This window comes from Lagenorhynchus albirostris, chromosome 2 (assembly GCF_949774975.1).
Source record: "Lagenorhynchus albirostris chromosome 2, mLagAlb1.1, whole genome shotgun sequence".
NCBI lineage: Eukaryota > Metazoa > Chordata > Mammalia > Artiodactyla > Delphinidae > Lagenorhynchus > Lagenorhynchus albirostris.
The window spans coordinates 177,057,178-177,108,250 of NC_083096.1; the positions used below are offsets into that span (position 1 = coordinate 177,057,178).

The 51,073-nt window shown below is 53.1% G+C and overlaps 2 protein-coding genes and 1 non-coding gene across 3 annotated transcripts; 1 reads left to right on the forward strand and 2 right to left on the reverse strand.

Annotated features, from left to right (window-relative positions):
- Positions 1-662: 662 nt before the first annotated feature.
- Positions 663-27,941, reverse strand: PLOD1 (procollagen-lysine,2-oxoglutarate 5-dioxygenase 1). Its single transcript, XM_060141409.1, has 19 exons — positions 27,719-27,941; positions 20,852-20,943; positions 19,303-19,436; positions 18,677-18,840; positions 17,411-17,523; positions 15,555-15,618; positions 14,141-14,238; positions 13,176-13,277; positions 12,471-12,602; positions 10,867-10,988; positions 8,827-8,931; positions 8,274-8,399; positions 7,845-7,986; positions 7,106-7,219; positions 6,382-6,447; positions 5,642-5,746; positions 4,267-4,413; positions 3,381-3,506; positions 663-1,951 (listed from the first exon to the last, which is right to left on the reverse strand). The coding sequence occupies exons 1-19, from the start codon at positions 27,792-27,794 to the stop codon at positions 1,796-1,798; spliced, it is 2,184 nt and encodes a 727-aa protein (XP_059997392.1). The 5' UTR covers positions 27,795-27,941; the 3' UTR covers positions 663-1,795.
- A 4,758-nt stretch (positions 27,942-32,699) lies between these two features.
- Positions 32,700-37,685, forward strand: KIAA2013 (KIAA2013 ortholog). The gene is made up of 3 exons (XM_060141410.1): positions 32,700-33,779; positions 36,118-36,971; positions 37,432-37,685. Exons 1-3 carry the CDS (start codon positions 32,747-32,749, stop codon positions 37,447-37,449), a joined length of 1,905 nt encoding a protein of 634 aa, XP_059997393.1. The 5' UTR covers positions 32,700-32,746; the 3' UTR covers positions 37,450-37,685.
- A 6,983-nt stretch (positions 37,686-44,668) lies between these two features.
- LOC132516637 (U5 spliceosomal RNA) lies at positions 44,669-44,785 on the reverse strand. The gene has a single exon (XR_009539444.1). It is a non-coding gene; the product is annotated as a U5 spliceosomal RNA (small nuclear RNA).
- Between the last annotated feature and the right edge of the window lie 6,288 nt (positions 44,786-51,073).

The window sequence follows — 51,073 nt, forward strand, 5'->3', positions numbered from 1 at the left end:
CTGTGCCTTCCCGGCTCTAGCCCTTGACCTAAAGAGCGTCTCTGCCTATTGGATACCTCCTTCCCCTCCAAGGCCCAGCTTCAATGGCATCTGCTAGCAGGCTTCTCAGCCTCAGCACTACTGATATTTGGGGCTGGGTAATTCTTTGTTGGGGGGCAGGGATGCCTTGCAGGATGTTTAGGAGCGTCCCCGGCCCCTACTCACTAGTGCCAGCAGCATTCCACCCCCCTTCCCAGGGTGTGACAACCCCAAATCCCTCCAGACATTGCCAAATGCCCTTGGGGGCAAAATCACCTCAGGTGAGAAGCATTATTACACACGCTGCTGGTCCCTCCTGTTCCCCACAGCAGTTCTTACAACCATTGTGGCACTTATCACACCCGTCCACACTGGGTCCACAGTGAACTGCATTTGGTTTTTTGTCCTCACCACTGATTACAGGATGCCTGGGGCGGAGGGGGGCGGGGACAGGGACCAGATTTCTGCTGAAATCATATTCAAATCCCTGTCCTTAGCACTTGTGTGACTTTAGGCCAATCACTTGGCTTCTCCAAGCCTACATTTCCTCATCTATAAAAAGGTGATGCTAGCCCCTACCCCAGAGGACCGCGCGCTGAGCCGGCCTGACATGCACGATGCCCAGCCCAGAGCAGGGACGGATAGAGGTTACTGCTTATTATTAATAAATGCCCTGAAGTGTTATTGGTGCTACAAATCTGCCCAGGGTATGGTGGGGCAGAAGTTCACCGTTCCCTGACATTCATGTTTGCAAGAAGGGTGGTCAGCGAAGGCTTCGGAGGAGGGTACCACCAGATTCAGATCTTAAGAGATGACACAGTGTGCCCCAGGTAGCAGTGCCTGGCTTATACGGAGGATTTATGGAATATACAAAGGACATGGAGATCACATGTGACTGAGTGTGGGAAACACAAGTCACCCAATCTGCCTGACCCAATATGCCTAGTCACCCACGGCCGGCCTTCCTTGCCAATCGTGAGCTGTTAAAGTTTCTCCCTGCAGACACCCACCCACCCCAGCATCTCCCACTCAGTGGTTTGAATGACCTTTAGTAGAAACTCTCCTGTTTCTGTCTGTCCCTCTCTCTGGAGGCATTCAGGACAGGGTGACGCAGTGCAGTGTCTGGACATACCATTCCCTGCTCTGCGCCCCCAGAAAAGGTCAAGTAGAGGATGGAGCTGTGGCATCCGTGCATTTCCTGTCTCCCGGGAGGTTTTCTGAGTCACCGTCTCCAAGGGACAGAGTTTTGCTCTCATGATAGGAGCCAGGGAGGATGGGGCTTCAGCAGTCCCACGGTCAGGGTGGGGACTTGAGTCTGATCCAGGTCTCGGGTGTCAACCCTGAAGCTTGAAGCAGAAGTCCTCGGGGCTGCGGCTCTGCCGGGGAGAAGCTCTGGGGCGTGGCTTCTCACCCCGAGAGTCTCTCTGGGCAGCTGGGTCAGCCCCTCTTCTGCTCAAGTGTTGCCCCTTGGAAGAAGCAGAGGAAGTGGGACTGGGTTTTTCAGGAAGAGGGATGGGAAAGGACGAGTTGCTACAAAGCAGTGAAAGTGAACAGTTTCTCCCGGGGCTGTGTCCAGAGCACCAGGAAAGTCCCAGCCAAGGAGGTGTGCTCTGCCTCTAGCCTGTGGCCCAGTCTCTCGGATGGCGGCTCCAAGAGCAATGAGAGGTCAGGAGCCTGGAGGCTGGATCTGGTTCCCTGGGACCCCGAGGTCCCAGAGGCTGCTGGGCAGCGGTTGTTGACAAAGAGGAAAAGGTCTGTGGTGGCCGGGCCGGGCCAATTAGGGATCGACGAAGGAGACTGCGATGTAGCGGGTGCCTTTGGTGGTGGGGAGCCCCTCGTGGTAGTGCGTGAGTCGCCCGGGGTGCATGAGAGTCCAGCCCTTCCGTGGGGCTCGGACGGAGCAGTTGTAGCGCAGGAACCGACAGCCTCCGCCCTGGGAGACAGGAGGTGTCAGTTCCCCAACAGGAAGCACCAGTTCCCCAATGGGACGCTGGGCCCTTCCCCTACTACCCCCATTCTCCCATCTGAGCCATCACAGCCAAGGGGTTCTCAGCACAGCCTGCCTGGGGATGCCTTGCAGAGCGATGGCCACGAGCTGCCTAAGGAAGACACTCAGCAAAGAGCAAGGGACCCAGAGCGCTGGCCTTGCAGGGAGGCAGCACTGGGCAGTGCCAACTAACTCTGTGACCAACCTGAACCTCAGTTTCCCCTTCTGGAAAATGGGCATCAAACTGTACAGGGTGGTAAGAATTAAATGAGATGATACAAGTAAGAGCTTAGGGCTCAGTTTCTCAACCTCAGCACTACGGACATTTTGGGCCAGATAATTCTCCCCCCCGTTTTGTTTTTTTTTTAATTGGGATAAATACACGTAACATAAACTTTACCATCGTAGTCATTTTTAAGTGTACAGTGGTATTAAGTACTTTCACACTGCTGTACAGCTATCACCACCATGGGCCAGATCATTCTTTCTTACGGGGGGCGTCCTGGGCATTCCTGGCCTCTACCCACTAGATGCCAGTAGCACCCCCAGCGTTGTGACAACTTCAGGTATTACCAATGTCCCCCCCAGGGAGGGGGGCAACATCATCCCCTATGAGAACCTTGATACATTGTAAACTCTCAAAAAAATGATAGGTGTTTTTATGGGTGTCCTTCACAGTGCCTGCTCAGGACCGAGTCCCAAAAAGCTCTTAGAAAATAGTAGCTTAAGGAGTCAATGAATGAATGAATGGCTGGCTCCCTAGTTGATCACACCTAGAGGCCTTCCCTGGGGCCCTGAGGCCCTCAACTGCTCCTTCGAAACCCTCACGTCTTCCTGGTTTCCTCAGCCCTCCCCTCTGGCCTCTAGCTTGTGCCCCGCACCTGCACTAACTCTGTCCTGTCATTCCCAAAGCTGCATCTTACTTTCAAGAATGATGAAAACCCTAAGCTTTTGATTACTAATAGCTATCATTCCTTGAGTACTCATTATGGGTCCATGTAAGCAATTACCTGGATGAACTCATTTAATTCTCACCATTCTATGGGGGCCCCTCTAGGTTTTCCCATCTAAGACGTGAGGAAACTGAGATGCTAAGAAACGTGCCTGGTTATATGTTACAGAGAGCTGGTGAGGGGAGAGGCAGGACCCAGGTCCAGGCAGCCTGGTCCTGGTCCTCCTGTGCTGCTGCTCTATTATGTCCAAAGCCTTCTTCCTCCCACCAAATTGTGCTCTGAACCCACCCCTTCCAAGAAGCCGTCCCCATGGACCTGGAATCCTGTCTCTCGGGTTCCCTGGCACCGGCATACCCTGGGCCCCTCTGCCCGACCACGCTGTGAGTACTCCCCAGCCAGCCCTCCCCCCGGCCCGCCCTCACCTCGTAATCCACCCCAGCCCGGTTCAGGGCAATGTTAATGGTGAAGGTGGAGGCGTCATGGTGTGGCATCAGGGAGGGCTGCTCGTCAGGCTTGTAGCGGACAACAAAGGCCAGGTCGAACTGGGCCTGCGTCGAGGAAGCGGGACAAGAGAAGTGGAGTTAGAGAGAGGCCCCCGAAGGCCGGGAAAGGCAAGGGTGCATAGAAGGGACCCCTCATCCAATCGCTGGAACGTTAGCCGGGAGAGCAGTCTGTTTATGCTGTGTTCTCCAGTGCGTGGCACAGAAAAGGTTCTCAGTTAAAATGTGGGGAGGAAGGGAAGGAAAAGAAGGAAAGGGAAGGAAGGGGAGGACATGGAGGGAAGAGAGGGAGAAAGAGAGGATGGAGAGGACAGGAGGGGAGAAAAAGAAGGGAGGAAATGAACTTAATCCTCACGACCCGTCCTGGCTGGTGATTCCTTGAGGGTAAGGCCCAGGCACACTCAAAGCAGGTATTTGGAGAAAACCATTTAAAGAGGAGGTGACTGAGAGAAGGCGTGCAAAAGCCAAAGAGACAGTCAAAAGACACACGACGGAGGAGCTGAAGGAATGGGCACGCTGGCCAGCTAACTGGGGGCTTGTTTGGTGGGCTAGCATAGGAGTCACTGAGGCAGGATTTAAGTACACAGGGAAAGATGCAAAGGAGTGAGTCAGAGGCTAGAGGCCCAGGGGCCTTCCATTACCCTAGATGCCTCCCAGGGCCCCGCCTCACACCTGATGGGAGGAGACTTCACTCCTGGAGACCAAATATTCCATCACTTCTCCCCCGAGCCAGGAACACCCTCCTCCCCACAAGCCCCAGCCACTCCACCCCAAGCCCTCATCCTGGCTGCACCCCAGGCACGCCCACCCTGGTGTAGTAGCCCGGGTAGAGTTTCTCCGTCATGGGGGCGATGTACTCCACCAGGAACTTGTGCCACTCCCGCTCAAAGTTGATCTGGTTCATGTGGATGTCTATGGTCGGCACGTTTTCGTAGCCACCCTGGATGCGGTTGTCCTGGAAGTGACCAAGGAGAGTGTGGTAAGCAGAACTCTAAGATGGGCCCCCTGCCACCCCGCTGGAATTCCAGCCCCCTGGTGTACAGGCTCTGCCTAATCCCCTCCCTTTGACCTGTGAACCTGATGGGATAAGGTTAGGTTACAGGACAAAAGTGAAGGGGATGAGCAGATGTAATGAATGTAAGCAGTCTATTGACTTTGGGTTAATCAAAAAGGAACTCATCCTGGGTGGGCCCTTCAAGGAGGATCTTGAAGAGGGAGACTCTGTGTCCTACGGGCCTGGAAGGAGCAAGCTGCCTGAAATTCTACAGCTGCAAAGAAATGAGTTCTGCCACATGAGCTCGGAAAAGGACCCCAGGCCTCAGATGAGACCCCAATCCCAGCTGATACCATGACTGCAGCCTTGTGAGGCCCTGAGCCGGACTCCCGACACACAGAAACTGGGAGATAATAAATGGGTGTTGTTTTAAGCTGATAAACTTTGTGGTGATTTGTTACACAGCACAGGAAACCGATGCAGAAGGCCACAGGTTAGCTGGGGCACTAGCATCCCAGGGCTGGCCCGGTCAGTGGAGCACAAGGGTTCACCAGACCTCACACTCGGGCTACGTGAGTTACTGGGTTCTGCAGATGAGCTCTGCCACCAAGCATGTAGATTAGGCAGTAACCAGAACCACTGCTTAGTCAAGCTGCCAGCCCAAAGGTTAGCTGGTCTCTGAGGCACACAGGCCCAGGGGCTCATGTGCCTTTAAAAATGGTTCCTGAACTTTCCAAGATGGGTGCAGGTATGAATCCCTCCTTCAGGGAGTGCACAGCCTGTCACATCCACCATGCCCCTTGCTTCTGCTGTCTGGTGAACTTGGCACTGCTGTCGCTTCCTAATTCTTCTGCGTCCCACACTTGCTCATTCCTCCCCCATCTCCATCCACGCCTCATCTGGGGAAGGAAGCTACATCATTCTAATGAGAAACCAGGAACTGGATAACCTGCCATTGAAGCTTCAGGTAGCTCAAAGTCACCCAGCGGCAGTGGCAGCTTGAGGACCAACACCCCATCCCATTTCTCAATCCCTCTACTCCTCAGTACCTGCAGGCCCCCCTGCCGGTGCCCCCATCTCCAAGAGTCCCAGAGAGCTTGGCTGGCTTGCCAGGAAAAGAGCCCAGAGGGCAGGCATGGCGGGAGGGGCGGCCCCCATCAGCCGCGGTCCAGGCGCCTGGGACCCCTACCTTGTTATCTCCCAGAGACCACTGGCCATAGTGCTCCATTTCTCCCACCAGCTCATCACAGGCCGTCTCCGTGAAGATGGGGAACCAGTAGACGTCTGGGCAAGGCTGGGGAGGGCGGGGACTCGGTCACAGGGTCCAGAGTGGCATCACCGCATTCTCCCCCTGCCCCCATGGCCCTCTGCAGAACCCACCGCAGGCAAGGCCCATCATGTGGTCTATGCCCGGTCCCACACACTCCAGTCTGTGGGCCCTCCACGTCCCCACCAGCGGCCCCAGGGAGCAGGGGCTCAGTGAGCTGCTGAAGGGAGAAGGAAGCAGAGCTCAGAGCTGGCCCTTCTCAGCCAAAAGCAGCCCAGGCCAGGAAAGGGACGTGCGTATCCCCAGTGCCCCCAGGGAACAGAGGCCCGCAGGCTCCGGGAGAAGCAGAGAAGCATTTGTTTCTCATCCTAGGCCCACGGTCCACAGTTGAGACCACATTTGGGGATATTTTCTTCTTTCTTGTTCAGGCCAGGGAGGAAGCGTCAGGCACCCCCAGGCCCCTGCAGACTCCAGTTGGAAAGTGCCCGCAGGAGGAGGGGGCCCATCCCACTGTCCATTCCCTCTCCCCACGCAGTCCAGAGCATAGCAAGGTGCCTTCTCCCCGCCCGGGCCAGCCGGCTTGTTCCTCTGCTGTCTGTCCCCCTCCCTGCAGCAGGTGCCGGATCCAGCAGCTTTGTCCCCAAACGGCCTCCAGTCCTTACCATCTCCACCATCTTCCCTGCCAGGGCCTTGGTGTAGTTCTCGTGGATGTACTTCTCCTTCCAGTCCTGTGGGGAGTGGGAGAGGTGGGGTTCTCGGGCCTGCCTGGGCCAGCTCGGGCTCACCCCTTGTTCTACCGCATGCGCTGCTCCAAGATGGAGTTCTGCCCCGCAAGCCCCCTGGGGGGTGGGGCGGGGGGGGCCGGTATGTGCCTGTGCCACTGGGTCATGTGAGCTGATGGGCCCACAAGTGTGCCTGCAGGAGGGGGTGTCTGCATGTGCGTGTACGTGTGTGTGTGTGTGTGTGCACAGGTCTGCCTGCAGGTATGTACATGTGCCCACATCAGCCACAAGCTTGCAACGTCTAGGGATGCTGTCATCACAACACCCTCAGAGGTGAGACAGGCTGGGACAGTACACCCATTTTAGAGCTAAGATAACCGAGGCCCCAAAGGTGGAGAGGCTCAACTAAGTCACAGCTGATGGACCACAAACCTCGGCCTCTGACTCCTGGTCCCTCCTCCACCAGACGGCGCTGCCTCTGGAGATATTCTCCTCTCCCCACTGAAATCCTGCCCAACAAGCCCCTGGGGCAGAGGGAGGCGGCGGGGGTGGGGGTGGCTTGGGGTCCCAGCCAAGGTCAGGCTGTGAGAGGGAGGCTCCTCAGGCCACAGGATCACTGGGGTCTCCTCTGCTCCCACCCCTGCCCACCCACGAAGGGCCTCACCTCGGGGTTGCTGAACACCTCCCAGAGGTCGTTATGGAGGTGGGTGGTTTGGTAGCTGTCCAGGGACAGCAGGTGGCCGAAGGCATGCCGGTTGGTCAGGAACAGGAACACATCCTGGGGAGAACGGGCCGGATGGAAGAGACCCTCCCTCTCCCCTGCACGCCCCCAGGGGTGGGGTGGGGGGCACGACTGCAGCCTCCTCTGCCCACCGAATTTGAGTTCACCTCATCTCCCCAGTGCCTGGATGAGGCCTGACACTGGGGATGCAATCAAGGAAGACTTCCTGGAGGACTGAACAGGAATGAAAGAATGAATGTGCAAAAGAAAAGGATGGTGTTCTGATCCTGGAGTTAGTTGTGTGCACAGGGGAAACATTACCCTGCCGTTATAGTCTTTAAAATAACCACAAAATAATATTGGGTGGGGCACGGGGATAGGGTAAGGGCATCTCGGGCACATTACTTGGAGTAAAGGTGGCAAGTTTTAGGTAGAAAGTTTTCTTTAGGCTCTGTCGAAAATGTAAATAAAAGAGGTGGTGTGAAAACAGGTGGTGTGAAAAAAATGATCCTGCAGATCCCGAGGACCAGCCCTCATGCCCGGGGCCCCAAGTGCCCCCACCAGGGCCTGGCAGCCTTGAAGCAGCCCTGCTGGGATCTCAGAAACTGCAGGGCCTATGGTGACAAGGTGGCCCATCTTCCCTGTCAACAGGGCCTCTTCTGACTGCCCAGCCCAGGCTAACCTGCTGCCGGATATTGGCACAGAAGGCCATGTCTGGGTCCAGCTTGCTGTGGTGGAATAGGTCCATCTCCTGCAGCTCAGCCCGCAGGGCACTGCCCTTGATCAGGTAGATGTTTGAGATGTAGGGCACGTTCCAGACGCCGCTAAAGGAAAGAAAGGAAGATGGAGGGGGCCACAGGCGATGGCGAGGGGTCATAGTCTGGGGGTCAGGGGGAGGAGGAAAGGGGCAGTCACAGGCTGGGAGGGCACGATGGTGGTGATTTGATTCCCCTACCCTGGGCACATGGGCCCAGGATAACAATCAGAAAGTCCTTCTGTGTGTCTGACTGCAGTCGTCCTTTCTTCAGTTAAACAGGAATTTGAGAGCAACAGGACAGGAATACTGGGGAGGGAAACAGATGAGGGTGCCCCCCGTCCTGCAGGTACTCACACACGCCGCCCCTGCACAATGTCCACGTAGTCCTCGGAGCGGGCGTAGTAGCCATCTGCACTCAGTGCCCCCCAGAAGTTCGACCACAGCCTCCCGTGGCGGGTCATCAACGGGGCGATGACATTCCTGGGGAAGGAAGCACCTCAGAGGGAGTCCCTCTGCCACGGGGAGGTTGGGGCAGACCCAGGTATGGGGAAGGGGAGGGAGAGTGCCTTCACCCTGCAAGCACCTCCCTAGGGTAGGGCCTGGAGCTGGGTCTGGCCCATCTGGTGCCAGCTCCCTCCCACAGGGCAGCCGGGAAAGGCTGGGGGGAGTTGGGGGGATGGGAGCGGGGGGGTGAGGCTGGGGCTTGTGGCCGGGAGGTGGGGAACGTCCTAGACCAAGGTAGCCAGGCTGGGAAAAGCCTGGGGTCATAGGTGAGGCCAAGGCGGGGGAGGAGGAGAAAGACAGGGGAGGGGCTCCCACCCCAGGCCCAGGCCCAGGCCCAGGGACATCGTGAGCCCGGGCTCCGAGGGCCTGCTGTTCCAGCAGGCACAGCCCACCCAAGCCTCACTTGTTCTGTTCGATTAGCAGCTGCAGGGTTTTGGGCTCGGTCAGGGCCACATCGGCATCTACGCTGAAGTAGTAGGTGCAGCCACGGTCCTGCCGGCACAAGTCCCTGCAGGGAGGGGGACACAGGGTCAGCGGGGACGGGGTTCTGGCGCCAGCCTCCCCACCCAGGATCCCAGAGCTACCCCCAGGCTGCAGTCCCCAACCATTGCCCATATATACGATCACCAGGTACCAGCCAAGGGTCTTTAGGGAGCTCAGGCCGGCCCTGCTGCAGGTTGGGACCAGCCACCTCCAGGTCCCTCCCAACTCTGAGACCCAACCCCTGGGCTACGGAGCTGTCAAGACAAGGCCCAGAGCCTGGCAAGTGGTGTCTAGTGCCCCGAAAACCTTGATACTGGCGAGAGCAGGCCCACAGACAGGTGCCTACACTGCCCGGGGCTGTGGGTAAACTATTTCTGCCTTTCTGGAGAAGAGTTTGACAACTTGCACCCAAAGCCTTAAAAATCTCATACTAAGTAAAGTAAGTCAGACAGAGAAAGACAAATGTGATATCACTTATGCATGGATTCTAAAAAAGTAATACAAACCAACTTATTTACAAAACAGAAATAGACTCACAGACATAGAAAACAAACTTATGGTTACCAAAGGGGAAAGGGGAGGGGGAGAGATAGATTAGGAGTATGGGATTAACAGATACAAACCACTACATATAAAATAAAAAATAAGGATTTACTCTCCAGCACAGAGAACGATATTCGATATCTTATAATAACCTATAATGGAAAGGAATCTGAAGCTGTACACCTGAAATTAACACAATATTGTAAGTCAACAATAGTTACATTAAAAAAAAACAAATGTATGTTTTTTTTGTTTATCTGGTGCCGGGCTCAGCAAACTTCGGGCCACAGTCCAAATCTAGCCCACTGCCTGGTTAGCTCATGAGCTAAGAACGGTTTGTTGTGTTTTTTTAATTTATTTTATTGAAGTATAGTTGATTTACAATGTTGTGTTAATTTCTGCTGTATGGCAAAGTGATTCAGTTATACATATATATATATATATATACACACACACACACACATTCTTTTTCATATTCTTTTCCATTATGGTTTATTGCAGGATATTGAATATAGTTCCCTGTGCTATACAGTAGGACCTTGTTGTTTTTGTTTGTTTGTTTTGCGGTAGGCGGGCCTCTCACTGTTGTGGCCTTTCCCATTGCGGAGCACAGGCTCCGGACGTGCAGGCTCAGCGGGCAAGGCTCACAGGCCCAGCCGCTCCGCAGCATGTGGGATCTTCCCGGACCGGGGCACGAACCCGTGTCCCCTGCATCGGCAGGCGGACTCTCAACCACTGAGCCACCAGGGAAGCCGCAGGACCTTGTTGTTTATCCATCTTATAGATAATAGCTTGCATCTGCTAATCCCAAACTCCCAATCCATCCCTCCCCACCCCATCCCACAACTCTGTAAGAACAATTTTACATTTTTAAATGGTTGGGGAAAACAAAAATCAAAAGAAGTCATGTGAAAATCCTATGAAATTCAAATTTCAGTGTTGATAAATAAAATGTTATTGGAGCGCTGCCACGCTCATTCATGCTCCAATAGCCGGGCTGAGTGGTCACGGCTGAGCCCACAAAGCCAATTTACACAGATTTACTAGCTAGTCCTTTATAAAACGTTTGCCAGTCTCGGATCTAGACTTTCTAATTCTTTTATAGTCAACACAAATTACTTGTTTGTTTTAATGATAAAGGAAAAAAAATCAGAGATTATTTCTCTATTGTCAGCATTTATCTACTCTGGGCCTCCAGTCCTTCCTCTTTCTCTCATTTGCTTCCTGAATCCAATTGACAGTGCTCAGCCCCTCCCAGGAGCAACGAGGTTGGCTCAACTATTTCCCCATTTGAGAGATGGGAACACTGAGGCCCAGAGAGGGGCAGGACTTGCTGGAGACCACACAGCCTTCTGAACCTGTCTCCCCGCCTGGTGCTCCTGATACTGCAGCCCCTCTGCCGCGACCCCCAACTCACACGCCCATGTTCCTGGCGTCCGCGTTCGCCACCCGCACCTCGGGGCCCAGCAGTTTCACAGACAGGTACTCGCTGCCGTGCTCTGCCAGGAACTGCTCCACCTGAGTCTTATGTTGCTGCTCCTGGGGGTGAGGGGATGGAGGGTGAGGATGAGGCTTCACCCCAGGGACCACAGCACCTTCTGCTACTGCAAGCTGCTCTCCATCATTCCTGGAGCATCCCTGGCCATCTGCTTTCCTATACCCAGAACTCTGCCCACACCAGACCTTCTGCCTGGAGTGCCCTTCCTGGCCATCCTTGGACCATCCTCCTCTGACCAGGCCAGGCCCACAGGCCTCTTAAGAGCCTCTGTCACCAGGACAGTGCCCCTCACCCCACAAGCCACACACCCATAGTCGCTGATTCTGCTGGGCCAGGGTGTGGCCCAGGGGGGTCTGCTTTGCTATAAAATGCTCCAGGCGATCTTCAAAGTGCACTCTGAAAAACAGTTTATACCTGGAGCCCCTGCATCGGGAAGCGGAAGGAGCAGGGTGTTTAGAAACAAACCCAGGGTTCAGAGAGAAACCCAGCTCTGCTCTGATTCGCTGCATGAACTTGGACAAGTCACTTCACCCGTCTCAGCTTCAGTTTCCTCCTCTGTAAAATGGGAGGGTGATCATGCCTCCCTCACAGGGTCACTGCAAGGACTCAACAAGGCAGAGCACAAAGCAGGTCCTCAAAGACTGCCTGGAACAGTTCTCTTTTTCTATACAAAGTCACAGTTCATGCATGTGAGGTTTGATGTCTCCAGGGAAGCTGGGAGCCTCCCAAGGGCAGGGCCTACACCCTCGTCCTGTTTCCAGGTGGCACAGTTGAATGAATGTCTGTGACCCACGCAGAGCTGAGCTGAGTGGGGGATCACAGGTCCCTGGGGGTGGGGTGCAGGCAGTCAGGGCCGAGAGGTCTCGGAAAGGGGTGGCCCTAGACGGGGCAGCTGAGAAGACTCTAGGGAAGGCAAGGAGCCTAAACAGCAGGTAGAATTTGGAGAGCGTATCTGGCTTCTCTCAGCAAAAGCTGAGAGGTGGGACTTTATCTGGCTGGGAAGGAGAGGCAGGCAAGGGAGGGAGCTAGCCCTGCGAGCCACAAAGTAGCAGCCCTCCAGGCCCTCCCCGATTCCTCAGAAGGTACTCAAAGAATGAAAACCAATTTGACCATCACCAGGTCAAATCAGGAAAGACAGCCTGGACCAGGAAGGGAAACAATGACAATGACATCAGCTGAGAGCACCTACTATGCAACTTGTTTAACCCTTGCAGCAATTCTACGTGGCCTGCTCTAACATTATCCCTATCTAATAGACCTAAGAGATGAGAAAACTGAAGCCCAGAGAGGTTGAATAACATGCCCAAGGTCACACAGCTAATATAAGCAGTGATGTTGGGGTTCAAACCCGGCCAGTCTGACTCCAGAGTGAACCCAGCGACTGGGGATACAGCCCACTGCCCACTTCCGTTTGGCCCAGACAACCCTCGTTCAGTCACTTCCTCAGAGGTCTCAGGGCGTCTTGTGAGGCTGAGCCCTTGACCCAAGCCACACGGCGACCCCACCAAGTGCCTGCTACTCACATGGCTGTGAATGAAAAGCCGCAGCCGTTTCCGGGGGTAGTGGAGGCGCAGGAGACGCTGGAAGAACAGGGACAGGAACGGCGTGGGCTGTTCGATGAACACGCCAACCAGGACCATGGGCAGAGCTTCATCCTGCATGGGGAGAGGGCGGCACAAGAGTCCGTTGATGTCCAGCCACTGCGCCACCGCTGAGCCCCGAGGATGGCCTGAGGGATCTGGACCACAGGCAGACGCTTGCGGACTTAGCAGGAAAGGGGCCTGGGACGGGGCGCTCCGAGCAGGATGTGCAGATGGCAGAGGCAGGGACTGGCAGGGAAGCAGCAGGAGGCGGTCCCTGCCGGGGACGAGAGCAGCGTGAGCCCAGACTTGGAGCGAGGACAGGTTGACGGCGCGCCGTCGGGAGGGCTTGGCTGGCATGGGGTCTGAGGTGGGCCTTAAATGAGGAGTAAGTTTCGTGGGATGGGGAGAAGGCTGCAGGAGTACCCGAAGGACCAGGCAGAAGAAACCGGAACGTAGGCATCTGGGGGAAGCTGGAGCGTGTAGTTTGAGAAGGTTTCCAGGAGGAGGTGCATAGGTGAGGCGGAGGAGGATGGAACCCCAGACAGGGAGGTGACCCCTTTACCTCCCACCAAAGACAACAGAGTCTCCAGAATCCACCATCCTCCCCTCCCCGAGGGACGGAACCCCGGGGTCCAGCAGCCTCACCCCGATGCCCTTGAGGCTGCGCAGGCCCTCATCACACACAGCACATCCCGTCTCAAAGGTCCAGAAGCGTGGGATGTAGTTGCCCAGGTAGTTCAGCTGCAGCTGTGGGGAGACGAGGGGTCTGAGAGGAAACAGGCTCAGCCCCCCCCGCCCCCTCCAACCAACAACGCACATCTCCCTGGGCCCCTTGTGGGTCTGCACCCCAGCCTCCCCTAAGGGGACAGAAATGTGGCTTATTTGGGGTGGGACTTGGAGAGCATGTCCGTCCCCCTGGAGATCACCAAAGCTGCTCTAAGGGAGGGCCGAGGGAGGACTCAGCGCTCTGGTGCTTCTCCATCTTTGGATCTCCTGGGAGCTTGTAAAATGCAGATTCCTGAGCCCCACCCCTGCAGACATTCCAAATGAGCGGCTCTTGGGTGACATCAGGAAATCTGCATTTGAACACCCTCTCCTTCCCCTCCGTCCACGTGATTCCGACGAGGGTGGTCAAGGACCACACTCCAAGAAATGTGCTGTGATCCAGGGGCCCGTTCCCCAGGGGCCAGTTGGGTCTGGCCTGCTCCCCCGCCCCTTCTGTAGCTCTGGGAGCACAGGGAACAGTCTGTCCTGTTCAGCGCTGGCGAGTCCTCAGGCCCTGCTACAAACATTCAATCGATGTTTGTTGAATGTAGAAACAAGCCTGCCCGGGAGTGGCAGAGTACAGATGACTCAGGGCAGCCCAGTCTGGGTCTGGATACGGACAGGAGCCTCCTTTGTGGTCCAGCAGAGACGGACAGGGCATCACCAACCACCACAGTAAGGAGAGAAGGCACCATACTGAACTCAGATGTGAGGTCAGAGGCGACGAGTGGGTCCCAGGTGGGTGGCCCTGGCCCCAAGGAGAAGCTGTGGTGTCACAGCGGGAGCACAATTGGGTTTCTGGACCCCCATCCCACTCTCCCCCGGGAGCTGGGGCCCCTCCCTACCTTGGTAGGCCCATTGCCATGAATCAGGACTGGGAGGGTGTCGTAAGCCAGGTTCCTTGCTCTCACTTGGCCCATTTCAAACTTGAGCACCACCTCATCTGTGGGGGCAGAAAGCAGAGACGTGTCCAGCATCAGGCCCACAGGCCAAGCTCCAGGGCTCACAGGATGGGCTGGAATCCGAAGCCTCCCCCAGTGAGGCCCTGGGCTAGTCACCTCACCTCTCTGAGCCTCAGTTTCCTCATCTGTAAAATGGGGGTTAGAGTGGGAGGATTCCGTGTCCTGCGAGTACTTAGCACCACGCCTGGCACGTGGTAGGCATGGAATCCATGGCAACCCCTACTGTTTGTGGTGATTACTTATTAGAGCCAGAAGCAGAGGATGGGAGCAAGCAAAGACCTGAAACATCCCAGCTCCAGGTGCAGTTCAACCAGCAGGGAGGCCTGGGTCGGGCAGGGACAGATCCTGTCCCGGTGGAGAAAGCCCCTGCAGTAGGGTCCCAATACCCTAGCTCTGACCTGGTCAGTCTGCACGTAAGACAGCGGGTAGGACGCTGCCTTGCCTGACAGTTATAAAAGGCAGAAGGGCCTTTTCCCAGAGGCCTGAGAAGATGCCGGGCTGGGAGGCCTTTTGTGGTAGGTGATCATGTGATGGGAGCCCCTCTGTGCAAGCTCCCGATCCACCTAAGAGGTGGTCTGGGCCCAGCTTCTTAACATAGGTTCACAAACTCCCAGAACCCACAGGCCAAAGCGTGCCATGCTTCTGCACCTCCCTGGGAGGGGAGCCGGAGCTCTCCTCAGATTCTCAAAGGGGTCCATTTACCCCGTTAAATCACCAATCAATGATCTGGTCCAAATTCTCTTTTCTAAGCATGGGAAAACTGAGGCCTGAGGGGTGTGTGTGCGTGTCTTGCCTGAGGTCACCCAGCAAGACAGTGGCAAAGCAATGTCATCGCCAGCCACCGACAGGACCAGGCCAAGAGCATTTGTGGTTTCAAGGGCCAAGGGGCCTCTCTGCTCCCGAAGTCATCCATCAACTCCCTGCCCCCAGCCCAGGAAGTCTTCACCTGGGAGGTGGGAGGGCAGGGGAAGGAGGTGAAGCAGGCTCACCTCTAAAGACCAGTTATGCAGGGCAGGGATCCGGTACCCGCTGAGCACATCACCCAGCTCCTCCCAGGCTGAGCCCTGGTGGCCAGCAGGCTCTCTGGAATGACCTCTTAGCCCTCCTCTCTCCACCCCTAGAGAGACACAGCTCTGCCCCCAGAGGACATCCAGGTGGTCTCTGGGGACCTGGGCATGAGGTGGGTGACATCCCAGCACAACAACCCGAGAGGAACCTCCTCGGCTCAGGCCCTGCCTGGAATCCTCATCTCCTTACCACTCCTCTCAGGATCCCCCTCCCTGTCAGGGCTACTCACCCAAGGCTCCATCCAGATTCTGGAAGATACGGCAACGGTGGTCCAGGGTGATGTTGATCCCCTCCTGCAGGAAAGAGGGCACCAGGCTGCAGCAGGGACAGGCCCTGGCAGAGGACAAGGCTCCATCACCCAGTGTGGGGAATCTGTCCTCCCACTTCTGCCACTTCCTTTCCCCACACCCACTTCGCCCTGTCACATCAGGGCAGCTGGGAGCCTTGGGAAGGCCAGCCAGTGGCCAAGCCCCTGGGATCTACTAGTCTAGTGGCTCTATTCATAGAGAACCAGGGACTCTCAGAACTGGAAGGAATCCAAGGAAACAGCTGGTTCAACTACTACAACCACCATAGTAACAACAAATGCTTGTTTAGCACTTTACTATGTGCCAATCACATCCTAAGTATTATATGTACATTAATTTAATCCACACAACACCCTTGAAGATCCCACATGCCGCAGAGCAACTAAGCCCGTGCGCCACAACTACTGAGCCTGCGCTCTAGAGCCCACAAGCCACAACTACTGAGCCCGCGTGCCACAACTACTGGAGCCCACGTGCCTAGAGCCCGTGCTCCACAATAAGAGAAGCCACAGCAATGAGAAGCCCGCGCACCGCGCACCGCAACGAAGGGTAGCCCCCGCTCGCCGCAACTAGAGAAAGCCCGTGTGCAGCAGTGAAGACCCAACGCAGCCAAATAAGTAAGTAAATAAATAAATAAAAATTTAAAAAAACAAACAAGGCACAGAGAGGTTGGATAACTTGCTCAAGGTCACACACTTAGTAATTGGCTAAGCTGGCATCTGAGCCTGGCAGCCTGGCCCTGAGGTCTACGTTCACTGCATAATGCTGCCTCTTCGAGATCTGACTGTGTCTCATGGAGCCCTAGGCCAGGCCAAGTGACACTCTAGGCTCAGCCTTCATCCCACAGAGAACAGCTCCACTGTTTTGTTTTAGACCATGGGCTTCTGCTAGCAATGTCACTGGAGGCAAAGGGGAAGGAGGAGCAAGGACTGAGCTAACTAAAGATCAAGTTCATAGTTTCCACTGCACAAGTCCAATTGCTTCATTTCATTATTTCATGGATAACCAAAATCGAGGCCCAAAGAGGGAAAGTGAGTTACCCTACATCACGCAGCACAGAATAAACAGGGGTTGTGCGGGTAAGCAGGGAAGAATCCAGGAATACTGACGCCCCTCAAGGGCTCCCTAAATTTCCTGCCTGCCCAGAGGACACCGGCTGGCTTTGGGGCTACACTGGCCCAGTTCTCCTGCCTCCATTCCCCTCAATGATCTCTGCTTTTCTTTTTTTGGCCTTGCCACGTGGCTTGAGGGATCTTAGTTCCCCAACCAGGGATTGAACCCGCATGCTTGGCAATGAAAGTTCAGAGTCCTATCCCCGGGACCACCAGGGAATTCCCCAATGATCCCTGCCTTGAGACAGGCTGAGAGGCCTAGCTTCTGGGGCCCAGGTCCAGCCAAGATCACATCAGCCCCCTAGAAACCCTCCAGGTAGGGTTGGGCAGGGGCGGCTCAGCCTGTCAGTTCCTTTCATGACCATCCTCACCACCTGACATGAGGCTGTAAATTCCCTGTGTCCCCAGCTTGAAGGTCCATGAGGGCAGAGACCCCAACTGTCTTGTTCATTGCCATATCCCTGCCCTACACCTGACAGTGTCTCACACACCACAGGCACTCAATAAATACCTGCTGAAAAAATGAGTGAATCGAAGAATAGATAAATGGAGTGTCAATGCCCAACCGAGGGGGTCAGGCCTGGGGGGCAGGGGCTGCTCCCAGTGCCGCCTGGTCTGGGGGAATCCAGCGTCAAGATCCCACAGTCCCACCCACTGCCTCTTACCCTCTTCTCCGGGTCCAAGAAGATCTTGGTGTAAAAGAGCTGGTCACTGTCACTGTCCTGACCCTCCCACTCGGCCACCAGTTTGCTGAGGTTGGGGGCATAACCGATGAAGCCTGGGGGTGGGGGACACACAGAGACAGACACTTAGCTTCCGGCCTCTAAGCCAGGGGCCTCTTCCCAGCCTCCCCTCTCATCCACCTCCCTCTTCCTTACCCATAAGCCCCGCCTCCTCTCAGAAGCCCTCCTGGATTGAGAAGAGGTGCTGTCTACAGGTTGGAAACAGCCTGCCAGTTAATGCCACTTGGTGACAAGTTCCCACTGAGCCCAGAGAGAAAAATCAGTGCTGTCCATTAAGCTGCACCAGCTCAGGTCCTGGGCACCACACAGGTGGTGAATAAATGAATTAGGCCAGAAGCCCCGGAGAGCAGGGCTGGTGGGGCATAGGCTTGGAGTCCCTTTTCTACAGTTATCTGAGAAACTTGACCCAGAGAAGGGCAGAGGCTGAGCCAAGGTCACACAGTACAGGAGGGCTTAGAGGGTGAGGCCCACACAGACCCCAGGCTACAGTGCAGACTGGTGAGAAGGGAAGAGAAAAAGGAGAAGGTGGGCAGCCAGGGAGGCCCCTGCCCTAGGGGACACCTCTACCCCTGGGCCAGGGCCAGGCCATCTGGACTGTGCTAACTCTCTTGGCCAATGGGGAAACGTGGTCCCTGGGGGCGGATCCCCCTTCCGTGGCTAGACAGAGGAATCCAAAATAAAATATGGATTTTATTCTCCTTGCAGTAGGAAGTCACTGAGTGATGTGTGCAGACTCGCATCCGGCTGCTGGGTGGAGGATGGACTGGAAGGGGCGAGGGTGGAGGCTGGCAGATCAGTTAGGAGACTACTGCCTATGCCAGGGGCCCCATGAGGCAGCGGCAAGGGCCGTGGACATGAGAGGGCAGATTCCAGGGATCTTTTGAACTGGAAGTGGTGTGACCTGCTGATGGACTAAGGTGCGGGAAGGCAAGGGAGGAATCAGGAGTGACTCCCGACTCCCTGTTTTGCCCTGTGCAGATGGGGGGCTATTGAATGAGACAAGGAAGATTGCAGAGAAGCTGATTTAAGGGTTAAAAAATCAGGAGTTCTACTGAGGTCATTCTGCATTCAGGACCCGTGAGCCATCCACATGGGATGTCAAGCCGGGGGGGATCCGCACCCGGGCAGCAGACGGACCCCTCTGGAGCCTGCCCAGCCTGCCACACACTCTGCACCCGGGCCCCTCACCTCCAGAGCCCAGGAACCTCTTGCCGTCAGATACCACCGGGTACTTGGCCTCCAGCCTGCGGTCTGGGTAGATGAGCTCCTCGGCAGAGAAGACCACTTGGCTCCTGGCCTGCCGGAACTTCTTCAGGAGCTCTCGGGGCCCCGAGGCAAACACCACGTCGTAGCTATGGCCAGAGCCGGGAGAAGACAGGGCAGGGCAGAGGTGAACAGGGAGGAGAAGGGGCGTGGGAGAGCGGGGCGGGGGAGAGGGAGGCAGGGGCTCAGGAGGGTACAGGCAGGAGGAGACCAGGGATCAAGGCTCCCCCCCTCCTCCCACGCCAGCCCCAGGCCACGTCTGGGAAATAGATCTGCTCTGTTGCCTTTGCCCCTGCCCACCATGTTTCCACCCCCTTCCTGGGCAGAGACGTGGTCCCCATAATCTGTGCCCATCTCACACTCAAAGCATAGCTCACCATACCTGGGCAGGTCCCCCCAACCATCTTTTCACCAAGAGTGGACATGGGTCTTTTCTGGGGTTCACAGACCCCTTAAAACTGCAGGCAACCTTAGCTAGAGTAACCCCCCTCATCCCTGATGTCCTGGCAGGACCTCATTCTAGAATATTCCTCTACCTCTCAGCTGCCTACCTGTCTGTGAAGAGAATGACCAGGTTCTCCTTGTCTGAGTGCTTCTCCAGGGCTTTCTTCAGTAGTCGAACCTTCAGCCCTCCACCTGCCGACATCTCCTTCTCCCCATGCCAGTCCTCCCCCAGCCCCAGTGCCTGCAGAGAAAGGCCCCTTAACATGAGCTTTTGGTAAAGAAAAGATCTGGCCAGCTCAATTTCCAACCCCACCTGGGCAGTGCACATCTGTGCTTCTGTCTGTGTCCAGCACCTCCTCCCCTCCCCGTGGGAAACCATTCTAAGACATATGTGGGGCTGAGCAGGCTCCTGGTGTGGTCATGTGACCATGGCTGGCCAATCAGAGTCTCCCATCTCTCCCAGAGCCATGAGTTTGAGCATGTAACCCAAGTAGGGCCTATCAGAGTCTTCCCTGGGACTGTTCTGTTAAAAGTAAGGAAAGGTTGTCTTGTTCTGCTGAGGTTGTGAAGCTGGGGCATGTGGGTCTATGGCTGGTGGTCATCCTGCTACCATGTAGAGAGAGCATGTCTGCAAATGAAAACAAACAGGGCCTAGAGATGGAAAGACAAGGCCCTTACCATGCTGCTTGAACTCCTAGATCCAGCTATGCCTGAAGCAATCCGCTGCCTCAAGCCCCATTTATGTAAACTAATACACTTTCTTATAATGAATTTTTTTTAATTTATTTATTTTATTTATTTATTTTTGGCTGCATTGGGTCTTTGTTCCTGCACACGGGCTTTCTCTAGTTGTGGTGAGCGGGGGCTACTCTTCATTGTGGTACGCGGGCTTCTCATTGCAGTGGCTTCTCTTGTTGCGAAGCATGGGCTCTAGGTGCGCAGGCTCCAGTAGTTGTGGCGCACGGGCTTAGTTGCTCCTCGGCATGTGGGATCTTCCTGGACTAGGGCTCGAACCCCTGTCCCCTCCATTGGCAGGCAAATTCTTAACCACTGCGCCACCAGGGAAGCCACAAACTAATACACTTTCTTTCTGGCTTAAAGCCACTACACTGCAAGCTGTGTAGGCAGTGCCCTGGTCTGTCTCGTCCATCATTCTGTCCCCAGTGCCAACCACGGCACCTGACACAAGGAGGCACTCAGCACACTCAGTGAAATGGAGGAATCTCTCCCTGCAGGGCTCAGCCCCACAGACTGCACGCACAGGACATGAAATCCATGCCACCAATGGACATGGCGTTAGCTTGTGTTTCTTTACAGCAGTGTTTATACAGGTAAGATATCCAGACAAGGGCATCCCCAAATCACCTGGGAGGCCTTGTGGAAATGCTGATCCCCAGGCCCTACCCTCTAAACTAGCCATAGGTCCCCAGGTGAGTCTTATGCACTAACATGAGTACGCCCACATACCTCTCGAGTCTCACCTTCCACACACCCTCTATCTCCAGCACCTCCTAGACTTTGCTTATGTTCTTCCCATCTTACTTTTCCAGAAGATTTCCCTTTGGGCCCAAGTCAGTTTGGGAAAGGCAGACATCCAGCTCCTGGACTCTCCCACCACCCCTCGGCTATCTCTGCCCCACCTGGGGAGCCCCTTACCTGGATCTTGTAGTTGAAGAACTGAGCTGAGCGCTTGAAGCGTCGGAACCCCTCGGTCTCCTTTGTGGCCACCGTGAGGACCAAAAGGTTGTCTAGGGACAGAGAAGGGAATGAAGGATGAAGAGAGGTGACAGCAGGAATGGATGACCGTGCCCAGCGGGATGTGTCAAATCCCACAGGACGTATCTTCATGTCAACCCATTATAGACAAGGGCCCAGGGCCCAGATAGGAAGAGACACACCTAAGATTACTCAGCTGGTTAATGACAGAGCTGGGACATAACCTGGGTCTCCCAATTCTCCTTCAGGGCTCCATTCATCTGGTAACTGACCAATGTGGCAGGAAGTACCCAGAGCAGAGGTGTCTGCACCTTGCATTGTGAGACTGGGTCTCTCTGGATTTAGGAGCAGAGGAAAGGATTCGCTCTGAATGCTGAACAACAGGAGGACCTCTCTGGCCAATATCAGACATTAGCCTGGCAACAATCACAGCTTTCCATGCCCGCACTCAGGGCAGACATTACTAATCAATCCCAACAGACTTTCTTGCTGAGCCTCACTTGGCCTTGGATTCTCCCAACACTGTGAGAACCAATAAGAGCTGGCCTGCAGTGGAAACTGACTTGAAATCCTGGCCTTTGGCCAGAGCGGCTATGCTACCTTTTTAACAAGGGACCTCTCTGGGCTCTGTAGTGTGGCTTCACCTCTGCAACAGAACCTGCTGAAAACACTCCCAGATGCCATTTCTGGGAGCCGTGAAGAAGCACCTCCCAGACCATACTTTGAGGCTGTGTTCTACGAGAAGTGAAGGCTCTGGGAGTCCCCTGGTGGCCTAGTGGTTAGGATTTCGGGCTTTCACTGCTGAGGCCCTGGTTCAATCCCTGGTCGGGGACCTGAGATCCCACATGCCGCGCTGCACAGGAGAAACAAAAAAAAAAATTCCCTGTAGCTGGCCTGGTTAGGCTCCTAGCTCTGCTCCTTACCAACTGTGTGACCTTGGGAAAGTCCTTGACCCTTCTGAGCTGGTTTCCCCCTTGTAAAATAGGGATAGTAGTAGTACCTACCTCCCAGGGCTGCTGGACTAATTAAATGAGATCAGGCCTGTAAAATCCTTGTTGGGATACTGGTACACACTAAGCTATTATTGGTGCTTATTACTGAGAGGCAAACGCCTTGCTCTGGCATTCAAGGCCCCCGTTGATTGGCCTGGTGACACACTCATTCCCTCCATTGAGTGGGCCCTCCTCCTGGCTGGGCTCCTCCCTCCTGCTAGGGCTTCCTCTCTCTGCTCTTTCTCTAACCTTCCTCCAGGTCCCAGGGCCAGTGATACTTCTTCCCTGCCACCACCTCTATGAAGCCTTCTTGGATTTCTCCTGACCTCTCTCTGGGCAGAGGGCAGGACCCCACTTTGCAGCGCCCATCATTGTTTCACTAGGTGAGCCTTACTTCCCTGGGGTCCAGGTCTTAACACTTTTCTGGGTGAACAGACTCACCAAGTGGCCAGGCCAGCACAGGCAGGTAAGGCCCTCCCACCTCGACCTCCCCAGGAAGTCAGGAGGAGCCTGGGCTAAAAGAACAAAGGAGTCCAGCCTGACAGAGCTGGCTGAGCCGAGGGGCAGGCTGCTGGTCCCAGAGCAAGGGGTTGGTGCCAGGTGGCCCAGCCAGGATTGGCAAGAATCTGCTGCGGGTGGGTCCAGAGACCTGGGGCAGAAGCGGGTGGATTCATTAGGCAGATACGGAGAGGGGAGACCTCACCATCTGACCCTGGGGTCCAGGAAAGAGGGGTGCTGCTCACACTTGGGGAAGGGCTCCCCCCAGCTCCTGCCAGGATGGTTAAGTCTGCCCTCAGGCAAGGAGAGCCAGAGCCCCAGCTCTGAGGCCCTCTTGTCGACAACAGGGGCTGCTGGGGACAGGAAGGGTGTCACATTTCATGGATGGAAAAAGCCAGCGTGTGTATCTATGTGAGATTCTGGATTCTCCATTGGACCAGGGCTCCTGAAGTCAGGAAGTGGGGGAGGAGAAGTGAGGAACCCAAGACTCAGACACGGTAACCTGCCCAAGGGAGCCACGAAGTGGCAGCACCATGATTTGGACCCAGATACCCGGACCCAGAATCCCCTCTCTTCACCTCTGCATGCACCGCTCAGGCCTGGGACGTGGCCAGGCGTCCATCTCCATCTGTCTAATGAGAGTGTCCAGCTCAGGCCATGCTGGACCCTCCCCACATGCCCCCTTCCTCCTGCCCAGCCTGTCTCCGCTCAGTTTTCCTGCCAGGTGCTCGCAATGGTGCCTTAACAAATCCTGGGATCCTTGGGCAACACAACGCCCACTCTCCTGGCCAAGGACCCCACAATCCCCCAGTGCTGAGGGCCCCAAACCTGCCTGCATATCGGCATCACAAGGGAGGCTGTGAAATCCACATTCCTGGGTCCCAGGACCACAGATCTGAGATGGACCCAGGAGTCTGGATTTGTCCTACATTCCCCTGGTGATTTCTGATGTCAGCCACGTTTAGAAACCGCTGGTCCAACCCATCCCTTGGTCCTCTGACTCTGGGCTCCAATGCAGGGGCCTGGGAGGTGGTTCACAGCAAGAGAACTCAAGGCAGGCCCCTCCCCTAAGGGACCCTGGCATCACCCCTCAACACCCCCATGAAACTGCGTTGCTGAATCCAGCCAGCACCCCATTCCTTTGTCCTGCCTGCAAAACTTGCTCCTTCCCCTGAAAAGGCCCCAGGCCACTTCCTCCAGGAAGCCCTCCTCAATCTCATCCCCTTACCCAGTCAGTCCTCGGCCCGTGAAGTCTCCGTGTGCACAGTAGGTGAAGTACCAGTACAAACCTGCTTCTCCCTTTGCCAGGCCAGGGTGGTCTCTATTTCCTTGGTGTCCCTCCCCCTCCCCAGGACTCGGAGTGAGTGTGACTTGGGCCTCAGGTGCAGTGTCTGGCCTTCAGGAGCCCTGTGGAGATGACTAGTAAGCGCTAGCACTGTTGAGCCTTTTCTAGGTGCCATGTACCTTGTGAAGCGTGTTACATTCGTTATCAAATTTAACCATCAACACCCTGTGCGGTAGGTGATATTTCTACCCCCCCTTCTACAGGTGAGGAAACTGAGGCACAGAGAGGCTATATAACCTCGAGGTCACAGGACCTCGAAGGGAGAAGGAAACGAGCTGGAATTCCAAATGCCCGTGCTCTTCACCACACTGTTTCCCTGTCCAACATCCCGGAATGCTGGGAATCCCAGCTGTAGACTGAATCCAGCATTTCCAGCCACCTTCTCTCAGGCCTCCCCAGTGTGCGCACCCGCTCCAGTCACTGGATGAGGTCTCTTCCCAACTCACTGCACAGCCAGAGCTCTGGGCAGCCTACAGGGTGACAACGTGGCCCAGGGGCCCGCCCACCTGCTTCTGTCTGGCCCAGCCAGCCGCGTTGGGCTGAGGCCAGGGCCCACATGAGGCCCGACATACAGGGCTCTTGGTCCCCCTGACCCGCTGCTCAAAGTCCAGCAGTGGTTTCCCCAGATGGATGACCCATGATCCAGGGTCAGCAGAGACAAACCAGAGAGCAGAGTGGAGTGGCAAACTGCCACAGATTGCTGGGACAGTAATTTAGCCTCTCTGTGCCTCTGTTTTCTTATCTGTAAAATGGGAGTAATAACAATAGTACCAGGGAATTCTTTGGCGGTCCAGGAGTGGTTAGGACTCTGCGCTTTTACTGACAAGGGCCCGGGTTCAATCCCTGGTCAGGGAATTAAAGTGCTGCCCTGGGGGCCAGGGAAGGAGAGGAGCCGCCTTCCTGAGAGTGAGAGCCTTCCTGAGAGTGAGAATGACGCCTTCCTGAGAGTGAGAATGACGGGGAGTGGGGGGGGGGGCACGGGGGCCTTGCGGGGAGTGCAGACATCTCTCTGGGATCCTAAGAGAAGGCTGAGGACTCAGGCCCTGTTCGGCTGTGCTCCCTCAGATGCCACCTCCTCTCCCCAAGCAGTGCCGGTCCAGGCAAGGGCGTGGATGGTCAGCGTGTGGCCTTGGCTCCCTAGGCACGGTCATGACACACCCAGGCTGCTCTCTGGGGAGGCGGGAATGAATGAAGCTCCTCTCCCATCCCCCACACCCACCTGGGGCTGGAACGGAAGCCAGGAAATGGGGATTCCCAGGGCTGGAGCCAGCCCTGCCTCTTCCCCAGGTCTGGCCTCCTACTCATTTCTGCCACCTCAGGGCTCCTGAGACTCCCCCGCCCTGACACACGCACAGCCAGCTGGGTCTGCCTGCTTCTCCATTTCCTGCGGCAGAACAGCACGACCTGAAGCTCCCACCCAAGACCAGCCGGCATCCCTGGAGTCTCAGGTCTCAGCGGCCATCAGGCTCAGGCTGTTCCTTCCCTCTCCGTGGCCAGATGAAGGCCTGCAGGGAAAGGCATGGGCCCAGGGAGAGAGGGGTCTCAGCCAGAAGCAACTACAAAAAGAAGGACGGGGGCTTCCCTGGGGGCGCAGTGGTTGGGAGTCCACCTGCCGATGCGGGGGACGCGGGTTCGTGCCCCGGTCCGGGAGGATCCCGCGTACCGCGGAGCGGCTGGGCCCGTGAGCCGTGGCCGCTGGGCCTGTGCGTCGGGAGCCTGTGCTCCGCAATGGGAGAGGCCACAACAGTGAGAGGCCCGCGTACCGCAAAAAAAAAAAAAAAAAGAAGGACGGACCATGTTGCTCCTGGACTCTCCCACCCCCTCAGCTCTGTGCAAATTTGCTTGTTTGGATGCCGCTTTGTTGAAGGCCTTTTTCTTTCCCCCACATCAGTCTGGGGGCCCCCCAGTGCAGGGCACTGTCTCCTCCCTCAGGCACAGGGCTCTCTGGGAGCAGAGGGCTGTGTCTCCCCCATCAGACTGGGCGTCCACTGGGGTGAGGAGCTCTGTGTCCTCCCTCAGATTGGGAGCACGCTGAAAGGGACAACTGTCCCTCTTTCTATCCGTGTATCTCCCGGCAACACCTGCCCCCCCATCTGGAGCTGGGGGTCAGCAGGAATGAGCAGAGGGTCTGAGTCCCAGTCAATGATGCTACTTCCAATCAGCTGTGGCAACCTGAGACCAGGTGTTTAACTGTTTAGGGTCTCAGTCTTCCTATCTGTAAAATGAGGCCAATGATTCCTTATGTTTCAAAAGGGTCTGAATGGAGCAAGGGAAGCACAGGGCCTGAAACTTGAGAGCGGCCTGACTTTCGCCACATGCCTGGGGACCCGCTTACTTTCTACTAGGTGCTTTACCTGGATTATCTCAGCAACTGAATCCTGTACCCTCTGTGGGGGCTGCCTTGTGTCTACTCTGTCCCCTCCCATCACCTGCTAGGGGTCAGGGCACCTGAAGCCTTGTCATCAATTTGGTCCCTCCCACTCACCTCCCGGGCTTCATCACCTCCCTGGGCAGCTGGAGTTTTTCTCCTGGGATGGTCTGGGGTGGAGGGAGCCTACATCAGCAAAAGCAGAGGGAAGAGAGGCCCAGGGGGAAAAAAAGCCAGCAACTGGACCCAGGCCACAGGACCTCTGCACACACCACCAGCCCAGCCCTGTGCTTAGCACGTCCCTCACTGTATTTTTTGACCTGTCTTACTGCCCTGCTGGGATACTCCAGGAAAGCTGGCAGCGCTGGGCCAAGAAAGAAAATGCCTTTATGGGCTGGGCATTGAGCTGAACTCTCACCAACAGGCCTCATCCCACGGAATCCTTGTCAAGAGCTCTAGGACGCAGGTATCATCACACCTGTTTTGCAGGCTAGAACAGCAAGCCTCGTGGAGACTAAGCACCACTGTTTTACCACGGGAGACGCGTGGCCTTGGGCAGAACCTGGCACAAAGGAAGTACTCAAGAAATGGTGGTTCCTATCCCTTTTCCTGGCCCAAGGGTCTGCTAAACTACCATCCTGCCCCACTCTGGTTCCCAGTTTCCCTAGAAGAGTGGGCCAAGGGGAACGGGGGCTGATGGAGGGTGTGGTCAGTCTGGCTCTGCTTCGCTGGGACTGCCAGTGGTCTGTGTCCTCCTGGGGCTCTCAGATGCTGACTGGGCGGCCCTGCAGGTGGTCCAGGGAGGGCTGGGGAGGAGAGTAGCACCCGCTCAGGATAGCGGGACACACTTTGAAATCCAATCTGCCTTGGGGTTGTAGAAAAAGCACTAGACCCGGAGTCCAGCAGACCTGAGACCCACCGCTCCAAAGCTGGATCCCCCTGGGCAGTCACTACACCTGTCTGGGCCTCAGTTTCCTCATGTGCAACCCAGAGAGAGTAAGACCCACCTGGGAGGGGCAGAGCAGACCACTGAGGACACGGGTGAAAGTACAAACGGCTCTGTGATGTGAGCCACCCCTTCTGTCTCCCACCCACCCAGGTGCCCCGCACTCCATAGTTAGGAGGCCTAGGTGTGAATCCTGATTTCAAAGCCCACAGGCGGTGTGACCTTGAGCGAGTGAATCAACTCTGGAGCCTCAGTTTTCCCAGCTAGAAAATGGAAATGACAGAAGGATGCACTTCTGAAGGTTAGGGTCCTGCTTAATCGACGTCTGACTCATAGCCAGTGCCCCACAAACGTAGTTATCGTCCTTATTATTATGAGTGCTATTATTATTTGCCCCTCTGGGGTGGGACTTGGGCCGTTCCTCCCCTCCAGCTGCCCGAAAGTGGGAAACGCAACCCTAAAAGGGGAAGTGCCTTGTCCAAGTCACCACTGAGTCAGTGGACAACTGGCCTGAACCCAGAACCCCTCGGAAGCCCAGGCCTCCCCTACAGGCCGGTCCTAACGGAGGCAGCCCCCAGACCAGCCCACCTGCCCCCATCCCCCCCACCCCACCTCCGGCCCCGGATCCCCCCTCCCGCCCCCGGCCCGGAGCCCTCACCCTCCGGCTTGGCATCACCCTTCGTTTCGACAAGGAGCAGCCAGCCCAGCGGGGCCAGGAGCAGCTGGAGCCGCATGGTCCGTGTCTGGGAACGCCCGGCGTGTCCAGCGGCGCTCGCTCGCAGGCTGGAAACTTCCCGACGGGGTCGGCGATCCCGCTGCCACGCACTGGGCCCGCCCCGGGGGCGGTGTCGCGCCGTGCTGCCGGGGGGAAGGGTTTCCTGCAGACTCGCCCGAACCCGCCGCCTCTCCGAGTCTGGGCAGCTCCCTGCGGGCCCGTCCCTGCGGCTCCCGGGTCCTTCCGCCGCCGGCCTCCTCCCTCCCGTCTCTGGGGAGCTTCACTCAGACCGGAAAGAGGAGGGGAGACGGGGGCGAGGCAACAATTTCTATACCCCGGACCCCGCGCCAAGCCTTGATGGTATCGATAAACGTGACCCTCGATTTCCTCTCTGGAAAGTGGGGTTTATAATGGTATCTATGCGTTGGGCCTTGCACGGGTTAATGACACTGTTACCTGCAGTGCCCTTAGAACAGCCCCTCGATAAGCCCTCAGTAAATCTCAGCTATTCAGATTTCATTCGCCCTTGTCCAAAGCCCTGGGCGTGAGGCTCTGAGCCTGGAGCGGGCGAGGCCTGGCAGGAATGTTTTCAGAGGCATCCACACGCCTGCCAAGACCCTCCTGGCTGCTGCAAGTGCAGAAAGTGCATCCCCGCCCCACAAAAAGGGGCTCACTTAATCTGCCTTTTTGTCCCTGGGAGGCAAAGGGAACCTCTGAGACAAGGAAGGTCTTGTTCCTGAGGTCACATTGTTGAATGAATGGATGAATGAATGAATGAGAGAGAGAGAGAAGAAAGGGAGGGAGGGAGGGAAGGAGGGATGAAAGAAGGAGGGAGGGAGGAAGGAAGGAAGGAAGGAAGGAAGAAAGAAGTTGTTTAGGGTCTCTTCACAGATGTGGGTCTTCAAAACACAACTCAAGCGTTTCTAGAACAAGGGTTCCTGGAGCAGATGTCAGCTAGGGGCAGCCATCTCTGGGAAAACAACAACAACAATTTTCATCCTTGGAAGAGACCCTCAAAGGGAGATCCTTTCCAGCAGGTTAGGCTCCAGAGGAGTGGGTAGTGAGTACAACCCTGGGTGGGCAGGGGGTTCCCCAACCACAGGGGGAAAGGGCAGAGGGAGGAGGAATGTCATGATTATCAATGAACAACATAAAGCAGGCCGTGCTAGGTCCTGGGGAAAAGAGAAATCGGCAGTACTCTTAAGACTGATTCAGCCAGGGTAATGCACTACCAACATGACGTTACATGGGAAAAGCAGTATATACTGTATGACCCCACTCAGCAAAAATATATCCTTACAGGTACAATGCATAGAGATGATGCTAAAAGAAAATGACAGCCAAATATTTACAGTCATTATTTCCAACTTGTGGGAATGTGTGTGTGTGTGTGTGTGTTCTTGCCAGGTAGTTTTTATCTTCTTATTTATATTTTTCATTGTTTTTACAATCATTTTACAATGAATATATACTATTTGTACAACCCAAACAAAGCCAACACATGTTCTTTTTAGACGATAGGTACAATCCCTGCGAACCTGGGAAATTATCTCACTGAACAGAGATTTACTCATGGTAAAGATGGTAGAAGTAAGGCCCAGGGGGACCCAACAGCAAGCTCAAATTCGAAAGGCAAGTAAAGGGAAGAGGCAGGAGTGCAATCCAGGGCTGCCATCCAGTTGGGACCTGGGACCTAGGGCGGGGAGTTTCTGCAGCTGGGGACAGGACATGGTGCCAGAATCCACCGGATGTTTTTGAATTCAGGAGGATGCAGACTGAAATTCCAGCTCCTTTGAGGAGGAAATGGAGGGATAAGCAGAGGGGAAGAGGAGCATGTGTTGAGTGGCTCAATTTTCAAAGCTCTGGCTTATGCCATGTTCCCCACAGCCCTGCCAGTTAGGCAGTATTGCCCCCATTTGTGAAATAAGGAAACCGGGGCTCAGAGATGTGAAGCAACTTCCTCAAAGTCACACAGCTGATGGGGGACCACAGTAAGGGAGGCGACTTTGGAAACCGGCTCTAACTTCCCTTTTGCTCGGGCCCAAGAGAACCTCAATGGTGGCATACTATGGACGGAAAAAAATCCTTGCGCAGTAGAGTTCCCAGAGTCATTGCAAATCGGGAGGGGGGATCAATCTGGGAGGCTGCTGGCCGCCCCTGGAGAAAGGATTCATCCTGGTGAAGCCTGCCTGCCACCCTTCACCAAATTGCTGGAACTTGAAATCGGTCCAAGCTTCATCAAAAAGGAGGACTTGTCTCTTTAACCAGGAGTGGCTGCTGCCTAGATGTTACTCAGGGTAAGTGCTGCACCTGTTGTGCACAGTTAAAGGCACAGGACTCTGCTTTTCTGGGAAGCAGAAAGGATAGCTGGACTGGAGGGTAGTGGTCTGGTGCCACAAGGGGCTTTTCTCCCTCTCATCCTCTGCTTTTCTCCATTTTTACCATTTCCTTTCTTGACCCAAGGAAGAGCGATGGCCTCAGTGGACAGCCACGTTCTCTGCTGCCAGCCGATTCCCAGCCTCCTCCCTGTTTACACCCATCAGCTAGTCCCACTGGCACCTACCCCCTTTGATGATGATGATGATGATAATGATAATAATAATGGAATTTCCAAGCTGTTCCCTTAAATGAAAAAAGTAATAGCAAGGGCTTCCCTGGTGGCGCAGTGGTTGAGAGTCCGCCTGCTGATGCGGGGGACACGGGTTCGTGCCCCGGTCCGGGAAGATCCCACATGCCGCGGAGCGGCTGGGCCCGTGAGCCATGGCCGCTGAGCCTGCGCATCTGGATCCTGTGCTCCGCAGCGGGAGAGGCCACAACAGTGAGAGGCCCGCGTACCACCAAAAAAAAAAAAAAAAAGTAATATGCAAGAGTATATAATATGCTACAATTTCTGTGAAGGGAAAAATATAGGTCTCTGTCTATATGGCTATATATCTGTAAGTGAATAGAATTTCTGGAAGAGCACCCAAGGAACAGGAAGCAGTGGTTGCATCTGGGAAGAGGAACTGACTAGCTGGGACTCCAGGAAAGAGGAAGACTTAATGGCCACTCTTCACCCTTTCATATATGTTGAATTTTGTGTCATGTACATGTGTTTCCTGTTTCCTAGTAAAAATAAATAAAATAATGAACGGTTATTTTAAGCCAGGCAGTATGCTAAATGTTTAACTTGTTTATCTAACTTAAGTCTCAGAGCAATCCTACTCTGTCTCATGATCCCCATTTTATGGATGGAGAAACCAAGGCCCAAGGAAGTTAGCTGACTTGCTAGCAAGGGGCAAGGCCAAGATTCAAAACCCAGGCAGCCTCGTGCCAGTGTCCTTACTCTTGACCTCCTGGCTTTGTTGTGGCTATGTTGCTGATCGAGGGCTGTGATTCCCTCCCCTGGGGTGTTTGAGAGTGGTAAGGGAGTTAAGAGCACCAGCATGAACCTTCTCTATAACGTAGGAATCTACTTCCAGGATTTGCTCCCCCAGAAACAGTCTCAAAAGTAGGCCTATATATGTCTATTACACAGACATTCATAATAGCGAAAAATAATTATGTGGGTTTACATTTACTGTGTACTTACCCCATGTCATGCACCTTGCTTGCTTTGCCTGTATTAACTTACTTATTCCTCAGAAACCTGAGAGGCAGTTTCTCTGGTCATCCCCATTTCACAGGTGGGATCAAGCCTGGTTTAGTCCTTTGCTCTCATCTCACTGTGCCTCCCAAGTGTTTCTGCCTCCCTGAGGGGCTTGGATGGATCCTATCTCTCTAACTGTAGGTTATGGATTCCTGCACATCCATGAAGTTATTCTGTGGGGTTTGTGAAATCCTGGTGGTAATTAAGAATTTTGTATGTATGTTTTGATAATGATCTTAAAAAAGAAAACAAAGAAGGTAAGCATACTGTAGGATCACCTGGACAGCTGCCTTCTTATAGGGTGCTGGCCCTAAGACTTGGCAAACACACATGTGTCTGCTCACAGCCCACAAGAAGCCACCTCAAATGACCATTTAATTTTCAACAACTGGGAAGCAGTGTCTGGCTTTGGAATGTCCTGAAACTAAAGTGGAAACAATTGCCCCATTGTCTGCCCCTGTGCTCAGATTGAATTTTTTCCCCAGAAACAAAATTTGTCTTTTGCATTGATAATACACAATTTAAAAGCATTTTCAAAGCATGAGAATTTAGTGTTTTATGTTATTTAATAAGTTAAGACTCACGGTTGACATCAAGAAGATGACTTGGTGTGGTAGAGAAATGGACAGTCCTGGGCCTGATTTGTGTCCTATATGTTGTACATGCAGCCAGACAGGTCTGGAAGAGTCGTCAACAAAATATATCCTAGGAAGTCTGGTTGACAGTGCTTACTTTTCTTTTTCTTTCTTTCTTTTTTTGGGGGGTACTATTCTGTACTAAGTCTTTTTTTTTTTTTTGCAGTGAGGATCATTTTTACAGAAAAAAAGTTTTTAAATTATTTTTTAAAAATCTTGGAGCTGTTGAATCCATTAGTAGCGAATGGGGCACAACACGTGTTCGGTTTGGCTAGCGCGGTTGGTTTTTTCGTTTCTGTTTTAAGTTCCCATGAATTGGCCGCTTCCAGTCCTCCGCAGACCCCTCTCCTCTTCTGGACTTGACTTTTCAGGCCCGAGAACTGGTGGTCAAACCCCGGCGGTGCCCGCCCCCTCCTCTCTGTGGCCACGCCTCCTTCTCCCGGGCCCGCCCCTCTCCCCTCCCTCCGCCCTCCCCTTTTCCATCTGTCGCAAAAGAGTAGGTGGCGCTTGACGGCCCGCGTCGTATGACGGCCGGAGGCAACCGAGAAAGAGGAGGGAGCAGCTGTGGCGGCTGCCGCGGCGCCTGTGACGGGGGCTGGGGTGGGCGCCGCGGTCCGGGCCCGGGAGTGAGGCGCGGGCGGCTGGGCCGGTGGGCTGGGCGGCGGGCCCGGCGGCCGCCCCCGCGCCGCGCCCGCGCCTGGCGGCCCGATGTGGCTGCAGCAGCGGCTTAAGGGGCTGCCGGGACTGCTGTCGAGCAGCTGGGCCCGCCGCCTACTCTGCCTGCTCGGCCTCCTGGTGCTGCTTCTGTGGTTCGCGGGCTCCGGGGCGCGGCGGGCGGCGGGCGGTCTGCAGCTGTTGCCCTGGCCCCGTGGCGAGCCGGGCGCCGCCGAGCCCTCTGCCTGTCTGGAGGCAGCCACCCGCGCGTGGCGCGGCCTGCGGGAGCGGGGCGAGGCTGTACCGCTGGGCCCCGGAGTGCCGGCCCTGGTGGCCAACGGCTTCCTGGCCCTGGACGTGGTCGCCAACCGGCTGTGGGTGACCCCTGGGGAGCGGGAGCCCGCCGTGGCGCCGGACTTCGTGCCCTTCGTGCAGCTGCGCCCGCTGAGCGCGCTCTCTGAAGCTGGAGAGTCAGTGTTGCTGCTGCGGGAAGGGCTGCTGCGGCGGGTGCGCTGCCTGCAGCTCGGGACTCCGGGTCCCGGCCCTGCGGCCGCCGGCCCGGGCCCCGCCTCGGCCTCCGGCCTCGTCACGGGATCCGGCCGAGACTGCGTGTTGCTGCAAGAGGACTTTCTGGCGCACCGGGGCCGACCCCACGTCTATCTGCAGCGCATCCAGCTCAACAACCCCACGGAACGCGTGGCCGCGCTGCAGACTGTCGGGCCCACTGCCGGCCCGGTCCCCAAGGCCTTCACCAGCACCCTGGAGAAGGTCGGAGACCATCAGTTCCTCCTCTACTCGGGCCGGTCCCCGCCTTTTCCCACGGGGCTGGTGCACCTGCTGGTGGTGGCCGCCAAGAAGTTAGTGAACCGTCTCCAAGTGGCTCCCAAGACGCAACTGGACGAGACTGTGCTGTGGGTGGTGCACGTCTCCGGCCCTCTTAACCCCCAGGTGCTCAAAAGCAAAGCAGGCAAGGAGCTCAAGGTGCTCCAGGACTTGGCACGGAAGGAAATGCTGGAGCTCTTGGAGATGCCGGCGGCGGAGCTGCTTCAGGACCACCAGCGCCTCTGGGCCCAGCTCTTCAGCCCAGGTGAGGCCTGGCGAGTGCTTGGTCCACCGTCCACACCTTGCACCAGGGTGAGCACGGTCCATCCTGGAGATGCCCCTGCAGAGTCTGCAGAGGTGACACTGAAGGGCGGGGTCCCGGGGTAGTTCAAACTTGGGCGTGGCGTTTGATTTGGGGCTGACTCTTGCTCCACCACTTAGTAGCTGTGTGACCTTGAACCCTACTCTCTCTGGGCTTGTGTTCAATAATAACAGTAGCACGTACCTCAGAGGACTTTTATGAGATGGTCGTGAAAGAGGAGTGCAAAGGGCAGATCTTATTGTCTTATTGTTATTCGTTCTTGTGGCTGAAGCCTCATTTGAGCAGCGTGGTTTGGGAGGTCAGAGGCCTGGCCGATCCGGGATTCTTTTTTTTTTTTTTAATGTATTTATTTATTTTGGGCTGCGTTGGGTCTTCGCTGCTGCGCGGATGCTTTCTCTAGTTGTGGTGAGTGGGGGGCTACCTTCATTGCGGTGCACGGGTTTCTCTTGTTGTGAGCACGGGCTCTAGGCGCGCGGGCTTCAGTAGTTGTGACACATGCGCTCAGTAGTTGTGGCTCGCGGGCTCTACAGCGCAGGCTTAGTGGTTGTGGCGCACGGGCTTAGTTACTCCGCGGCATGTGGGATCTTCCCAGACCAGGGCTCGAACCCGTGTTCCTTGCATTGGCAGGCGGATTCTTAACCACTGAACCACGAGGGAAGCCCGATCCCGGGGTTCTTAACTCAGTTCCCCACATTTCTGGCTGGTGACAGGCATGGGCTTCCTGACATGACTCCCGCTAGCCTGAGCTGTGGCCTCGCTGTTGTGGCTGCAGCTTTTTCATGGGGGGCGGGGGTAGTGGAGTCTCTTCAGCAGGTGGGATGCTCCTGTCAAATGAAAACTCCTTCGCCCCCTTGACTGCTTAAGAAAAGGAAATCCTAGTGTAGAGGAGAGAGAGATTAAGAGATTTTGGTTTCCAGAGTTCTAGTTGTCTAAATCCTTAAACGTAGTTGCTCAAAGAGCCTTTAATTTAGTCAAGTATTTATCGAATGCTTCTGCCAGAAAGTGTTCTTCACGTGGGGCATACGGAAGCAAACAGAACAAAGTTCCGGTTCTCATGGTTCTTAAATTCTGGGCGGGCGGAAGACAGATATTAGAAAGCGAAAATTTGGATTAAAAAAGCTAGATAGCTTTTTAGGCTCAAGCGTTATAAGGAGAAAAGATAAAAATATGTGCTTGGGGGTGAGTGACTGCAGTGGGTGGGGCTAAGAGTGTGTAGCTCCGCTGTCGCTGTCGGGGAGGCCTCTGTGAGCAGGAATTGCAGAAGCTGAGGCCTACACAGCTAGAGGAAGCGCTGTGTGGTGGTCTGGAGGGAGCCAGCAGGGCAGAGGCCCTGAGGCAGGGGCGGGCTTGGTTGAGTGGCCAGTGTGGCTGGCAGGTAGTGAGCAAGGGGAGGGTGGCAGTGGCCAGAGGGTTTACCTTGGGGCCTTGGTGAGGACAGTGAATTTTATTCTAAGTGAGATGGGAGTCAGGGCGGAGGCACTATCTGGTGCACGTTTTTAAAGGTCGCGGTGCTGCTGTGTCAGAGTGTAGACAGTGTGGGGGAGGGGGGAAGTAGAGTGTGGAGACCACATAGGAGGTTTTGGCAGGAGCCCAGCTGAGAGGATGGTGGCTGGGACCAGCGCTGCGACCGTGGAAGCAGGGGTGGATGAGTCGGAAGCTTTTGCACCTGGAGCCCCTGGGCGTTCTGTGGACTGGCTGTGGGGAGTGAGAACTTGAGGGCGACTCCTGGATTTGGGGGGAGGGCTCCAGCGGGTGTCTGGAGGTGATTTAGGGAAGGATTAGCATGGGGCTGGAAGGATTCAAACCTTGTCCGTTCCCAAATGCCTGTCAGACATCCAGCTTGAGACACCACGTGGGCGGTGAGCTGTCTGAGTCTAGAGCTCATACAGATCTGTGCGATCCTGTGCTCAGATGTTGTTTAAAGCGGCAGGCCCGGTGAGAGAGAAGCAGCCCACGACTGGCCAGGGCGTTGTGACAGTTCTTGGAGTCGGGAAACTGGCCTTTTGATTTGGCGCCCTAGGCTTGGCTAAATCTGTGTTCTTCTGGGCTCTGGCAGGAGCCCCACTGGCGGGATTTTCAGTTTCAGGCCCAGAGGGCTCAAGGTGGTCACGTGAGGAAGCCAGGCAATGCTGCTCTCCGGTACTCGTGGGAGACTGGAGCTGCTGTTTTCATCCCTGAGGACAAAAGCTTCGTGTCTCTGCTGCTCTTGATCTTTGTTTCATAACCTCAGCCTCTTGGCCATGCCGTTCCTCCTTAATGTACAACCTCTGTGGTGTTGCAGGTGTGGAAATGAAGAAGATCACCGATGCTCACACTCCATCAGGCCTGACCGTGAACCTGACGCTGTACTACATGCTTTCCTGCTCCCCCGCGCCACTGCTCAGCCCCGACCTGAGCCACAGGGAGCGAGACCAGATGGAGTCGACACTCAACTATGAAGATCACTGCTTCAGCGGCCACGCCACCATGCACGCTGGGAACCTCTGGCCGGGCCGCCTGTCCTCCATCCAGCAGATCCTGCAGCTCTGGGACCTGTGGAGGCTGACCCTGCAGAAGCGCGGCTGCAAGGGGCTGGTGCGGGCAGGCGCCCCGGGCATCCTGCAGGGCATGGTGCTCAGCTTCGGCGGCCTGCAGTTCACCGAGAACCACCTCCAGTTCCAGGCTGACCCCGACGTGCTGCACAACAGCTACGCCCTGCATGGCATCCGCTACAAGAATGACCACATCAACCTGGCCGTGCTCGCGGACCCCGAGGGCAAGCCGTACCTGCACGTGTCTGTGGAGTCCCGCGGCCAGCTCATCAAGATCTACGCCTGCGAAGCGGGCTGCCTGGACGAGCCTGTGGAGCTGACCTCGGCGCCCCAGGGCCACACCTTCTCGGTCATGGTGACGCAGCCCATCACGCCGCTGCTCTACATCTCCACCGACCTCACGCACCTGCAGGACCTGCGGCACACGCTGCATCTCAAGGCCATCCTGGCCCACGACGAGCACATGGCCCAGCAGGACCCCGGGCTGCCCTTCCTCTTCTGGTTCAGCGTGGCCTCCCTCATCACCCTCTTCCACCTCTTCCTATTCAAGCTCATCTACAACGAGTACTGTGGGCCTGGCGCCAAACCCCTCTTCAGGAGTAAGGTATAAAGCCACTGCGCCTCCAGAGCCCGGGGCCCTGGCCTCGCGTTCTGTCCCGAGTCTAGTGTAGTGGGGTGGAGGGTACGTTAAGCTCCAGCTCTGTGCTCCCACTCTTTAAAGAGCCTGGACTCAGGAGAGAGGGGCTCTGTGGCTTCTGGTTTGGAGAAGGAAGTAGCACTTGACCTGAAGGAGTGGGAGAAGGGCCAGAGGCAGGTCTGAGCTCCAGCCGGGCCTGGCCAGAGCAGAGCCCGTGAACTCGCCGCACCTGCCTAAGGAGGCGCCTGGGCCCCTGAGTCTGTGGCAGCTCTAGCCCGCCGCTGGGCCAAGTGCTGTCAGCAAGGCGGGCTCGGAGCCTGGGTGGGGTGCCAGCAGGGTGTCTCCATCGCCTGCTTCCCTTGAGATTTCTGTAGCTGTCCACCGGGGTTGGCGTGAGCAGTAACGACCTGTCTTGTTGATTGAACAGGAAGATCCCAGTGTCTGAGTGGCATCAGTCCTGCTTTCAGTCGCCACTTGCACAAGACACCCAGCACTGAAAGTCCTGCTGCTGCGAACAAGGGATCCTTTGAAAGCACCCAGCCTTTTGTGCCTTGTTGGGGGACACCAGTGACTCGAAGTGCGCGTGGATGTTCAGGAGTTTGCATCAGGGGGCGGGAGGGGCGGGGCTGGTGGACCTTTTGTAAGCTTTCGACTCAATAAAGTGAACCTATATGGAAAATACTTGAAATTGAACTCACTCTTTCCACTTTCCCCCTTTCTTCTGTCCCAGGAAATAGACCCTCTTTTGAAAAGACTCTTGTCTAGGAAAAAATGTGTTCTTTTCCTAATTTAATGTGTTCTTTCTTGAATGAATTTTTAATTTATTGTTGAGATTTTGCTGGATGGCTTTTGCATCCACTCTCGGTAGGGAATCTTGGCAATGATTTCCAATATGCACCACCTCGGGAGGTTTGGAGGCCCGCACGCCGCCTGCGTGAAGGGGTGGGTCTCCGTCACCCTCGGGTTTGCACATTGCGTCTTTCTTATCGTGAGCCTATGGAGATCTGTGGTTTTGTACCTCTGGGCTTTAGGGGAGGTGTTTAACTTTCTAGTGATCGATGATTGTTGGGTTTTGGAATACCAAAGCTTTTTTTTGTGTTCTGTTTTTAAATAAATCTCTTTCAAACCTCCACGACCGGTTTGCGTGTGGTTGAGACCTCTGGAGACATCGGACCTTCCTCGGTCACCAGACTTTTGGGTGGAGTCCGAAGCAAAGGCCCCGCCGTGGTGACAGTATACTTTTCCCACGTCCACTCCTCTTCAGAGGAGCCCACTCAGAAGCTGTGGAGGTGGCCCCCGTGCTGCCCACCTGGGGGATTGCTGCATGTCCCAGCTGAGTGGGCTGCTCGAGGAGCATTACCCTGGCCCCTTCCTGCTGCAGTGCCTCTCCCCCTGCCTGCCCTAAAGAGAGTTGCCTGCCCCGGTTTTGCTGCCCATAGGACCGGGGGCAGGAAAAACCCTGAGTGGGCCTCCTGCAGATTGTTCTCGAAGCTAAGGTCTGAGTCCTTCCTTTGTGGGGAGAATGGAGCAAAGAGGGGCCGGGCTGAGTGTGGACCATCATCCTCAGTGTCTTGGTGGTTTCCCTGGCTTCCCAGATGGGCGTTTTGAGCACCCTGGCTCACCAGGAAGCCTGGTTTGCTTGCCAAGTTGCCGAGTGTCCGGCCCCCGCAGGTGGCTGGGAGAGAAAGTACACAAGGGTTTCAGGCTCTTCTACGAGTTGCTCTGGTTTTGCTGCTGTCGCTCCAGTCCTGTGCGCCTTCCACTCCTGCCCTGGGGGTGCCTCACCCTTCTGGCCAGGGGCCCTTGGCTGGCGGCGGGGTGTGGTGGGCTGTGGTGTCTGGCGTGACATGCCCTCTAGTCATTGCGTTCAACTGGAAGTTACTTGACCACAGGAGCAGCGCTTCAGGGCTCCCACTCACCCTGTTAACTTGGAACCAGGCATGGTGTGGGCTCCCATACATGTAAACATGAACCCATGTACCTGTGCCTGGAGAATACCGAGCCAACGACTAGAATTTCAGTAGACGAACACTTGCGAATTATAGGTCATTGAAGCGAGCACGTGTGTTACGTATTTTACATCAACACGGCCTCGTGCAGGGAGGAGGTTGCTAAGGGTTAAGATCCCAATTTGAGAGATGAGGAAATGTGCTCAAGGCCGAGCAGCCCAGGCTGGGATGCAAACTGGGGCTCACTGTCAGCCCAGCCTCTCTCTCAGTCCCTACACTCTGTTTCTGCCCATGCTCTCTCCCCACACACTCCTCTGATGGCTCCCACAGGATGGGGTGGGTAATGCATTTGCTCCTGCCCTCTGGGATGACATCAGCCCACTCTGAAAGCTGCTGGGCGTCTGCCGTGAGCCTCTGCAGTGCCTCCAGTTCAGCCTCAGTTGGGAGCAGGCCATCCACTAACTCTAGCGGGTCTGCCTCTCACGGTCCGGTAATGCACTGGAGCTCTCTTCTTGGGCTGGATGCACAGAGAGGCTTGGTCAAGTTGCTTTTCAGGGGTAGACACCTGGTATGGAATTGCATACTACCCAGCAGTTCCCAACAGCTGAAAAGTTGGTTTGGAAATGTATTAACTCCCTGAAAACCTACGGGCACCTTGGCCTCTCGTGCCCCATCTCATGTCCTCTCAGGCCACCTTTCACTCCTGCCGTGGTTGCAGCCACCAGCTCTTTCCAGGTGCGGGTCCCTGGCAGCATCTGACCTCACCTTCTCTCTGACCTTCAGGAAGCTGCTCTGCACTCAGCATGTGTGTAGCCTCAAAGCAGGCCAAGGATATCGCTGCTAGGGGCAGCCATTCTCCCATGAGAGATGGAGCCAGTGGACCAGTGCTGCCTCCGTCATCCCCTGGGCGGACAGTTCTGTGACACATTCTACACGGCTCCTCAGACGGCAAGATCAGGCCCCCCACTGCCCACAGTGGCGAAGAACTTGGGAAGACACCCTTGATTCAATTTCCCTCCCTCCATTTTACCCTCCCCAGCCTCCCTCTGCTGTCCCCTGGGATCTCTTCCTAAATAAACTACCTGAACACAAGTTTTGCTTCGGGTTAAGACACTAACCAAGAGGTCTGGGGCTCCTCTGGAGGGCTTTTCCAAGAGGAAGTTGGATTCTCCTGTGGGCGTTGTTACGGACTGATTCACATGTTGAAGCCTAACCCCCAATGTGATGGTGTTTGGAGGTGGGACCTCTGGGAGGTGAATAGATCATGAGGGTGGAGCCCTCATGAATGGTATCAGTGCCATTATACAAGAGACCCCAGGGAGCTCTCTAGTCCTCTCCCTGCCGTGTGAGGACACAGAGAGACGACAGCTATCTCCAGCCCAGAAGAGGGCTCTCATCAGAACCCGACCACGCCGGCACCTGATCTCAGCCTTCTAGCCTCCAGAACTGTGAGAAATAGATTTCTGTTGTTCATAAGCCACCTGGTGTGTGGTATTCTGCTGTAGGAGCCCAAACGGACTAAGACAGTCATATTCTTCCAGTGGAGGAATGGAACTCTTCAAGGGTGGTAAGAAGCCAAAAATCCAGACATTTGCAGGGTCTTAGATTAAAAAAACCTTAGAGTTTTTTTTGCTCAAGTGTCCGTAACCTGGCTTCAAGTGACCTGTGAACCCCTGGAATTGCAAAATGTATGTACTTTTTTTTTTTCATGAGGAGAGTTTCTGTAGCTTTCCTCAGATTCTTAAAAGGATTCCTGACCTCTTAAAAAAAACCCTTAAGAACAAGATAACCTGCACTTTGGGGTCTTGTTTTCAGCCCCCCCACCCCACCCCCAAGAAGCAGCAGTGGTCTGACCTCCGGCCATCGGCTTAGGGGTCTGGTGATTGGGTGGATCACCTCACTTGCTGAGGGGCACTTACTCCCCTTGCAGAAAGGAGGCCCATCTCAGCTGAGCTGAGCAAGCAACCTCGCTGTGAACAAGCTACCTAGTCTCATAATCGTGCTTCCTGGGAGCCTCTCCTCTGGACTTAGGCTGATGGAAGCTTCAAATAAATCATTTGACTCAGTAAATGTTCATTGTGAATCTTTGGGATTTCCCTGGCGGTCCAGTGGTTAAGACTCTGCGCTTCCACTGCAGGGCACATGGGTTTGATCCCTGGTCAGGGAACTAAGATCCCACATCCTAGGTTAAGGTGTGGGAGAGGACCGTCCAGGCAGTGGGCAGAGCACGAGTAGACATACAGAAATGGGGAAGTTTGAGAGGCAATGGACAGTAATACTTCAGTTTGTCTGGAGCATAGAATCCAGGAAGGGAAATAAAGTAGGTAATAAGCTTAGAGAGTTGGGATTTATGGTTCTACCTCATTGACCTGTAAAGGCAAGGTATAGGTGGGCTCTGGCCCTAACTCATGGCAATGATAACATTACAGGTAATAATTTCTCCCGAGGATGAATCACTTACTCTCCCCTAGTTACTGTCATAATTTGAGCCAATTTTACAGCTTCCTCCAAAACCAAGGACGACAGTTCATCATCCTGTTTTACAAAAGTAGAAACTGAGACACAGTGAAAGAGACTTGCCAGAGGTCACTGACCACCTTGCAGGATTGACACTCTCCCAGTGGCAGGTTAATTATCACCTCTGCTAGTATGTGAAGGAGAGTGCTGGAAATCAGAGCTCCTGGTTGCCCGCGAGCACCACAGGAATCAATGTGGCTGTTCAAGGGGGTCCTGAGAGATGACCAAACGGAGGACAGGTGAGCTCAGGAGAAAGGCTGTGGCGTCTCTCAAAAGAAAACTTCAAGAAAAGTTAACTAAGCAGCATTTCTGGAGCTGGGAGCTTGATGCGAAAGAGTGGGGAGTGGGCTGGGAGTTAGGGGACCTGGGTTCTGTCTCCAGCTCTGTCATTATCATTCTGTAACCTCAAACAAGTGGGTTATGTGTTACGCTCTATGTTCCCACCTGTAAAATGGGTCTAGTAACACCTTCCAACTTCAGAAAGATGGTTAGGAATTCCCATGAAATAAATGACTCTTGTGTGAAGGTGCTTTGATAAATTCAAAACCTTCTCCCCATACAAGGGGGAATTGTTTGTATTATGTGCCTAGAGGCAAGGGAATGCAGATCAGGACTTCTAAACCTTGGGTCCCTGAACAGAAGTCAGGGGGTCTGCGAAATTGGATTGGAAGAAATCTTTATTTTAGCTAACCTCCAACTGAAATTCAGCACCTCCTTCCATGATTAACTTTGACATTTGCATCATTGTCACAAATAGAAATCACAGATGCAGTCATGACACGCCCGGTGGTGGCAGGCATCTTGAAATATTGCTCACGTTCATCGTGACTTTTAAATGCTGGTAGTCATGAGACTTCCCACTAGATACCAATATTTGATCTATTAATAAAGAAGTGCATATGTTACCAACCGCAAAGTTGTTTTTAAGATGTATTCAGGGAATTCCCTGGCGGTCCAGTGGTTAGGACTCCATGCTTCCACTGTAGGGGGCCTGGGTTCGATCCCTGGTCCGGGAACTAGGATCTCACAAGCCGAGCGGTGCGGCCAAAAAAACAATAAATAAAATATATTCAAAACTTTTAAATTATGAGAAATGTTTAACATTCACAAAAGTAGACGTAATAGTATAAAGAACCTCCGTGTGCTGGTTACCAAGTCCAACAACCATCACGTAAACAAAATTTTATTTTTGTCTTTGTTCTTTTTATTTGGGGGGGGGCTTTTTCTTTGCACTCATTCTTTTGAAGCAAATCCAAGATATAATATCATTTCATCTGTAGATATTTCCGGGGAATTCACTGGCAGTCCAGTGGTTAGGACTCCATGCTCTCCCTGCTGCAGGCGTGGGTTCCATCCCCGGTCAGAAAACCAAGATCCCACAAGCTGTGTGGTGTGCCCCACCCCCCAAAAAAACTTTATATTGTAGATATTGCTTTAGCTACTTCTAAGTATAAGGAGGTTAAAACAAAAATCATTACCACAATATGATAACCGTACCCCAAACTCTTCAGTAATTCCTTAATATCATCAAATATCTGGTCAGATTGAAAAATGAAGACATCTCATAAATGTAATAAGTTCTGAAAATAGTGTTTGTTTAAACCGGAATCTCAGTAAGTTCTGCTTGGTAAGATGGGTTCTTTTAACTCTTTTAACCTATAGATTCCCTTTTTATCTCCCTCTCTCATTTCTTCTTGTAATTTATTTGTTGAAAAAATCTGATGGTTCGCCCTGAAAAGCTCCTCGCAGCCAGGGCTTTGCTGATTGCGTCCATCCCCGCAGAGATGCAGACAAGCTCGACTGTGTTCTGCTCTTCTGTCAATTAGTGGTCAGATCTAGTCTTCAGCGAACTCAAGTTCGATTTTCCCCGGCCAGACAATTTCATGGGAGCAGCGCACTCTTTCACCCGGAGACATATAATATCTAGCTCTCTGGCTGCTCGGCGTGCTCGTTACTCTGGATCGTTGCTTTTGCCGAAGGTGAACAACAAAAATGTTAGAACCCCTACTTTGGATGAACACTCGGTCTTCAGAGCCCAAGAAAGCACTGTCACCAGTATTTCGTTCTCACTGACCAGACCTCGTCGTGAGAAAAGCAGCGCTTCTTCTAGGGGGACAAGAAAGCTACCCGCGCCAGTGGGGCAGGGGTAGACGGAGGACAACTGCCTGAGCCTGGGATTCTGGTTTTCTACACAAGAGAACATTCAAAAGGGCCTGGGAAGGGGTGATCCCCACAGCCGCATGACAGCCTCGAAGAGGTTTCTTGTACATGTATGGGAGATCTGGCCACAGGTAGAAACCTGGAAGGCAGGAACAGGAAACTCAACAAAGGAACTTGCAAGAAGGAAACGTGCGGATGGATTCCCTCCTTTCTTTACTGGGCAGACGCTGCTAGTTTTCTTTCCGCATATTCACTTCCTCCCTCCTAGGATCTCGCAAACGTCATGGCTGCCTGGAGAAAAAACTACATTTCCCAGCCTGCTTTGCAGTTATGCGGGCTCAGAAAGCTGAATTCTGGCCCCTGTGATCGGTTAAAATATTCACTTCCGTTCGGGTTCTATCAAATTCGTTGTAACCGTGATCAAACGTCTTTCTTGAGTGGTATTTTTCGCAAATAGTAGAGTTTCTGTTCTAAACCTAAATTACCTCAACAGAATAAAACAACGATACTTACGCTCTAGAAGAAACAATGAATCCACGCTTAAATTCTTTCTGAAGAAAAAATTTTAAAGATTTCCTTCACGGTCCAACGGTTAAGAATCTCTCTTTTAATGCGGGGGACGGCGTCTAGGTTCGTGATCGCGAAACTATGATTCTGCATAACGCGGGGGAACTATGCCCACTGACCACCATTATTAAATCCCGGAGCGCCAAAACTTGCACGCCACAGTTTAAGAAATCCTCCCACCGCGGGCCGCACTTGGCACTGAAAAAGCAACCAAAGAATACGAATAAACTACACCCCTTCCACTTTAACAACAGCAACTACTCCACTCTACGTAGTTCGGTTCTTTTGTTTTAAATAGGTTGACAGCGTTTACGGCCACGACGGAGACCGAAAATAACGTTTTCAAAACAGTAGCAGTCTAGAAAACCAGAACAAACTTCTCTCTGAAAAACAAACGTGGTGCGCGAAGTTAAACATCGCACTCCAACTACAACACCCAGAACTGATAATCTATTTTTTAACGTTATCATTGGCCTTGCAAAACGCAAGACCTCAAAAAATTGGGTACAAACTCAGAATTGTTCCTCTCCACGGAAATCTTTAGTAAAAGGCGAAAGATTTATACGATCTGAAGAGAAACCAGAGTATACCTGTCTTTGGGCGGCACGCATTCCTCGGGTAACTGCTACCCCTAACACAGTAATGGTGATTATTTAACTGAAAGAGCTATTAACATCTGCTTTTTCCTCAGACAATTCTATGAAAGAATTCTCACTTCTAGGAAAAAATAATTAAAGAAAGAAGGAGAATCGAGTCATTTTTAGTCGAAAATTTGTCCTGGGTGCAATGCATTCTGGATATGCAAATTAAAACCGCAGTCTTTACTCTCCGGTTTCCGGAAATACCTCAAATAGTTCATTCATCTTGTGCTGGGACCGAGACTACCGCCAGGGGGCAGAACGGAGGCGAGACTTAACAGGGATAGAGAGCTGAGGCTGATCCAGCTAGAAAAAGTCTGTTTTATAGGTGGCATTACAAGTAAAAATTTCTCTTGGAGTTAAATATAATAAAATAGAATAAAATAAAATAATTTAAAAGCTTGAAATAATTATCTTCATTCATTCAACAAAAATTTATTGAACACTGTGTTCAACCCCGTGCCGGCCTCTAGGGATAGAGTGATAACCGTAATATTTCATCTTCAAGGAGTGCTCAGTGTGATGGGGAGCCAGGTGTCAGTGATGAGCACTGTTAACAGAAGATGACATCTGGGCAGAACAGGAGCCGGGTGGTGAGGGTATTCCGGGCAGGGAGGCACAGTGCTGAGAGGGCAAGTAACCAGATGGCCATCAATGCCAGCTAAGAGCTTGGATTTACCCTGAGGACAGTGGGGAGGCAGTGAAGAGCTTTAAAAATGAATACATGATCAGATTAGCTTTTTAACACAGTGGTCCTGGGACCAGCAGATCAGTGTCACCTGGGTATGTGTTAGAGATGCAGGTTCTTGGGTCCTACTCCAAGACCCACTGAATCTGAAACTCTGAGAGTGGGGCCCAGCAGCTGGGTTTTAACAAGCCCTCCAGGTGAGTGTGATGCCGGCTGGATTGAGAAACACTGTTGGACAACCACTCTGGTTAAAGTGTGGCTATTGTTGGAAAGCAAGGAGGTTTGGGGAAGCAAATTAGGAGCCTGAGAATTAAAGCAGAGAGAAATACGGTGGCCTGGATGGGGGACAAGGCCTGGGAAAGGGTCAAAGTCGAGGAGAGAAAACATTCTAGGGAGATCCTTAGGGGATGGTGGCATTGAGGGGAGTTGATGCAGCAGGAGAAGCATGTGAAGGTCATTAGGAAGAGACCAGGGAGGCAGAAGGAAGACCAGGACTGGGGACCACCGAGAAATCAAGGGCAGAAGGGAGCAGTCAGTTGTGTCAAATGTCCACCAGAGGTCAATTAAGGTGGGGACTGTAAAGGCCAGTGGATGTCACGGGACAGAAGTCATGACCTTGACCAGAGGCGTTTTCAGGGAGTGGAAGTGTTAGAAGCCCCACTGTGGGGAGCTGATGAGGGAGTGAGTGGGGTGGAGAGTGAAGGCTCCAGAGAGACCGGCCGGAAGGGGTGTGAGGTTAGAGGAGGACTTTTTCTTTCTTTGACATCAGGAAAGTGTTAAAGGGGTTCAAACTTCGCTGGGGAGGAGGCAGCGCAGAGGGAGAGAATGAAGCTGCAGGAGAGGGGAAGTAAACAAGGTCCTACTGTACAGCACAGGGAACTATATCCAATATCCTGTGGTAAACCATAATGGAAAAGAAGATGAACAAGAATATATATATATATATATATAACTGAGTCGCTTTGATGTACAGCAGAAATTAAACAACATGGAAAATCAACTATACTTCAATAAAAATTTTAAAAAGAAAAACAATAGATGAGGGTGGGGTGGGAAATGGGGAGGGGGCAGTAGCTGACTTCAGGTTAGAGGAAGGACCCCAAGCCCTAGGTAGCAGAAGGAAAGGAGGGAAGGGGGAGCATGGTGATCCCTCCACCCCAAAGACTGGCGTTGATGGAGCCCGTTCCTCCATCCACCTCCTTCTGCCTGCCCCAAGTTCCCTCCAACTTCCTCAGCTGGGAATACCCCACCCTCTGCCTTTTCAGCATCTGCTCTGGGGCGGCTGAACTGCTGGAAATATCAGACAATTGAGCAAAACTCGAAGGAGGGCCTCAGTTTTTTTGGACATTTCTCTGGCTGTCCAACCCCCAGTATGCTCCTTTTAAACTTTCTCCTCTCACCTTCATGCCCCCCATCCCTGACTCACTCTCAGCCCATGACCTCCCAAGGGTTTCACTGAGAGAACAGGAGGCTTATCTTCCCACCCCCAAATCTACCAGCTGGTCAGTATCTTCCCCTTGTCAACACAATGAAAAATGCACAATTGAGGGTTGCGATTTTCAGGGGAACTAAGACCCCACATACGGCGCGGCCAAAACAACCCCAAAACCAAAAAACAAAAAGAGTTGTGGTTTTCAGCGTTATTCAGGGACCTTACTGAGGACTACAGCCTGGGAAATAGCTCCTCAGACAGCCCTGAGGACCTGCTCCAAAGAGGTAGGAGGAGAGGCCAAAATTAAATCAAAAAATTAAAATGAAAACTCCCACATGACCCAGCAATTCCACTTCTGGGTATTTACCTGAGGAAGGCTAAATCACTAATTTGAAAAGATATATACACCGTTATGTTCATCACAGCATTATTACAATAGCCAAGACATGGAAACAACCTAAGTGTCCACCAACAGATGAATGGATAAAAAGGATGTGTTTTATATATATATATATATATATATAATGGAATAGATAGATAGATAGATAGTGGAGTACTACTCAGACATAAAGAAGAGTGAAATCTTCCCATTTACAACAGCATGGGTGAAACTTGAAGGCATTATGATAAGTGACATAAGCCAATCAGAGACAGACAGATATAATACACACTGCATGGTATCATTTATATGTGGAATCTTAAAAAAAAAATCAAACTCATAGAAACAGAGAGTAGAAAGTGGTTGCCAGGGCTGGGAGGTGGGGGAAATAGGGAGAGTTCGGTAAAAGGTTATAAACTTTCAGCTGTAAAAAAAATAAGGTATAACATGTGACTATAGTTGATAACACTGTACTGTATAATGGAAATTTGCTAAGAGAGTAGAACTTAAATGTTCTCACAAATGCAAGAAAATATAAATATGTAAGTTGATAGATTTGTTAATTAACTGGATGGGAGAAATCCTTTAGTAATGTATATGTATTTTAAATTAATGCAACATACACTTTAAATATCTTACAATTTTATTTGTCAATTATACATCAATAAAGCGGAAACAAATTAACAACAATAGTACCAAAAAAAAATCATGAAATACTTCTAACTCCACAGAAAATTGTAACCAATGAAAGTGCATCTGACACCTGAATTTAAGAGATGTCAACATTTCTCCAAATATGCTTTAGGTCTGTTTTTATACAGTTGAAACCTGCATTTGCTTCCTCTCCAGTAAAGCTGAGGTGGGTCCTCCAAACACAAAAAGCTTTGATCTTGTGTTTTTAAAATTCAGATTTATAATATATTTGATCCATCTTTCTGCAACATGCCTTTTTCATGCAACATTTATGTTTTCAATATTTATTTGTGTGGGTATATCTGTAGACCTAGTTCCAGGTCATGCATTTTATCTGTTGTATAACAACCCATTTTTAAATTATTTATTTATTTATTTATTTAAATTTTTGGCTGCATTGGGCCTTTGTTGCTGCGCACGGGCTTTCTCTAGTTGCAGCGAGCGGGGGCTACTCTTCGTTGAGGTGCGCGGGCTTCTCATTGCGGTGGCTTCTCTTGTTGCGGAGCACGGGCTCTAGGCATGCCGGCTTCAGTAGTTGTGGCTCACGGGCTCTAGAGCTCAGGCCCAGTAGTTGTGGTGCAGGGGCTTAGTTGCTCTGCGGCATGTGGGATCTTCCCGGACCAGGGCTCAAACCCGTGTCCCCTGCATTGGCAGGCGGATTCTTAAGCACTGCGCCACCAGGGAAGTCCCACAACCCATTTTTTGAGTACACCACAGTGCCCAGGTAAAAGTAGGGCAAGCGGCTCAAGGTAGAAAATTAGCAGCTTCCATTACATCTTCCAATCCCTGTACCCTGATTTTGGCTCTAGAATGGGCAGTAGTGGGTGTGGGAGGCTGAAAGATGGCCCCCAATGATACCTAGGTCCTAATCCCTTATATGGCAAAAGAGACTTTGCAGATGTGCTTACACTAAACATCTTGAGATGGTCCTTTTAAGGAGGCATCAGAGTGGGATTTGACCACAAAACAGGAGAACGTAGAAACAGAGATTGCAGTGATGTGCTCTGAAGATGGAGGAAGGGGTCATGAGCCAAGAAGTGCAGGTGGCCACTAGGAGCTGCCGATAGGACATTGTCGAGAAGTTCTGCCCATTTAATAGGCGAGAAATGATATCTTGATGTCTTTTTTTTTTAATCTTTTAGATTCCATACATTTTTTAAGTGATAGAAAGGCCTTTATTTTATTTATTTATTTTTTAAAATTTATTTATTTTTGGCTGCGTTGGGTCTTCGTTGCTGCGCGCCGGCTTTCTGTAGCTGCGGCGAGCACGGGCTACTCTTGGTTGCGGTGCGCGGGCTTCTCATTGCGGTGGCTTCTCTTGTTGTGGAGCATGGGTTCTAGATGCGCTGGTTTCAGTAGTTGTGGCTCGTGGGCTCTAGAGTGCAGGCTCAGTAGTTGTGGCGCACGGGCTTAGTTGCTCCGTGGCATGTGGGATCTTCCCGGACCAGGGGTCGAACCCATGTCGCTTGAACTGTCAGGCGGATTCTTAACCACTGCGCCACCAGGGAAGTCCCCCAATATAGTTCTTTCTTTTTTTTTTTTTTAATTATTTATTTATTTTAGCTGTGTTGGGTCTTCGTTTCTGTGCGAGGGCTTTCTCTAGTTGTGGCAAGCGGGGGCTTCTCATTATCGCAGCCTCTCCTATTGCGGAGCACAGGCTCCAGACATGCAGGCTCAGTCGTTGTGGCTCACGGGCCTAGTTGCTCCGCAGCATGTGGGATCCTCCCAGACCAGGGCTCGAACCCGTGTCCCCTGCATTAGCAGGCAGATTCTCAACCACTGCACCACCAGGGAAGCCCCCCAATATAGTTTTAATTTTCATTTCTCTTTCTTAAAGTAACCGTGAGCATCTTTCCGTATGTTTAAGGGCCATTTGTCTACCTCTTTTTGTGTGCGTTTTCAGTTAATTTTTCTTGGAAACCTGCACTACCATCTTGCAGCTGCATATCGCAGAAAGGAAAGATTTTCCCAGTAATTTTAAAGAGTTCTTTATATTTAAGGATATTAGTCCTCTCTCTGCCAGGTAAGTTGCTAATATTTTCTTTCTGTTTTTCATTTTTGCGGAGCAAAAGTATTTTTTAAAGATGGAGTCAAATTATCAATCATTTATTTTTTTCTAGGTTTTGAGTCATAGTTAGAAAGGGCTTCCTCATGCATATTATAAGAAGAATTCGCTCATATTTTCTTCTAGTACTTATATGGTTTCATTTTTTTAAATATTTAGATCTTTGGTGTGTTTGAAGTTTATTCTGGTGTATGGTGTCAGGTATGAATATAATTTTGTATTTTTCCAAATGACTGGAACAGCTGGTATAAGATAGGAGATAAATACTCCTGAAACGTTTGGTAGAACTTATCTATGACCATTTTGGCTTGAGGCTTTGGGGATGGAAGGTTTTTGATTCTCATATCAATTTTTTAATTGGCTATTACTGTACAGAAATGTATTAATTTTTCTTATGCCAGTTTCAGCACTTCATATTTTTCTAGAAATGTATCCATTTTGTCTATGTTCTTAAATTTATTGGTGTGAAATTGTTTCGTTAGATTTTTAAAAATTAACAAACTTTATTTTTTAGAGCAGTTTTAGGCTCACAGCAAAACTGAGCAGGAAGTACGGAGAGTTCCTGTAGACCCTTGCCCACCTCCCTGCAACCTTCCCCACTACCAACGTCTCCAAGCAGAGTGGCACATTTGTTATGATCTATGAACCTACATTGACACATCATTACCATCGAAAACCCCTGGTTTACATCAGGGCTCACTCTTGGTGTTGTATATTCTATAGGCTTTGACAAAAGTATAAGGACACTTATCTACCATTGTAGTATCATACAGAGTGGTTTTACCACCCTAAAAATCCCCTGTGCTCCACCCATTCATCCCTCCTTCCTCCTTAACCCCTGGCAACCACTGATCTTTTTACTGTCTCTATAGTTTTTCCTTTTCCACGATGTCATACAGTTGGAATTTTGCAGGATGTAGACTTTCAGATTGACTTTTTTAAACTTAACAATGTGCATTTAAGTTTCTTCCATGTCTTTTA

Coding starts and splice junctions, on each gene's coding strand:
- PLOD1 (XM_060141409.1), bottom strand. CDS start 27,794: ATGCGGCTCCAGCTGCTCCTGGCCCCGCTGGGCTGGCTGCTCCTTGTC. Junction 14,239..15,554: donor GAATCTGGATGGAGCCTTGG/GTGAGTAGCCCT, acceptor CTGCCCCCACAG/ATGAGGTGGTGCTCAAGTTT. Junction 4,414..5,641: donor GGTCTCTGGGAGATAACAAG/GTAGGGGTCCCA, acceptor GGTCACTTCCAG/GACAACCGCATCCAGGGTGG.
- KIAA2013 (XM_060141410.1), top strand. CDS start 32,747: ATGTGGCTGCAGCAGCGGCTTAAGGGGCTGCCGGGACTGCTGTCGAGC. Junction 33,780..36,117: donor GGCCCAGCTCTTCAGCCCAG/GTGAGGCCTGGC, acceptor GTGGTGTTGCAG/GTGTGGAAATGAAGAAGATC.